At 42.5% G+C, this 72,089-nt stretch overlaps 1 long non-coding RNA gene across 1 annotated transcript; it reads right to left on the bottom strand.

Annotated features, from left to right (window-relative positions):
- Nucleotides 1-2,496: 2,496 nt before the first annotated feature.
- LOC139046217 (uncharacterized) lies at nucleotides 2,497-37,988 on the bottom strand. The gene is made up of 4 exons (XR_011505976.1): nucleotides 37,812-37,988; nucleotides 26,594-26,705; nucleotides 3,432-3,551; nucleotides 2,497-2,665 (listed from the first exon to the last, which is right to left on the bottom strand). It is a non-coding gene; the product is annotated as an uncharacterized lncRNA (long non-coding RNA).
- Between the last annotated feature and the right edge of the window lie 34,101 nt (nucleotides 37,989-72,089).

Here is a 72,089-nt window from a genome sequence, read left to right on the forward strand (position 1 = left end):
GCACAAACTGCCCTGCCCCTCAGGCAACGCAGTATCTGGTGGAACAAGGCGCTATGGAGTGTCTGGAAAGCCCCAGTAGCCAAGCTGGGTCACAAGCCCCTAGGGGGCTGGAGCAGAGCCACTCCTTCTGTAGCAGAAAGTTATTCACTATGTAAAAAGCAGCTCCAGGCATGTCACTGGACCCTGGTAGAAATGAGCTCCTAGCCAGGGGAGGCGGCATTACCGTGCAGTTGGGGCTGGATGTAATCAGATGTCTCATATGTCAGGAGCTTGGGTGGACACAGCAGCAATCTTTGCACAAAGGAACTGGTACGTGCACTGTCTGGCCTATGCAGACCCAAAAGGAAGAGAACATCACCTAAACTGATAGCCCAGTCTCCCATTTCTCACCCGCTGTTGCCCTGAAGTCTCTCCTTCAGCTCACACCTGTGGACTCAGAGCTTCCCTGCAGCCGGCTGTCAGAGGAGGGGACAGCCAGGCCTGGTCCCACACCTGAGCTGGCATGATGAGTTGGTGCTAACAAGCTGAAGCAGACAGCTGCTGCACTCCAGTCCACTCAGGGGTCCCTAGAAGACAAAAGGAAAGGAAAATCCTCCTGGTGGGCAGAACTGCAAGCAATACATGTGACTGATGGGTCTGTGTGGAGGAGAAGAGCTGAGGGGTTAAGTACACAGACTGCTGGGAAGAACTGAATGGCTTGGCTGATTGGTCAGGAGCCTAGAAGAAACTGAGAAGGAGACTGAGGAAATCAAGCAAGGTAGAAGAGTGAGACTGGCTACTCACCATCCCTCTCACTGACCCTCCTATGGACTTTGTGCCTCCTGTCACTACAACCTTAGGTTTTGACAGATCAGAGGCGCTGGTTCAGGGGACAGCAGAGTGATGGTCGGGGGAGGGGCTTCTCTCCAAGTGTACACAATGGTCTACTCAACTTAAAGTTGGAACTCTCACCTGGTCACTTTTGGGCCACTAATGCCAGTGAACCAGTATGCAAGAGGAGTTATTGGTGGGGGTACTGGATCCTGATGGCCCTGAAGACCTAGGCTTTCCCCTATGTAATGGATTCAGGGAGGGGTCTATACAGAACCCAGGTGACTCATTGGTGTATCCCTCGGGGTTTGCATAGCCGGTGAGGGTCGTGAACAGGCAATTGCAGCAACTTCCAACTGACAAAGGCAAGACAATGAGGGACTTCAATGCTTTGGGCAAGAAGGTTAAAGTTCCCACATCAAGCAAATGACCCAGACCAGCCCAAGTGCTGGTGGAAGGTGAGGGAAATCTATAATAGTCATTGAACACTAGTTATTGCCACACAGCCAGCTGCAATAGTGACCTTGTTACTGCAATAGCAGCTTGTTTCATTAATACTTTTAAATTAAATGTTTGCCGAGATTGCAGCCAGTCACTACCTTGAAGCCGACTCTGTGACAGATGGGACTGAATGGATGGCAAGAGCTGGTACACGGCGTGGCCTGTAATGGACACCTCTCGGGCATCCCTCCAAATGCTGTCAGCCTCACTTGCCTCTTATTTTAGCCCCTGTGGAGCAGCCAGTACTCTGTAGGAGTTGATATCGTTCATGCAGGTACAACCCGGGAACATCACTCCCGTGTGCCTCTTGTATCCTGCCCCAGTGTTTCTCTGTAACATGCTTAGCGCCCACAGATGCTCAACCTAGAAGTTCAGGGAGGATGACACCCCATGAGGGATTCTCTGACTAATGGAATGGGAGCTGATGGATAAATATTTCCCTCTTAGTCCTCCATAAAGAAGGTCCCGAGATCCCTTCCACATGGCTCTTTCCTTGCCTCACTCCTACTCCCTGGATCCCATTCCCCAATAAAGCATTTCTGCTGAAGACTTTATTTCAGATTCTGCTTTCTGGGAAACCAGGCTAAAACACATCACCCACTTCTAGCTACCACCTTTGTCATCTGCCAGCCTCCTGGTCACTCCCTTGCCTCCAAGCCCTATCACCACCCCTGGTGACTTTAACATTCAAGTCCTACACTTTGAGGTCTCAGTCCTTTGATCAGCTCGTTTCCAATGACCTTCATCCCCATTCCACTTTATCTGCTTGCTTCCATTCCCTCCCCAGAACACTGTCATCACCAATTACTGCTGTATTCATGAGTCCAAAATGTAGACATCCCACTCTCTTCCTCAACCTTCCATCCTTCAGTGCCTTTCATTCAAACACTCCCACTGCACCAATGTTGTAACATCATCAAGACTTTCTGGCTTAGGAACTAGTTTCTCATTATCTAGCACCCTTCTCTTGTCTTCTATTTATTTGGTTTTTTTCAATCCAGTTAAGATTCCACTGAACAATATTTCTATCACACTTGCCAATTTTCACCACTCCATTATTCTTCCATCTCACTTCTTGAAAACATGTCCTCAGAATTAATGCATCTGTCCAACTTTTTTGTGCTTACATCCCAGGTGCTGATCACTGTTAGAGAAAAATCACAAAGCTGAACAATTTGGTGCCATTATAACAGTGCAGAAATTTATTGAGAGTTCAATCTTTGCCAGGCATTATTCAAAGCACATTACATAGATTATCTCATCCTGCTTCCTACATCAGGCTGGAAAGCTGCCCAGAAATTCTGTTCTCAAACCTCTGAAATTCACTCTCATCAGAACAGTTTCTCTCCTGCTGCTAAGAGAAAATAGAAGTTATCAATTAAGAACTTGGTACATATCAGTGTTCACATTTCAGTAGCATTCAACAGAAATAATTCCTCCCTTCTAATCCAGACATTCTCTTTGGCTTCCTTAACACCGCACTCTGCTCCTTTTTTTGTACCTCTTTGTCCCCTTGCACTTACCTCCCATCTTCCTTTTCCCAAGCTTTCTTTGAAGTTTTGGTGATCCTTAAGATGTTCCATTCTGTCCTGAATCACTCTTGCTAGTTATCCCTTCCAGTTGCATGACTTCCATTACCATTTAGAGAGTCATTTTCCAAAGAGATGACTCTCCATCTAGATGTTCAACCCACATCTCTCTCTTAAGTTCAGACTTGCTGAACATTTCCACTTGGATCTAACCAGCCCACTTGAGAAAACAGAAACAAACTTCTCACATAAGCTGTCTTCTTTATCCCTGTCTCTGTCACCACTTAATAAGCCCTCCAATTCAGCCACTTGGCCTGCAACCTTAACTCTTCCTCTCCCTTGCTGTCTACTGCCACGTTTTCCAATCACTTAATGCCATAGTTCCTACTTCTTAGATATCTCTGGGAATTGTCAACGTCTCTTCGTATCCACTACCATTACTGTAGTCTGCATCACCGCCTCCCATCTGCATGAATGCAAGAAACTTCTAGCTAGTCTATTTGCCTTCAGTTATGCCTGTATTAAACTTAATTTAATTCTTCAGGCTCAGGCCCACAAGTCTTTTGCCTATGAATACATATTGATACGTACTTCTGGAACTGACTTTTCACCCTTGAGATCCCTTGAAACAGGCACTGTGTCTTGCTCCTATCTTGGTCTTCCCCAGCACATGCCTTACCATGAGGTTGTCTTCTTTATGGATGGATGATCCTTAAAGAGATTAAAGAATTAGTCCATCAATTAACAAGTAAATCAGAGCTTTAAATTCCTTGTGACTGATTCAATTTCCTTATTTTGTTTACCTTCCATCATAACACCAAGCACAAACTTGAAATGGTAATCATTATTAAATTTATTAAATGAGTGTGTACATCTCAGTTACAGATAATAATTCTAAAGATTTTAGATATATTTTTGAATACACTGGGTGATATTTTGCTTCAATGGACCAGGATCTATGAGCAAATTTTTTGGACTTCGGAAAAGCAGACACTCCATACACCACCGTCTTCATTTTATTTCCATACATGGGGTTTTGTGACCCACAAAGGTGGTGAAGGTAGGGGCTGAGTACCCTGAAACAGTGAGCTTGGAAGCTTGGATTCTGGAGATGCTTGGCTGAGCTGTGTCATGGGTAAGATACGGGGGCATGTTTAACATGCGTGGTCGGCAGCAGGGGCTGGCTGTGGCAATCTTCAGACTCTTGAGTCCAGAAGCCTAGATGGGATGGAGTGAGAGTGAAGGGATACAGCAGAAATTAGGGAATCTTGGAGGAGAGACCAAGTACCTCAGACAGGGGCCAGTGGACCTCAGGTCTAGGGTTCTGTCCTAAGATAACTGTGCTCCACACCTTCTGGCTCTTCTATCTCCATTCAGGTTTTCATAGTCCTCAAAGAAAATAATGTGATTGACTTGGATCAGGCTCTTCTCCTAGAATCAATCAGCCATAGCCTGGAGCAGGGTGGATGACCACCACTCATATCCTGCAGGAATTATGAGCTAGATAACACCTACTTTCTATATTCTGCACATTCCAGAAGAAATTCTTTTTAAGTTTCAATGGAGACTTGCTTATCCAAGTCTAGCTTAATTTCAGTGGTACAAATCTCACATCTATTATATGCAAATAGCTTGTGGCTCCTTTCTCTCTTAATATATTTAGCCTTCAAACACAGGCTCATGACCCAGACCAAGCAGTAGCAAGTGAATATTAAAATTTGAGGTTCAGTTAACATCTGAGAGGCAGCTATGGAAGACAGTATGAAGGCAGACTTTGCTCTGACAGGAGTTGATGAAAGGAACGGGCTTGCTGTCTGCCATCCAGCATGGAAAGGGACAAAGCTGGGCGACTAGGAGTCTGAGCTGTCCCTCACATGTGCATATCTACAGCAATAAAGAATCCAGAGCATTAGCAAGTGACACCAAATCAGACTGCACCATTTAGCTCTGACATGCCTGAGTGTGAACTCTCCATAAAATGTCACAGTGCAGAGAGAACAAGAGTAATAGGGGACCTGGTGACCTCCCCAAATCACACACATTGGCTATCCCTGAAGGCCGCTGGGAGTCATAGGCCTCTGAGAAGAGCATGGATTTAATGTATCTCATGGGATCTACTCCCACGCAGCTGTGTAGGAAATGTTTGGAAAAGGAGAGCTTTGTATGGAGCGCCTTGCACAGATGTGTCACATCAATGGCAGTGCTGCCTGGGGACTTCCCTCCCCAGTCTGCACTCAGAAGGGCAGACATTGTCTGTCTGGAGCCCTGGAGTCACCCATTCCAGGAATTTGGTCACAACCACAGACTTCTAATTTGTAATAACTGTCATTATTCTGTGGTCATGCAACAGAGCCCAAGTGCATATGGCACAATTTCTCTGTAATAAAAACTTGTGGTGTCTCAGAGAAAGTGAAATGTTTTATCAAAATGCATCGCCCTGCAACTACCACCTTAGCTAACTCTGAGAACCTCAGCCCAGGATTTGTAGAGTACTTGGTAATGACTGAGGTGGCTTCAATTCTCTCACCTAACTTCACACGTTTCTGTGAGACAGGTCAAGCAAGCATTCAGTGGTTTATCCATTCAGTGAGCAAACATTTAGTGAGCATTTGTCTCATTGGTTCTTAGGTGAAATAGAATCATGATTTCAGGTTCCTTCCTAGCTCAGCATGACCTATTCCTAATACAGGGTCTAACATATTCTATTAGCTCATCTTAAGGAGGCAATCAAAATGTTGTCTAGGTAACAAAAAAAGTGAGAGTCAAGAAAATTCTACTCATGTTATTTTGATTATCAAATTCAAATAGAACTGACTCTATTCAAAGACAAATATATTTAAAAACACAGCAGTCAATATTAAATGAAACTTTAACAAAAGGAGGAAGAAGAGTAGATATAGGAAGAGAAGAGAGGAAAATATACCATTAGTAGGGGAGAAAGAGGAAGAGGAGAGGAAGAGGAGAAGATGGGGGAAGGAAAGCATGTAATATGCAAAAGGTGGTTGAAGAGAACACTGTAGGATATTTACTTCATGGAAACAAGAAAGAAAGTAAAATTAATGATAAGAAAGACAGAAGAAAACAAGTAAGAAATGAAAGTGACAGGGGTGAAAATCACAAAGACAAATAGAGAAATGGAAATCTAACACAAAAATAATTAGTACACCTAAAGTAGATACTAGAAAATAACTGTAAGACACATATAGAATCTCTCCTGCAAGGAAGGAAAACAAATATAATGCAAAGTCTGAATATGTCCCAATAAAAAAAATATTGGTTGAAAACACAAAGATTCGTCCAATAAAGAGTTACAGATTCACTGAGAAAGTAATAACTGATATTAAAAAAAAAACTATTAGCTGACTACAATCTTCCCCTAAGCATTTCTTCACACCAGAACACAATGGAACTACAGAGATTTGAAGGGAAATGTGTGACTCCAGAGCTCTAATACTTCCCAAATTGTCATATGTCCAGTCAGTGGACAATGGATAGGCAAGTCATTTAAATGTGGATGATCATGTAACTTCTAAAAACACAATCCACTAAAAGCATAGCCATCAAAACTAAGTACAAATTAACCGGAAGCATAACAGTGAAATGACATAGTGAACATTTAACCTACTTAAATTTAAAATTAAATATAATAGAACTTATATTTTAAGCAACTTAACTGAGTTCAAGAACAAAGCTCAGAAATATTTATAGGAGCATTTAACCTACTTAGACTTAAAGTTAAATATAATAGAACTTATATTTTAAGTAACTTAACTGAGTCCAAGAACAAAGCTCAGAAATATTCATAGGAAGTCAAAAATATCTAACATTTAACATGGTAAAATTCACAATATCCAATAAAGACATTACTAGACAGGCAAAGAAGCAAAAAAATATAACCCACAATGACGAGAAAAATCAATGAACTGAAACTGACCAAGAAAAGAAACAGATGATATATTTACTAGACTAGTGTATAAAAAAAAGTTATGACTGATTTCCATATGCTCAAGGGGATAGAAGATTGACTATATTAAGAAGAGATCTGGAAGATATAAAACTGACCACAAAATAAATTTAACTTCTATAAATGAAAACTACAATGTGTGAGATAAAAAAAAATACTAGATGGAATTGATTAAATTAGACATTGCAAAAGAAAAGATTAGTGAATTTGAGCACATACAAATAGAAACAATTCAAAGTGAAATAGAGAGAAATAAGAATTTTCAATAATGAAAAGAGTATTAATGAACTGTGGGAATACTTTAAGCAGCCAAATATATGTGTAAGTTGAGTCCCTGAAGGAGTCATCAGGAGACAGAAAAAGTATTTGAAGAAACCCTGCTGGAAATGTTCCAAATGTGAGGAAAATTATAAACATATAGATCCAAAAACCTCTCTTAACTCTAAGAAAAAGAAACATGAAGGAAAATTGCACCAAAGTATATCATTATCAAATTGTTGAAAAACAATATAAAGAAAACATTCTAAAAGCAACCAGAGAGAAAAGATACATTAATACAAATATAAAGATGACAGCAGATATCTCACCCAAAAAATGCAAGCTAGAAGACAGTGGAGCAACATCTTTAAAGTGCTGGAAGAAAAAACTTTCAGCCAAAAAAATTTTTTTTTTACTTTTTATTAAGATTATGATAGTTTACAACCTTGTGAAATTTCAGTTGTACGTTATTGTCAATCATGTTGTAGGTGCACCACTCAGCCTAGAATTTTTTAACCAGTAAAAATATTTTTCAAAGCTTGTGGCAAAATAATGACTTTTTCTGAAATACAAGGTCTGAAAGAATTCATCATAAACAAACTTAAGTACAAGAATGTGAAGTCTTTCAAGAGCAAGGAAAATAATGACACATGGAAATCTTAATTTACACAAAGGAAGAAATCAGTCAGTATAATTCATCATGTTATTAGGCTTATAAAGAAAATCACATTATAATTTCAATAGATGGAGAAAAAAATCTTCAAAACCCCATCATCAATTTCTATTAAAAATTCTGAGAGAGAAAAAGGACTTCTGGTTCAAGCCAAAATAAGATAGCCCCATCCCTCCCAGGCCCTCCGTCTTATAGCTAAAAACCCTGAACATTAACATAAGCATGGTAAGACCTGAGAGGTTGGCTGCCAAGGGGCCTCAGGACTGAGCAACAACATGGTAGTGAGTTCCCTGTGTGTCCTTATTGCCCCCCATATATTCTGGACTGGGCACTGCAGAAACCTCCAACTGCAAACAGCACAGAAAATTTCCAAGAAAATCCTGTTCCCTTACCCAAAGAACTGAGGACAGCACAGCTTTTTAACAAAAAACCTTTCAGGTGCTACCTACCCTACTCCAGCAAACACCAACGGAAAATACCCCCCTAGACCCCCACCATGATTTCAGTGGGGCCAAGCAGGGTGATCTTCTACCTCACCCTCCCCACACATACACAGCCTGCAGAAGCAGGTGGTGGAACTCTGAATCCCCTGACCAGTGGTGTCAGTGGCACTGAAAAAGGAGATAATTTTCCATGATTCACTCACAGAAGCAAGCATTACTCTGTTTCCCTACTAGGATAGTGTCGGTGGAGCTAAGCAGAGAGCTGATCTGCCATCACCCAACAGAAGCAGGCAGTGCTCCAATTGCTATGGTAGTATCAGTGGGGTCTAGCAGTGAGCTCAGCCTCTACCCCCACCCAGCATCAATGAGTTAGTGTGAGTCAGGGCTGGTCAGCTCTCCCCTGTCCCCTCCTCCTGGTATCATCAGAGCCCAGTGTAACCTGAATTTCCAGACATACTCAGCATCAATGAGACTGAACAAGTCCATGTGAAGCAAAGCTAGACAACATTCTGCTTTCCCCCTCCACCACCATCAGTATGACCAAGTGGGGACCTAACACTCCACCCCAACATGGCTGATGCTCTGCTTCTTTTCCTTTCTGCCCTCAATGTCAGCATAGCCCAGGGGGAGCTGGGTCTCCACTCTCATGCAGCATAAATCAAGTGGAACCCCTCAGTCAGCAGTGGGGCTAGTTGGCACTTCCCTTCCGCTACTCTCCTCCCTGGTGTCAGCAGAGAGTGCAGCAGAGAGTGCAGTATCCACTCCCATCCTATAGCAACAAAGCAGAAGTCAGCCCTTCGCTTCCCCTCCCTGGCATCACGGCACACAGCAAGGAATTGAGTTTACATCCCCTCTCAGAGGCGACAATTTGGTGAGAGTGAGTTTCTCGCCTTCACCAGGAAGGTGTCAGCAGAACCAAGGGGGAAGCTGAGCTTCCACCCCAGACATTTGCAGTGAGGCAGTGCGAGCCCGTGATCCACTTCTGCTGAGGTGGTGTCCGTGGAGCCCAGTAGGAAGTCTAATAAATCCACCTACCCAGCCCTCAGGCTATACCTCAACTACCTGATAAAACAAGATTAAATAGAATCTAAAGTCTCATAACATAATATCTGAAATATCCAGAATACAACTGAAAATCACTTATACCAAGGACAAGGAAAATTACAACTTAAATGAGAGAAGACAACACTCAGATAAACCAGATGTTACAACTGTCAATATTTGAGCAGACGTTGCAAATATGCTTCTACCAGCAATGGCCAATTCTCTTGAGAAAAAATTTAAAAATAGAAAATCTCAGCAAAGATATAGAAGTTATAAAAATAAAGAACCAAATGGAAATTATAGAACTGAAAAGTGCAATGTCTTAGTCTGCTGGGATGCCATAACAAAATACCATAGACTGACCAGCTTAAACAATGGAAATTTATGTTCTCACAGTTCTGGAGGCAGGAAGTCCAAGATCAAGGTGCTGGAACATTCCATTTCTGGTGAGTGTTATCTTCCTGGCTTGCAGATGCCTGCCATCTCACACGTATCCTCAGTTCGCCTTTCCTTTGTGCAAGCTCAAAGAGAGAGAGCAAGTTCCGGTGTCCTTCACTCCTCTTACAGGGACAGTAGTTCTGTTGGATTAGGGCCTCACCCTCATGATCCCATTTAACCTTAATAACCTCTATAAAGGCTCTATCTCCAAATACAGAAACATTCAGGACTGGGTTTTAAATATATGGATTTTGGGGGAACACAATTCAGTCCTTAATTCACAATAACTGAAATAAAAAGCTGACTGGATTGTAGAGTGGAACTGACAGAGAATAGTATGAGTGGACTTGAGGACCAGCAAATAGAATTTACCCAATCTGAGCAACAGAGGGAAAATAGAACAAACAAAGTAAACGTAGTCTCAGAGACATGTGCGACAACAACAAAAGAGCTAATTCATATCATGGGAGTCCCAAAAGAAAAGTGAGACAGAGTAGAATGAAAAAGTATTTGGAGAAATAATGGCTGAAAAATTCCCAAAGGTGGTAAAAACAAAGCAAAAACAAAAGAAATCTACAGATTTAAGAAATGGAGTGAAACTCAATAGAAAAAACTCGGAGAAATCCATACCAAGGTGTGTCATCATAATTAAATTTCTGAAATATAAAAGACAAAAAAAAGCAGCCAGAGAAAAATGATACATCACTTATAAGAAAACACCAGCATGAATGACAGTGGAATTCTCACCTGAAACTACCAAGGCCAGAGGAAGTGGCACAATGTTTTTCAAGTTCTGAAAGGAAAATAGTGTCAATTGTGAATTTCATACGTGGCAAAAATCTCCTTCTAGAAGGAAGGGCACATAAAAAAATTATCAGATAAAGGAAAACTAAGAGATTGGTCACCAGCAAACCTACCTTTGAGAACACTTAAAGGAAGTTCTCTAAACAGAAAGGAAATGATAACAGAAGACTCAGAACTTCAGAATAAATAGAACATCAGAATGGGTAAAAAGAAGAACAAATACAAACGTAATTTTCATGAGTTTGTTAAATCATATTTAATAGTTAAAGATCATAATATTTTCTGATGCCGGGTGTGTAGAGGAAATGCTTAAGACAATTATATTTAAAAAGAAGAGCAGGGTAAAGAGACCTAAAGTAAGTTTTCTACATTCACTTGAAGTGGTAAAATGTCAATAAAAGTAGACTGTTAGATAGGTGCATTGTTGCACCTAGAGCAAACATTAAGAAAACTATTTTTTTAAAAACAGAAACAACTACACTCATGACACATAAAACAAACTTCAGAGCAAAGAAAAAAATTATGAGAGCCAAAGCGGGCCATTATACAATGATAAAAGAATCAATCTACCAGGAAGATATAATGATCCTAAGTGTGCTTGCACCAAACAACAGAGCCTCAAAATACATGAAGCAAAAATGGATAGAGCTGAAAGGAGAAATCAACAAATCCACAGTCATAACTGAGAACTCTAACACTCCCTCTCAGCAACTGGCATAACTAGTAGGCAGAAAATCAGCAAAGACATAGAAGAATTGAAGAACACAATCAACCAACAGGACCCAACTGATATATATAGAACACTCCATCCAACAATAGCACATTTATTTCAGTTGTCCATAGAAAACTTAGCCATAACCAGAGTCATAAAACAAATCTTAACTAACGTAAAAAAGAAAAATTGAAATCATAAAGAATATGCTTTCTGATCATAATGGAATCAAATTAGAAATCAGTACAAAAAGACAACAGCAAAATCTCCAAACACTTAGTAATTAAATAACACACTTTAAAACAATGCATGGATCAAACAGGAACTCTCAAAGGGAATAAACTACATCAAACTAAATGAAAATTGAAATACAACATATCAAACTATGTGGGATGCAGCTAGAGTAGTGCTGAGAAGGAAATTTATAACACTAAAATGCTTACATTAGAAAACAGAAAAAATTCTTGAATCAATAAACTAAGTTCCTACCTCAAGAAACTAGTAAAAGCAGAGAAAAATAAATGCAAAGCAAGCAGGAGGAAGAGAATAATAAAGATAACAGCAGAAATAAATGAAATTGAAAAGAGAAAAACAATACCTCTAGCAAGACCCAAGTCATCAATATCAGAATTGAAACAAGGGATATCACTACAGATCCCACAACCACCAAAGGGATAATTAGGAATTACAATGAACAACTTTACACACATAAATTCAACAACTTAGAGGAAATGGACCAATTCCTTAAAAACAACAAACCATCAAAACTCAACCAAGATGAAACTAAAAGTCTGAAAAGTCCTACAACCACTATAGAAATTGAAGTGGCAATTTAAGTTCCCAAAAGAAATATGCAGTCTCCATTGGCTTCACTGGAGAATTCTACCAAACATTTAAAGAAGAATCAATACCAATTTTATACTATCTTTCAGAAAATAAAAAAGGTGATAATATTTCCCAACTCATTTTAACAACACAATAAAAGAAAACTGCAGAATAATTCCTCAAAAATTAGACAAATTAATCTACAACAAAACATTAGCAAGTCAAATCCAGCAATCTATAAACAGAATTTTACATCATGACCAAATAGAGCTTATTTCAGGGATTATAAAGCTGGTGCAACATTCAAAAATCAATCCATCAACAAATTAATCAAAAATTAATCCACCATATCAATAGGCTAAAGAAGAAAAATTTTATGTATCAGTTATCATACTCACTGATACAGAAAAAGCTTTTGACAAAATCTGAAGCCATGATAAAAAAAAATCTAATATCCAAAATCATAATGAAAGTTCCCAGTAAACTACAAATAGAGAGGAACTACCTCAACTTGATATGGGGCATCCACAAAAACCCACAGGTTACATCACAGATAATAGGGAAAGGCTGAATGCTTTACTCCTAAAATCAAGAATAAAACAAGCATGTCCTCTCCCACTACGTTTATTAATCATGGTACTGGAAGTCTTGGCCAGTGTTATGAGAAATAAAAATATATAAAAGCATACAAATTGGAAAGGAAGAATTATAACTGTCTCTATTTGCAGATAACATGATTGTCTCTGTAGAAATCCCCAGGAATCTACCCAAAAAATCCTAAAATTAATAAGTGAGTTCAGCAAAGTTACATGATGCAAGATCAACACACAATAATCAAATTTCTATTTACTCAAAATGAACAAGTGAAAACTGAAATTGAAAGCACAACACTATTTACAATTGCATCTCCAAAAATGAAATACTTAGTACATATCTAAGAAAACATGCCCAGGATCTGTATCCTAGAATTCACAAAATTCTGGTGAAATAAATAAAAGAAGACCTAAATAAACGGAGAGACATACTATATTTATGGATTGGAAGACTCAGCATAGGAAAGATGTCAATTTTTCCCAAATTGACCTGTAAATTTAATACAATTTCTATCAAAATTTCAACAAGGTTTTAAAACAAGACAAACATTCTAAAACTTATATGGAAAGGCAAGGACCTAAAACATTGAAAGCATCTTTGAAAAAGGATAATAAGGTGGGAGAAATCACTCTACTCAGTGTCAAGCCTTACTATAGCTACAGTAATCAAGAAAATGTGGTATTGGCAGAAGGAGATACATGGAAAATGGAACTCAGAAATAGATCCATACAAATATGCCAAACTGATCTTTGACAAAGGTGCAAAAGCAATTCAAAGGAGGAAGGATGGCCTCTTTAACAATGATGCTGGAGCAACTGGACATTCATAGCCAAAAAAAGAAATGACCTAAACCTTACACCTCGTACAAATACTAACTCAAAATAAATAAGGAACTTAAATGTAAAACTATTAAACATTTAGGAAAAACATAAGAAAAGTCTTTGGAACTAGACTTCTCAGACTTGACACTAAAAGCACAATCCATTAAAAAAATAATAAATTGGACCTCATCAAAATTAAAATATTTTTGCTCTGCAAAAGACCTGGTGAAGAGGATGAAAAGACAAGCTACAGACTAGGAGAAAATACTCACAAACTGCACATCTGACCAAGGACTAGTAGCTAGACTATAGAAAGAACTCTCAAAACTCAATAGTAAAAGTCAGTCAATCCAATTAGAAAACAGGCAAAAGACATGAAGAGACATTTCACTGAAGAGGATTATCGTATCACCAGGCAATTGCACTCTGAGCCATTTATCGCAGATAAGTATATCCCAGGTTTAGTTCACACAAAACCTGTACACAAATGCCCTTTATTTATAATAGGCAAAAACTGGGAGCTACTCAAATGTCTTTTAATGGATGTACTACAAACCAAAGTTTGTACCATGGAGTACAAGTACAGTTTGTACTATACCATGGAGTACTACTTAAGTCATAAAGAAGAATGAGCTATTGATATAAGTACCAACTTGGATGGATCTCTAGGGCCTTATGCTCAATGAAAAAAGCCAATCTCAAAAGGTTATATACTACATGATTCCATTCACGTCACATTCTTGAAGTGACAGAATTATAGAGACAAAGAGAAGATTAGTTCTCATGAGGGCTTAAGGAGCAGGAAAGGAAGAGAGGCAGCTGTGGAGACAAAAGATTAGCTTGAGGGGCCCTTGTGATAGAATTGTTTGTATCTTAACTGTGGTGTTGGTCAACAAATCTACATACGTGATGAAATTGCATAGAACTACACAAACACACACACAGACAAATGGGTGAAATCACAAAATTGATGAAATCTGAATAACGTTGATGGTTGTACCAATGTCAGTTTCCTGGTTGTGAATATAGTTATGTAAGATGTTGTCATTAAGGGAAACTGGGTGAAGGTGATATAAGATCTCTCTGTATTATTTCTTAATAATGTTAACTCAAAAATATTTCTTAATCTGCACACCAATTATCTCAAAAGTAAAAGTTTAGAGAAAAGCTCTCAGCAAACTAGTAATAGAAGGGACTTCCTCGATCTCATAAAAGTCCTCTTCAAAAACCTATAGTTCATCTCCTACTCAACGGTGAGAGAATGAATACTTTCCCCCGGAGGTCAGGAACAAGGCAAGGATGCCTGCTCTTACCCCCCTCTTTTTCTTTTCTCTTGACAAATAAAAATTGTATATATTTAAAGTATACAACATGATTTTTGATATATATTCATATGCCATTTAATGATGGGGACACATTCTGAGAAATGCATTGTAGGTGATTTCGTCATTGTGCAAATATCATAGAGTATACTTACACAAGCCTAGATGACGTAGCCTACTACACACCTAGGCTATATGGTATAGCCTATTGCTTCTAGGCTGTGAACCTGTACGGCTTGTTACTGTACTGAACACTGTAGGCAAATGTAACACAATGGTAAGTATTTGTATCTCTAAACATACCTAAACATAGAAAAGGTACAGTAAAAATATAGTACAAAAGATAAGAAATGGCACACCTGTGCAGGACGTGTACCATGAATGGGGCTTGCCAGACCGGCAGTCGCTCTGGGTGACTCGGTGAGTGAGTGGAGAGAGAGTGTGAAGACCTGGGACATTACTGCACGCTATTGTAGACTTTATAAACAATGTACACTTAGGCTACACTAAATTTATTTAACAAATATATTTTTCTTTCTTCAATAATAAATTAATCATATCCTACTGTAATGTTTTTACTTTATAAACTTAATTTTTTAAAATTTTTACTCTTTAGTAATAATGCTTACCTTAAAACACAAACACATTGTACAGCTGTACAAAAATATTTTCTTTCCTTTTATCCTTATTCTGTAAGCTTTATTCTCTTTTTAATTTTTTTTTTTACTTTTTAAACTTTTTTTGTTAAAAACTAAGACACAAGCTCACACAATAGCCTAGCCTACACAGGGTCAGGATCATTAATATCACTGTCTCCCAACTCCACATCTGTCCACTGGAAAGTCTTCAAGGGCAACAGCATGCATCTGTAACAATGCCTTCTTCTGGAATACCTCCTGCAGGATCTGCCTGAGGCTCTTCTTGAGGAGAAGTCACTCTTTTCAGAAGTACGTCCATGCTGGTTTGCTTGGCTTCGTTTTTTGATCATAGATGTAAAGCAGATAATGCACTATGAACATTCGTCTCTATTAATGAAAACCTTTGGTGTAGGGGTCTATGTTTTCAAACTTTTTAAGGAGCTTCTTGTTAAGGTCTGAAAAATCTTCTGCTAAACCTTCACTGTGAATTTTCTTGGGGCTCTTCTTCTCCTGCAGTTTCCTTTTCTCCTGCCTGTTCTTCAGCTGTGTGTTCCTGTTCCAGTTCCAACAACTCCTCGTTAGTCAATTCCTCAGGAACCACCTCTAGGAGCTCCTCATTGTCATCCTCATGCACATCCAGGTTAAAGTTGTTTGCTGTCTCAACCACAGCCTTTTTTATTTTTGCAGCCTCCTTACCTTTGAAGTCGTGGACCAACCCCTTGAGTGTCTTCTTCCAGATGCCATTTATACATTCCTCGGTGAGATCACCCCAAGCCCAAGCAAGGTTCTTGAGTCAGTCACAGATGTTGTAATCCTTCCAAAATGCATCAGTGTCTTCTCAGTATCTTCCTCATTTGCAGCAATAGCCTGGGCAAAGGTCCTACTTAGGCAGCAGGTCTTAAATGCTGCTATAACTCCTTGATCCATTGATTGGATCAAAGAAGAGGTGTTTGCAGGGAGAAACACTGCTTTGACATTGGGATGAAGATCTCCACTAAAAGGAGGATGTCCAGGAACATTATCAACAGTAAGCAAAATCTTCAAAAGTACATTATTCTCCAAGTAGTACTTCTCCATTTCACTGGCATAGCAGTTCAAGAGGGCATCCTGGAAGAGGAGCCATCCGTGGCTTCTTATTGCTCCTGTGGTACACGGACAGTGTGTGCTAATTGATATTCTTGAAGGCCCTGGAGTTCTCACTGTGCCAGATCACAAAGGGTTTTAATTTGTAGCCTACAACATTGTCCCCAAGAAAGACTCTTACCCTGCCCTTAAAAATCCTTGAAATTTGGCATTGACCTGGCCTCCTTGTGGATGAAAGTCCTTTCAGTCATCTGTTTCCAGAATAGGGAGTTTTCATCCATGTTAAATATTTGCTCTGGCAAGTAATTTTTCTTCACAATCAGTTTATCCAGAGTTTCCAAAAATTCTTCAGCTGCCTTTTCATCAGCACTCACAGACTCACCACTCATTTCCACATTACGTAATGAATAATGATTCTTGAATCATTTAAATAACAGAACTAGCAGTAAATTCAACACTGTAGTCAACCCCAGCCTTTTCTTTCAACATCGCAAACCAAGTTTTTTCATTGGCCTTGATGGTGATAGTGCTGAGAGTGATATGCTTCTGTGTCTGGTCTTTCAATCCAGGTCATTAGAAGTTTCTACATATCTGATATAGGCCCTTCTCTAATTTGTATTAGTCTTATTGCCTCCAATGAAGCAGATCCTTTAACAGTTTCCATCAGTTTGTTCTTGTTCTTCAAGATAGTAGCTATGGTGAATGGGAGATGCCTAACTGGCGAACAACAACCATCACTGATTTTCCACCTTCACAGTCCTTAATCACTTTTAATTTTGTTTTCAGGTCAATCACTTGGCATGAATTCTTACTGGTAACATTAGCAGTGGACTTCGTATGCTTAGGGGCCATGAGGAACAAAACAACATGAGATTAAATCAAGCACAAGAGAAAATAATGCAATCAAAAGATGCAGTAAACACAAGATGTATGAGGCTGCTGCCTGTGTAATATGGCATACTGCTTTACAGTAAACTTTTTATACAAGTAGAAAAAGTACACTCTAAAACAATGGTAAAAAGTATAGTATAGTAAATATATAAACCAGTAACATAGTTGTTTTTATCATTATCAAGCATTATGTACTGCACATAATTATATGTGCTGCGCTTTAGTATGACTGGCATCATCACAAACACGTGAGTAATACGTTTCACTACAACCTTATCGCGGCTACAACATTACTAGGCAATAAGAACTTTTCAGCTCCATTATCTTATAGGACCATTGTCACATATGCAGTTCATCGTTGGCAGAAACATTGTTACGTGGTGCATGACTGCATGTGTACATTGTGAAATGATTACCACAATCAAACTAATTAACATATCCATCACTTCCCAGAGTTATCTTTTTTCTTTTAATTTAGCATCAAAAGTTCTAGCTAAGGCAGTGAGGCAAGAAAAAGAAACGAAAGGCATCCAGATTGGAAGGGATGAAGTAAAATTATATTTATGTGTAGATGATACCATCCTTTATGTATAAAATCCTATAGAATCTATAAAAAGCTACTAGAACTAACACTCAAGGTTATCAAGGTTGCAAGATATAAGATCCACATAGAAAAATCAAATGTATTGCTATATACTAACAATGAAAATTCAGAAATTGAAGTTTAAAATTAATATTATTAACAACCAATATGAAATATGAAATTCATAGGGAAATATCTGGTAAAAGATGTCTAGGATCTGTACACTAAAGTCTACACATGATGCTGAGAAAAATTTTAAGAGACCTAAATAGATGGAGAGCTACATTGTGCTCACAGCTCAGAAGACTCAGTATTCTTAAGATAACGATTCTCTCCAAACTTATCTACAGAGCCAATGCAATTCTAACCAAAATCCCAGGAGGCTCTTTCGCAGAAATTAACAAACTCATTCTAAAATTCATGTGGAAATCTAAAGGACCCAGAAGAGCCCAAATAACTTGCCAAACAATGAGGTTTCAACTGTAACGTTGCCTGATTTCAAGACTGATCAAGGTACAATAATCAAGACAATGTGGTATCGGCATGAAGTTAGACAAATTGACCAGTGGAATAGAATCTAAGGTCCAAAAATAGTCCCACACATTTATGAACAATTTCAACAAAGGTGAAAAACATATTCTGTGGAGAAAGGGTAATCTTTTCAATAAACGGTGCTGGAAAAAATGATAGTCCATATTTTAAAATAACCGTTAACCTGTACATTGCATCATATACAAACATTAACTTAAAATGAATCATAGACTTAAATATAAAATGTTAAACTATTATACTTCTAGAAGAAAACCTTGTGACTTTGAGTTAGGCAAAGATTACTTAGATATGACAGCAAAAAATGATCCATAAAAAAACCAAAGTGATAAATTGGACTTCATCAAAATTAAGAACTTCTGCTCTTCCAAATACACTATGATGAGAATTAAAAGACAAATGATGGGAGAAAATTTTGGCACCTTAATAAAGTACTTGTACCCAAAATATACATAACTCTCAAAACCCAATAACTAAATAACAACCCAATAAAAATAAGCAAAATATTTCAATAGATGTCTTACCAAAGAAGATATACGGATGGCAAACAAGGACATGCAAAAATGCTCAACAACATTAGTCATTTGGAAAATTTAAAACAAAATCACAGTAAGACCACTAGGCACCTACTAGAATCCCTGAAATTAAAAAGACGCCAAGAGTTGGCAAGGATGCTGAGCAACTGTGATTCTCATATGCTGCTGGTGTTGTAAAATGACACAACCACTCTGGAAAAGAGTTTTGCAGTTTCTTAAAAAGTTAAACATACCCCTGCTACACGATGCACCCATTCCACTGCTAGGTATTTATTCAAGACAAATAGAAGCATGTGTCTATTCAAAGATTTGCCCCCAAATGTTCCTATCAGCTTTGCTTGTAATAGCTTAATACGGAGAGAGACCCAAATGTCCATCAACAAGAGAATGAACAAATAACTTGTGGTATATCTATACAAAAGAATACACTCAGAAATAGATAGAAGTTAGCAACTGATACACACGGAAACATAAATAAATCTCAAAATAAGTATTCTGTGAAAGAATCCAGACAAAAAGCATGCATACGGAATGGCTCCATTTATATAAAATCTGGGAGATGCAAACTAATCTACAGTGACAGGAAAGAGATGAGTAGTCATCGTAGGAGGGAGTTCAGGGAGGAGCAAGAGGGAGCCATTACCAAGGGGAACGAGGTGACTTTTAGGAGTGATGGACATGCTCGCTGTCTCAATTGTGGTGACAGTTTCATACACGTGCAACAAAACTTTCCAAAGCGCACACTTTAACTCTGTGCAGTTTATTTTTTCAAGCACACCTTAATAAGGAAAAGTAAATAAATATAATTAAATATAAATAATTTATGTAATTACAGTTCCAAAAAAGAAATAGGGAGCTTATCACTCCTAAAGGAATGTACCTCCAATGTAATTTGCAAGGAATTTACCTCCAATGTAAAAATATTAATAACTTGCATTAATACAGTAGAGCAAAACTTCCAGAATACGGAATAAAAATTGGAGAGTTACAAGCAATGAGTGAAAATTATTTGTACTTATTTTCTCATCTTGGGTGACAATATACAGTGATTCACTTCTAAAATCTAACAAAATGTTTAAGAATTCTATTAAGAATTTTAAAGGTTGATTTAATGCTATTATTTACCTTATAAATGTAGAACTAAAAAGATGGTATACCTTCCAAATTTAAAAAAAGAAAATACAGACCATGTTGCGAAAATAGAAGCCTACTTAAAATCAATAAAGTATAACATAAGCACCATTAAAAAAATAAACAATTCAAAAGTCCAAACATTATCTTGAACAGTAAGTTTATATTTTTGAAGAAAAGCAAACACTTTTAGATATTTTCAAATTTATTACTTTTTTTTTTTTTTTTGCAGAAGATTAGCCCTGAGCTAACATCTGCTGCCAACCTTCCTCTTTTCGCTGAGGAAGACAGACCCTGAGCTAACATCCATGCCCATCCTCCTCTACTTTATATGTGGGACGCCTGCCACAGCATGGCTTGACAAGTGGTGCATAGGTCTGCACCTGGGATCCGAACCGGCGAACCCCAGGCCGTCAAAGTGGAATGTGTGAACTTAACCACCACACCACCAGGCCAGCCCCTCAAATTTAATTATTTTGAATCTGTAAAAAGCAAACCCAAAACATAATATCTCCAATGGCTAGAAATGAGGAAAGGTAAGAATACACGTACCCCAGAAAGTAAGGTTGGGAAGAACACATGTACCCCCAGAAAATGATAGTGCACTTCTCCATTTGTTGGTCCAGAAAGAGGTTTCAAACACAGCACTGAGCTTAAAAAGCAGGTCAGACAATAGCTGTTTTAATGTGATCCCACTCAGGTAAGAGTATTGGCACATGTGTCAAGAGGCATAGAGAAACATCTGAACAAATGCCCATCTGAATGTTGACGATGGCCTCCTTAGCCTACAGGGACTCTGGGGATTTTTAACAATGAGCTTATATAATTTCACAATAAACAATAAAGCTATTTTTGAAGCATTTATTTTCAAATCAGAAATTCATGCTATCGAGGGTGTGGGCAGTGAATTACATGCATCGTAGTATTGCAACTTTTTTGCAATGTAATTTGACAGAACCTATTAAAATTTAAAGTATGCTTATGCATTGGCCGGGCATCTTACATCACTAAAGATAAGAATTTGCTGAGAGAGAGACAGCCACTACTCAAGGCTGTGCAGTTGTAAACTCTAGGATGTGCCACTTCCCAATTAGTCACCATGGATTTGCATGGATTTTATGACAGTTTCCTGGCCATAAAATGCCTTGGGAGGTGCCTTTTCCTAATTGCACAAAGTCACCATTTGGGCTGGGAGGGTACAGAGATTTTACAAGATTATTTGTATAGACCAGAAGAAAAAGGAGGAAAGCATAAAGAATGGAGGGGGCCGTGGGAAGATGAAGAGAAAAGAGAAGAGTAAAAAGGACAAGAAGAGACTCAAAAAGGCTGAATTAGAGTCTACCCATATCACGGACTATGTGAAATAATTTCAAAGGCATAGACTAGATCTATCTGAACTGACCTAGAGAGACATCCAAAATTTGTCAGGTGACAGAAACAAATGACAGAATGAATTAGATAAGTCCTCACTTTTGTTTTAAAGAAAATATCCAATACATTTGTTATCATATAAGTTTTACCATCACTAAGAAAAACGCAGAGGGATGCATACAAAGTATTAACATCAGTCACCTCTGTGGCACGAGTCTAGGGAGAGGCATGGGGACTATTAACTTTTTGTTTACACATTTCTGTATTGTGTAAATAATTACATGAACACGTATTACTCTTAATTATGTAAAAAAATAAAGTAAACTTCAAAACCAAATTGCAACTATGGAGACAATAGTCTTTAAAGTTCTCTTCAGAACGCTAACTCCTTTGTCCTTTTGTTTTGGTCTCTCATTTTCCAGTGTTCGGTGCACCTTACAGTTAATTCCTTTGTCCATCCCTCCATCCACTTGCCCTCAATCCATCCTTCCAACCATCGAACAAGTGCTCAGTTTCCAAGCCAGTCCTCTCTGCCAGGAGCTGGTGACTCAGAGCCACTGAGGAGCAGCTGGAGATTCTCGCAACATAGCCTGGTAGACAGAAGCAAACAAGAGTCGACCGCACAGCAATTAATTAGTGCTAATTACCGCACAAAGCTACTTTCTGGTAATTGATAAGCCATTGGAGAAACGATTGAAGATTTTAGGCAGAGGAAATCTGAGGATAGACTTGTCTTTTGGGAAATGGAAGGAATGTTTCTCAGTGAGAGCTCCAGGAATCAGCTGCGTTAGAATAAATAAGAGGTGGTTAAAAGTCATCTTTCATGCAGCCTACTGTCTCAGTCGCTCAGATACTGCATTTTTGAAGCACCCCAGATAGATGATTTTATACTCAACCAAGTTTGAGAATCACTCTTCTATAGACTCTGCAAAAGCAGAGTCTGCAAAAGGTGGAGCCAGATATTACAAAACACTGAACGACAGCTTCCAAAAATCCTACAGACACTCAGTTCTCTGGGGCAGAGGGAACCAGCAGGAGATGAATAAAAGCAGAGGGGAGTCCTGCCCCAATGTGAGCCATAAAACCTGCTGTTCTCAGGTGCCTTACAGGTGCCAGGAACTCTTGTGCAGTACAGAGTCTAGAGCTGGAGAGGCACTAAGGGACACGGGGCAGAGACAGCCCCAGCTTCACTCTCCTGATGCAGTAGGAGAAGAGCGCTAAGGCTCCCTCTTGGCATGGCACGAAGCAGTCTTGAGAGGCCACTGTAAGGTGGCAGTGAGGAAACATGCATTGCCATTTGTGCTGGAGGTGCTAGTGCTGTCGATTCACCAGGGAAAGCATCAATGCGCTGCTCAGAGAAGCTGGCACTGTTTTCCTGAGACCTGAAAACCCAAGTCCTGAATTTCTGGAGGTAGGACAGCTTCCTTGAAGGCTCAAGCTTTTGTTTTAGAAAGCTAGGCCATCAAGAGAAATCGTGCTTTTTGTATAAGAAGAGGAGAGGGAAGATGAGGTTTCCAAGACTGGGAAGATGCAGGGCCAGCAAGGGCAGGCGAGCCCTGGGAAACTGTGTGCCATCACACATCCAGGTTAGGGAGGGCGGCTGAGGCTTTGGAGAGTGGAGGAGTCAGTCCTTCATGACTGCACAGAAGCTGGAAATTACATGCTGCTGTTTCTGGGCTGAGAGAGAGGGACACATTCCTTCTGGCCAATGACTGGTATGAGAGGCATTTCTGTGGGCCCCGAACCCCAGTGCCCTACAGATGACAGGGGAATGACATAGCAAAGAGGATGCAGCTGTGACAATGATGCCAACCACATGGGCCAGAGGCAGTTCTTGCCCATCTCCCTGGAATCATGAGCCCCAGGATCCCACTGTGACCTAAGTGAAGGAATGGGAGCCGCAAGAACAGCCAGTATTGTGTTTCTTGCTAACCTTGTTAGCAAAGGGAGTAGATGCTCGGAACCAGGTGTAATTTGATTTAGAAAAATAAAGAAATGTGATGCTTCCTGCACCTGAATGTGGCGGAGCAATTCATAACTTACACCATCCACTTATTAATTCCTCTGTCCACATGTGAACGATTTTAGATCACCTTGACTTTGCTGCTGAAAGCTGCCTTCTTATCATTCAACATCTAGCATATTCGAGGCACTTCTGCAAGAGCTAAAGTTTACATAAATATTATGTCTTAAGTTCTTATCAAAAATCAGTTTTCCAGTATTGATGTTTGAGATTTCTTGCCACCTTTTGCAGGTGGGGCAGGGGAGGGTGGGGTGAGTTCGTAGCCAGAAAACTTTAAAAGTGCCTCCCAAGAGAGTGAGGAGCTGAAAAGCAAAGAGAGGAAACTTGCATGGGTTTGCAGCAGCCTGAAGCAATTTAAGAAAGCCGGGTTAGAGAGTTCCTCAGAGATATAGGCATGGAAATTATTTCCCTTTTTAATGCAGATAGACGAAAATAAGAAAATTGTAATCCTAAGAGATAATTCACCCAAATGGAAAAGGCTGTTAGAGTTCCCACCAAATACACATTTTAAAAATGTTTCTAGTTTATACATATTTACTAGAAAATAATTTTAATGTATAATTGGTGGGAATGCTGTTTTATACACATATATGTAATATACATATATATTCTATATCAGTTGGTACAAAATTCAAAAGGGACCGAAGACATACAAAAAAACAAAACCATGAAAATCAGTTTTTTCTTGTGTCTTTCAGTCCTGCAGTGATCCTGCCCAGAGGAGGATTATGTAACTGATTTCATGTCTATCTTTGCAGAAATATCCAATGCACATCTAAATACATACGCATCTAAATACATTTTAACACAAATGGCACCTCACTGCTCTGCATTTCACTTTTTTTAATAGAATTTTTGTTGTTAGGATGAACAATTTATTGAACCAGGCCCCTATTGATGGAGATTAGAATGCTTCCAATAGTCTGCTGAAATAAATATTGGTAATGTATCTCATAGGCCTTTTTACATTGGTGAAGTCAGGATTTGCCCAAGACAGAAAGACAAATTTAAGGGACAGTTTTCTGGGTTTAGTTGACTCATGGAAGAAAATCTGAGAAGAGTGCTCAGGGTTCCCCCGAGAGCAGGATCCTGGCCTCTCCATGGCTCATTCCCTGGGTCTGTGCCTCTCCACATTGGCCTCTCCAAGACTCTTGAGAGGGGGTCCTATTCAGGGATGCCTTCATTAGTTAATGGAGGAAAGATGCTTCATCCTTAAGAAGAACCATTTTCCTTTTCACAAATGGTTTAGAAAAAACAAAATAAAATAAAATTGAAGAAGTGGAAAACATATCACGGTGAAGCTAAATTCAGAGTAACTTCAGAGCCTGAACAGGGAATCACCGTTCAACACACTGAGAGCCTGGACCACCAAGGGGGCCAGAAATCTGAGTGAGTGTCAGAGAGAAGGAGTCAACTTTGGTAACACACTGAACTGTAAAAAATTCTCAGGACATTTCCTTTCCCAATAAAACTTCACATAACAAAGCTGTTTTTGACAGGGTTGAAGTTTCTGTGGAAGTGATATGGAAGCCTTGCTTTGCAGGTGCGAGACTTCCCCAAGATAAGTGCAAGAGTTCCCCAAGATAAGTCCAACGGGGTTGTCAAGAGCATTTCATTTGTAGCTCAGGGTTGACATGGTTGGAGAACAAAAGAGAAAACTGGAGAAAGCCTTGGCCTGGGAACACCCCTATGAACAAGAGAAGCCACCCGAGTCCCATTCTCTCTCTTTCAGGACAAGGTCGTCCGGATACAATGGGGTTACGGACAGGGAAGAAACAAAGGAAAGGCACTTCATAGTGATTACCTCATTTAATTCCTGTAGAAGGGGAGGGAGAGAACATTGTTTCCATTATATGAGCCACATTCCAGAAAAATTGGAGAATAGAGAAAGAGAGAAAAAATAATCACCCCTAATCCTATAACTGAAACAAAGCCATTGTTACCATTTTGGCATTTTTTCCATCCTGACATTTTAATGTATTTATTCTTAGTTTCATATAAGTATAGTCAAAGTGGTACAACTTTGTAGCCTCCTTCTTAATTTTTCAGTAATCATTATAGCATATGCATTTTCTATGTTGCTAAATTCTTCAAAATCATCACCTTCCTAAATATTAACCAATCGTCTTGCTACCGTCAGCTTTGTTTTGGACCTCCCCTTCTTGTGGAACATTTGCATTGCTCTTGGGGTTTTATTTCTGCATTATTTTAAATAATACTACAATTTCAGATTGTTTTATTAAGATAAATACCCAGGATGGGCAGGGGAGAGGGAAAGGGAAGGGAAGAGGAAGTATGTGGACAACCATCCTGAGATGCCCTCAGGAACTTGGAAATAAGATTTCCTTTGAGAGTTTTACTCTAATAACCGAACCATAATCAGTGAGACAGAAATTTGAAACGTTACCCTGAAGGGACGGGGGCAGCAAAGAATGAAAGAATACTAAAGGCATCAATGTGGCTAAAGAATATGACAATCAGAAGTAGGAGTGGGTTGGGCAGAGAAGCGGAGAAAAAGTGACCAACAAGTAAGAGTGCTGGTGGGAGGTGGTCCTGGTTTTCTCCTGTTTTCTCAGCATTATTATTAATAACTCCCACTCACCTCCATTTCACTCTCAAAACTGTTTTGTTTCAGAAAATAAATTATAAGGTCACCATCCTATGGAAGATTTGACAATGACCAGGCCTCTCTCTTCTAGTGGGGCCAGATGGATGAACCCTAATTTACACAAAAAGGTTGGGATGGACCTTTTCAGTCTTGAAGGTTGGGAAGGAGAGGTGAGTCTGAGAGAAGGATGATGTTTACTGGTTACTTCAATACACAGATGATCCAAGGGGACAAGGCCTCAGTAGGCATGGCTGGAAAGTAACTGAAAAGACTGGGCATTGTACCACCCGTAGGAGCGTATGGTAGGGACTCTGAAACCATGATGAGTTAGGAGAAGTAGGGGCACCCCAAAGCATCCCCTTGCTGGCCTGGGCCCGAAGGTTCCTAGTGGTTATGGCACCCACAAGCTGAACGACCAGATCCCTCCACCTGGAGAGCTCACCAAACTGTTTCCTGGGCTTCTTGCATGATCCAAAGATCCAAAGAGTGAGTTGACATTGCATTGGCCTTCCTGCCAACGCTGGCAAGGGGTGTTCGAGCAGATTTAGTGATATCTGGGAAAACAAAGGAATGTGACATCATCTGAGTGCGAGTAGCAATTCTCAACTCCCAGATGGTTCAGCAGGCTGTAGATTAAACACTGGGCCCGGGTCCAGCCTCTCTTTGCTCTGATTCCATACCATTTAGCATCCTGTGGGACAAGGACAGCCTTGACAGATCCAGGTCTCCCTATAAATTAATAAATTCTCACTAGATCTTATACAATGGTTTAATGAATTTGTACAGCTCAAATCAGCATTCAGGGGTTTGATAAACCCTGGGACAATCAAAGAAACTGAGTTTCTGAGCCCACAGGGTGAAGGGTAGACATTTCTTCCAAATATTTGATGAAGTTTTTCCTTTTATCTGATTTTCGTTATTCTGTATTTTAACTTTTATATTGATCTGAACTTTAATATGTTTGTTTGAAGACTAAATTACTCTTTCTCCCCAATTTTTAACAGGTTATTCCTATAGGATTTGTGGAATAATACTTTTATTCATGTTGCTTTATGTACATTTAATCATTCATACATATATATATAACAATATTTATATGTATATCAAGATCTTTGAATTATTTTTCTGTTTCATTGATTTGTCTATTCATGAGCAAAAACCAGATTGTTTTGAGCACTGTATCTTTATAACATAGTTTAATAATTATAAGACTAATTATTTTTTATTCAATTATTTATTTTAAATACTCTAGTAACTTCAGAATTTTTTCTGTTTCTAAATGAGGATATTGAAATGACTTACATCAAATTTCTGCATTAATTTAGGAAGAATTGCTATTTTCACAATAGTCATTTTCTTATCCAGGAACATGATAGTTGTTCAAATGTATATCTTATTTTATGTATACATTTTATATGTCAATAAAGAGTTGCCAAGGCCGGACCCTTGGCCTAGTGGTTAAGTTTGGCACACTCCACTTCAGCAACTCAAGTTGAGTTTCCAGATACAGACCTACACCACTTGTCAGCCATGCTGTGGTGGCCGCCCACATACAAAATAGAGGAAGACTGGCACAGATGTTAGCTCAGGGCAAATCTTCCTCAGCCAAAAAAAAAAAAAGAGTTGCAATTTTCTTCATTACAATGACATCTATTTTCCTTAAAAATACTCCCAGGTGTTCTATGGCATTTGTTGTTATTCTTTATGTATTTTTCTCACTGAATTTGATTATTGCTGGAGAAGCATGTATTCTAACCACCATCTTATGTATGACAAAACTAGGGTTGAGGTGGGTAATAAATTGCTTGAGATTTATTAAGCAACCAAGTGGGAGAGCAGGAACATAAAGCAGGTGAGAAGGACCTCTGACTTCCAGATGAGCTGTTTCTGTTATTCTGTGCTGTTTCCATGGCTATTGGCAATGGCTTCTCAGAAGCATGTGGGTGTTGGGAATCTGGGACCTCGTCTCTTCACTCCATCCCCTCTGCACACAACCACACGGGACCTCCAGTCTCCTGTGTCTTTATCTAAACTGACTTTACCTTTCCACTTGGTCACACATCTGTCTCCAACCCTTTCCAAGATTCTCTCCTTTTTTTGCTACTTCTTTCTTCAACAGGATATATGAACTTCTATTTCCCGTGACCATTCGAGAAGCTATGTTAGTGAGCAGGCCATTGGGCACGTCAGGATCAACACAGAAAGCAAAGTCAGATCACAAGACCCCTGAGTGACTGGGATGCAGCCTGCTAGACTGGACACACCCCCCACCTGCTGAGCTCTCTGGAGGTGCCGAGGTACCAGGGGCTGATATTCTGAGGCTGGCGGTGGCAGTGGGACCGGGCTTGGATCCTTCCCTTCAGGTGATCCACCCAGCTCACACCTTATTTTATATCCACCAGGCCAGGTGCTTTGCATGAACAAAAAGTCTGTAGTGTGTGGAGTGAAGTGTGAACTGTCCCTGAGAAGGGCAACGTTTCCATCAATTTCATGTCCCATGGCTGTGATTGGTGTTCTTAAATCCATACTGGATCTTAACCCAGTCCTAACTGGCGTTCCCATTCAGCCACAGCTTCCTGCTCCATTGCTCCTATGAGGAAGATTGGCATATCATACTTATTCCACATTTAGGAAACTCTTCCAGTTTGGGCAGAGAGCTTCCTTGTGGTTTCTTAGTTACTACTCACAGTTCGCTGCCATATCTTATTGTAATTCAGATGAATTAACTAAACCAAGGCAAAGTGATGAGATTGGCCATGGATCACACAGTGAAGCAACAGAGATCCTATAAACCAGAGTCTTCAGTCTGCCAGAGCGACAGCTGGGCTGCCCGAGAGTGCTCTCTTTTGTGATTTGGGCCTGAATCACCTTTCATGATAGGGACTAGGAACTACTTCAACTCAGGCTTGCTGGCTGTTTTGAAGGGTCTACTGTTGCATCAGGGACCCTGAGCATTTGGAAAGGTACACGGGTCAGGTTCCTGCCCCTCCAGGGGCCTAAAACCATGTTGGAGAGACAGACGCTTGTGAAGTGTGACTTGAAGAAGATGTGAGGGGTCACAACCGACAGTAAGTACCCTCAGAAATCAGAGAAGGGGGCAGTCATTAGGAGCAAAAGGTGGGTCAGGCCCAACTCCCTGAAGGGCCTAGTAGGAAAGGTGTGGTTTAGACAGCAGAGTAGGGGAGGATTCGGGTGGGGACAGGAACCCAGGCAAAGGCAAAGAGGGAGTGCTGTCCTTTCTTAGGAAGGATCAGAGCGACTGAGCAGCCAAACCTGGAGTTATCAAAAGATAGGCATTCTCATCTCATTCTTCCACCACTTTCTTTATAACCCATCTTAAGTCACTTTTCCCCCAGGAAGACCCACCATTTAGTTCTCAGAAATGGGAGTAGGCACTTGGACTTCTTTAGAAAAAAGGACTCTATAAATACAAATGATAGGAAATTCTCAGCCCTTATGAAGATGTTTTTCAAAAGACCAAAGCATAAAAGGGTAAATAACAAAAGCATCAATACTGTGAGGTCCAGGCATTATTTTTAGATCATTCCTTATGGTTCAAAATAGACGTGCGAGATCGCAGAGGTGATGCTGGCTGTTGGTCATGTTCCATTTTGGTCCTCACCCCCTGGGAAGTGCTGAATCCTTGATTGTTTTGTTAAAAACATCCCAGAATGGATTTTGTTGTCAACTGCTCTTGATCTCTTAAAATTTCCTGCATTTGCTGCTGACCGGCATTCCTGGCCTTGATAGAAATCCAGACAAAATTATTAGCCTATGAGCTGTGGCTTTGTAATCAGCAGCTTCAGCCACCCTGGCAACAATTGCTAGATGGAGCACCAGGCAGCCTGGGCAGCAGGAAGTCAGGCTGCTGAGCCAAGCCAGGGCAGCAGGAAGTCAGGCTGCTGAGCCAAGCCTGGCCTGTGACTGGCGAGCAACTCAGACAGATCCTTGCCTCTTGGTCTCTCCATTCCTGTTCCAGCTTGGGACAATGGATGATGTTCTAATGTCAGAAACCTGTAGAGAAATCCTGCCACAAACACAAAGTAAAACTGCATTATGAGATATTGGAAATGCTGCTAAATGATTTGTGTGTGTAGTTCAACTCAGTGGGAATATGTAAAAATGGTCTTTATCAAGCCTTTGCACCCAAAGCCCCCAAACCTGAAATGAGGAATCTTTCAAAACACGGAAGGATCGACTCACTGTAAGTGAATTTCTCGATTTGTTATATTTGCTGCAGTAGTCTAAGCTAAGTCCTCCTAATACTCTTTAAAGAGTTTCATAATGAGTGGTTCTCCTGGGGAAAGGGCAGTTTATCTGAGAATCCTCAGCATCTAATAGTGGTGAGTGCACGACTGGCACTCACTGCCCGGGGAAGGAGAAGCACGGGAGGAGGAAAGGAGGGCAGGCAAATAGGTTAGGAAGCAAGAGACACAAAGTGGAAGACCTTCATTCATCCAACTCCAATCTCTCTGTTTATCTCCAGAGCCAAAGTACACACCAACGTCCAACAGTATCTGCATTATGGTAGAATGCCACTTGAAGCAAATGTGTCCATCGGAGTGAATGACAGTCACCACCAGCAATCCCATCCTTCCAGTCAGTCTTGGAAGCCTTCTTAGAGCCGAGAAGTACCTAAAAACCATGACTTAGCAAAGACTTAGAAATTGTCCTTCCATAGCATTTAACAACCCAAATAGCTTGTGCCATTTATTTGCTTTCTTAATACAGGGACTCTTTAGTTCCCAACAGCTAACTGCTAGGAATAGATTGTGATGTAGAGCTCTACCATTAATCCTATAAGAAATTAGCTAAACTTCCGAGTGAGAAGACTCATGTGTCTGTTTCCTCAGCTCCCTAAATATATCTTCAACTATCACACACTATAACTATGAAATATGACTTCCTAACAGTCAAGCGCATGACGGGAAAAGAGACGCTTCCACTCCCTAGCTTCTATTTCAATTTGTTGGAGGGTTGCAGCGTGGGGAGAGAAAATTGGAGCCTGCTCCATGTGATTTGTGGGAATTGCGCCACCTTCTCAAATTTCTTTACAAGTTGCAAAGATACTGGATCTAAGAAAGCAAAATATACACACAGTTCATGAAGGTATAGTTTGACTATAATCACTGAAACAAAAGATGAGGGGAATAGCAATTTTCATGAAAGGTAGACATAAACACAGCCCTATCAAAGCTCGTGACTTTCATTAACCTTAAATATGTGTAGTGTAGACTCCCATGAGATGCCACACCATAGCATTTCTAATAACTAGTTGTAGCATTTCTAACTAGTTGTGCAATTATCATGAAACAAGAGGACTGTTAGATGTGACCTCTGACCAGAATACCACGTCGCCTGCATCTTGTGGGAATCAGTCGATGAAACTAACCATTAAGAAGCAATCTAATTAGAATGCCCTTGAATGCACTATTTTAAAGACTCTTTCATTTTACCTTAATCTCCCAGTGGCCATTACTGTTAGGAAAAAAACGAACAGGCTAATTTTCATTTCCATGAGTAGAAACACAGTTTTAAACTACATTTTACTTCAGCATATCAAATTATTTTACTACCCTGACAACCTTCCCCAACCTTCAGACTTTCAAAAGGAGCAAGTGCTGTTGCCTCTACTTCACAGAGGGAGAAACTGAGTCAGAGAGAAACTGGGGCTTAGATAATTTTAGAGAATCAAGGTTAAACTTCAGAATTCCCAAGCACTCAGGCTCAAGAGTCCTATAACCTCAGGAATTCTGAGTTCTAAAGGTATGAGGTCTACTTCACAAAAATGTAAAGGACACTGGCCCAACCTAGAGAACTGGGACTCCACTAGTCAAATATATGCTCTGTGTGCATGTGCACAAAATCAGGAGTTTAGAAAAAAACTCATCTCAGAAACTATAAGCTCCCTTGCTGGTGTAGCACCCATGAGAAGCATAAATAAAGTGTTTGTGAGTTGATTTTAAAGAATTCTTCAATCTCTTGTTAATTTAGAGTTAAGTGTTCTGAAATGCAGTGCAAACTCATCCATAGTCTAGGTGATAACACACCTGTTTGCACTAATGCCAGACTTCTAAGGGCTCAGCCTACATAGTTCTGGAAAATTTGTCCTTGCCAGCACCTCTTCCTAAACAGAAGCTGAACCAGAAAAGCCTCCTCTTCCTTTATCAGTGATTCCTGGTCACTCTGACACCAGAACTAGCAGGTAATGAACATGAACAGGACTGGTCATTTTTACAGAATTTCAGGATTTGTGTTTTTTTAAATAAATCCAAAATACGAAAATTATTTTCAAATAATTGGACTTGTTTTTGTTCACGCCATCAAGTTTCTACGCTGAAGACACTTCCTTGATGATACTAGGATGACAAGTAGGTCAACTCACTGGCTTTAATCAACCACAACAGCTTTCGAAAGACTTAAGGAATTTTAAACAATTTAATACCCTTATCTCTTATCTATTTTATCTTAAAAACAAAACAAAAACAAAAAAACTAGTAACCAATTTTAAAAACACGAAGAAACTTCCCTATTAGGCATTGATTGTAATTTAATAAAACCCAGCACATGGGAAGAACTCTGGGACGTGTGACAGGCCTCCGTGAGGTCTGCAATTCACACACAGCAGCCCACACATGCTGCAGAGTGGGTGTCGGCCGCTGATCTGACTGTTCCATCAGCGCTCCACCACGGGCTTAATAAAAGGAGCATTTAATTCCCTTTTCCCCATGTATTTATCAATGGCTAATCACAGATGTAACAAATGTGTAGAATCATGTCACCTTAAAATGCGGAAGGACCTTTAAAGTTCCAAGTCCAAATTCCCACCTGGAACAGGAGCCTTCCCACTGCCCCTGACGCTGAGGCCCCCTGCGGTGGAGCATCCCTGGAGGCCTGCTCCAAGGCTGACACCTTCCATGGGCAGCGACAGGAGGGAAAAGGAACTAACTGGTATTGAGCTCCTTCTTGAAGAGCGTGTGCCCAGCATGCAGCCTGGTTATACGGCACAGTGACTCTGCAGGCAAATCTGATTCTCCCCATTTCGCGGAAATTCATGGAGGTCCAGGGAGGGAGCTGCCCTGTCTCATAAAGCTTTTAAGTGAAAGGGCTAAAGTGGAATCCATGTTTCACAGACACCAGATCCTGTGCTCTTTCTACCATATTGCTTCTCAAATGGAAACGTGCAAAATTAAAATATGCCTTCCATCAGTGTCCACCATTGGCTCCAATTTGCCTTCGTGAGTCTAATCCACATTATATATAATCTATATATATCTAATCCATATTATATGTAGAATATACTCTTAATGGGTCCCTTTTTCTTTATCTCCAACGCCTCTCAGGTCAAACACAATGGCAATGATCCCTGGCTCTGAAATTGCTCTGTGGTCTTCCATATCCAGCCTTTCCCTCTGCCCTCCAATAAGTCACTCACCCAGCACTCAGAGTGATTCACAAACACATAAATAAAATCCTATCACTCTCTGTTTAACACTTCCTAGTGGCTTCCCATGCCCTCTGAAAATAATCTGAATCCCCTAGTGTGACACAGTGCCCTCTACTGAAGCACATACATGAATCCTGCCCACTAACAACTCATATTCAAAGATTCAGATGTGAAGGAGACCTCACACGTGATGCTCCTCCCTCTTTATAGTCCTCATGTACCAACCTAATTCCTGCCTTGGGACTTTCGCCCTGGTTGTTTTCCCCACCTCATGTCTCCTAGTGGCTGACTCTTCGTGCCATTTAGTTCTCATCTGAAAATTTCTCACGGAGGCCTTATTGTAGAAGATGAGACTACAGACTCAAATAAAAGCACCCACTCCTGAGAGCTGAGAACCAAAAGCTAGAACTTGTCTCCAGGAATGTATTCTTCAGAGGGAGGGTCAGAGTGAGGCAAAGAGCGCTAAGCTCACTATTAGCAGGCACCACTAGTTCTTCAAATGGTTTCTATAAGCCTCTCACAGGCATCCACCACCCACTTTTGTCTTTCATGTCAGACGATGAGCTAATTACATAGCTGAGGCAGTGCCATAGCAAGTCAAGATGGTTTGGTATCCCTCCGATTTGGAATCTATATAATTTGTCAATCCAGAAAATTCAATCCACAATGGGATTGGTGAATTTGATTTTACAGTCTCAACAACCCGGTGCTGTAAACACCCCTCATACTCTTTGAATTCCACTATCTAGGAATTGGAAAGGGCCACAAGGCCTCAGAACCCAACTTATATGAGGGAACTCATAGGTGAGTTCCAACGGAAAAGACACAACCATGCTGGGAGCCCGGGCTCCTGGGTCCTGGCCACACTCTGCCTCTGATGTCCATGCAATTCTCTTCCAGTCCTGGACACCTCTGCATCTGTGACCACGCATATTTATACTAGATTACTATCAAGGTTAGTTTCAGCTCTGGGATTTCACAATCAGGATTTACGGCGATAATCAGCTCCATCTCCTTGACGGGCTCTTCTTTGACAACCCTGTCTAAATTAGTTCCCCACCTTATCCTCTGTCGTTGCTCCGTATTTGTTTCCATCTGGCACGTATCCCCTACATTGACACATTTGCTTCATGTTTACATTCTCCGCCTGCCATGTTACCCTCTCAGCTCCAAGATGAGAGAGATCCCAGTGTTCTTCACTGCTATATCCTCAGGGCCTAGCACAGTGTGCCTGGCACAAAGTAGGTATATACTCGATATCTGTGAATTATCTAATTATAATATCTACCTCTGATGGAATATTTGTGGCACAGGGCAGCTAATTCCTTACAAGGCAGAGAGTACTCCATGTGACCACTACAATCACTGGAATTTCCAGATTGAGCCCAAATCTGCTTCACTGCAGTTTCCAGCTCTTGGTCTCAGTCCTAACCCTCTTCTATTCTTGTTAGCAGTTGTCCAAATAGAAGAAACATAAAGTTTCTTTGGAAATCTGGGGGGGTTTTTTGAGGAAGATTAGCCCTGAGCTAACATCTGCTGCCAATCCTCCTGTTTTTGCTGAGGAACACTAGCCCTGAGCACACATCCATGCCCATCTTCCTCTATTTTATATGTGGGACACCTGCCACAGCATGGCTTGACAAGTGGTGTGTAGGTTGGCACCCAGGATCGGAACTGGTGAACCCCGGGATGCCGAAGCGGAATGTGTGAACTTAACCGCTGCACCACCAGGCCAGCCCCTTTGGGATCCTGTTTTAAAATGCTTCCCATTGGTAGCCTGGAAAATGAGAGAAATGGTAACACTGGCTGTGGCTGCTAACCCATTACACTCCCCTGGGGAGAGGGCGGAATTGAAATGGAGAGGGAGCTCTGTCTCCCAAGGCTCTAAGTGTACAAACAGCAGAGCCAGAAAGGAAGGAGGCCACCCTCGCTGCCATTCCTACACTCCGACGTCCATCTGGGGAAAATAAGCTTTAAGATAAGGTTCCAGTGGACGGCTGGCATCACCTGGATTTCCCAGAGCTTCCCTTGCCACTGCATCAGACACCACTGGGGAGCCTGAAGACCAAAAACATGTCAGAAAGAAGGACTGTCCAGCACAAGTGCATGTTTTTTGTGTGTTGGTGTGTTTGGTTTACTTATTTAAGATAAGGTGAAGTCACATTCCACTCTCCTATCCTCCTGGCCTGTCATTTATGGAAATCATAATGTCCCCACCAGACCTGTGTATGAAAAGATGGGGTCGTAGAAGCAGGATGTTGCCTATGAGCAAGGCCTTGCTGCTTGACAAATGTAGGACCCAGTGCCCCCTTGGCACAGCCCTCCAAGGCAGTGAGTGACCATGGGGTGTTCTCCTCCCTCTCCTGGGTCAACCTTGAACCTCTCCTCTCGGCTCTGAGGCCGGTAAAGGAAGGGAGTGCACTTCAGTGGGAATGCTGAGGGTGTGGCCCTTGGGGAAGTCAGGGAGGTCAGCCGAGTGCACAGAGTAGCAAGTCTCCAGTAGGGCCATCAGGCAATTGGCAGGCTCCAGGCTGCACTGGCCGAGCCCTCATCCTCTGTGATCACGAAGCACGTTTGCCTCACATGGCAAGCACTGCTGCCTTTGTTCTCTTAGGTCTCCGTGGGGGCTGAGCCTTTGGGAATGAAAATGCACAATAACAGGTTGCAAAGTCCAAAAGACTGTTTCTGTCAATAGCAGCTCTCTGTGAGTGATGGTCCCCAACTGCACCTTCATAAGATCTTTTAGACACAGGCATAGATAGTCACCCTCTAGTAAAAGGGCCATGAAAAGAAAGTGGGTCAAGCTAAAACTGTCATCACCGTCCAACACCCTCTCTTTGAAGTTGGTTTACATTCTCAATCCTTTGATGGGTCTCTGTGGAAGTCTGTCCATTTGTATAAGTCACCCTCCTCCTGTCACGTGCTGTGGGGCAGGCAAGAATGGCATATGAGAAAGCAAAATCCAACTTTTAACAAATACCTTTTTTCTATGACAATGGAGTCTTCCTCAGAATGCCTATGGGTAGATCATGCTTATAATTCCTAGCATCTGGTTCTCAATCTAGAAATGTAAGGTTGGCAATCTATCAGGTAGCCTTTCCAAGTATTACCTGTAAGCAAAGATGGGGTAGTCTAAAACCAAGATAAAGGTGACAGCAGCCGTGTGGGTCAAGAGTTCTCACCGGCCATAATGGCACATTAGAAACCTGGAGAGCTTCAGCAGTACCACGGCCCGGGCCCCACCCCAGACCAAGAAAGCAGAATATCGCCAGGAGGGGAGTCAGACATCTTTAATTTTTTGAACTCCTTAGCTGATTTTAGTAGGCAGCCAGGATTGAAAATCCTGGTTCAGGCCTTTAACACATTTTGCCTGAAGTCTGTTGCTCTTCTCACTAGCCTGGTTGCAATTCCATCCACACACAGTGTTCCTGACCCCTAGACATGTCACAGGACTCCATTTTGTTCAGTCAGTGGTTCTCCGGCTTTGACATGTGTCTGAATCACCTGGGAGGATCGTAGAGACCACAGAGCCCCAGGCTGCTCAGAGAAGGCGGGGACATGGGCCTCAGGGGTCTCACAAAGCTCCCCAGGTGATTCTGATGCCCACCACAGTTCAATGAGCACTGGCCTAGTCCTTCCCAAGCGTAAGAGATGGCTCATAAGCAAATACAACTATTCCCATTCAGTCAGTGATAGTCAGGACAGTGCTTGTTGCTTATATAATAGTAATACTAGTTATGAGTCAGTTGTCACTCCTGTGGAGTCTCCTTAACCTCCTCCTCCCTCACACACAGAATCCATTCTGGAGAAACATCCCTGAGCAGAGACCACTGTCCTTAATCACTGTGAGCCTGGAACAGTCATCTATCCTCTCTACCTACCAACCCAGAAACACTGTCATGTGGGACCCTGCCTGATCTGGGGCCAGAGGCCTGTGCCCCATATGCTCATGAAATGCTGTGTGTCTAGTCCCTCTGTACAGAAACAAAACAGGGTAAGCCCGTGAGGTCAAACAGGAAGGCCGCGACAAAAGTCATTTTCCCGACCCTACGTGTTAGCACTTCCCTACCAAGGCCACCACCTAGTCTCTGCCCTCTGAGGATATGGGCTCATGGTTGGAGCTTCCTGCCAGGAGACCAAGCTTCTGTCCACAGCTTGCCAAGGGCCCTGAGTCTGGTAAGGACCAAGGAGAGATGCAAGGATGGATAGTTACCTGGAGAAAGGAAGAGGGACTGGAGTCTTTGGCCAGCCTGCTTCAAGGCATCTTTCTCAGCTGCTGTTCCCCCGAGTGAATGGACCGGGAACAGGAAGGATGTGCTGTGGAACCATCGCCTGCTCAGTCTGTCTCAAATCCAGCAGGCGGCCCCTCCCAGCACCTGAGATGTGGTGATGCCTCACTCCAACCTGAATCAGGACGGAGGCCAGGGAGGGGACAGGAGTGGGCCAGCCCACTCTATCCGCACCCTTAAGGAGCTGGCCCTGTTTCAGTGCCCAGCCCACACTCGGTCAAGGGCCACCCTCTGCCCTGTCCATTCTTTGCCACCACCTGAGTCTACCTTTCTTTCCCTCTGCTGATTCCCACCTCCACCTCCCTCCCGTACAGCTTCATTTTGCCTAGATGATGTCCCTGTCTTTCATCTTCAGGGCTTAAGCCACCTTGTAAACAATACTTGCTTCTCTGTTTGGCCACACACATTTATGAACTTCCCTAGAAAATTTCTCTCCTGGCAACACCAAGCCACCAAAAGGTGGTTGGCAGGGCCCTCCTCACCTTCCCAGGGTTCTCTGCAGCCAGGAGCCCAGCACCCTCTGGGCCTGCGGGAGGGGGATTTGTGGGATGGAGAGGGAGGGAGGGCCACTCTCTGGCTGCCTTGAGGACTCTTTTCTAGGGGAGTACTGAGTCAGCACCTACAGGGGTGGAGTTTGAAATAAGAAGCAAGCCAAGACCGAGTTTTTGCAAATGGAGCTCAGATCCCAAAAACTTAGCACGTAAAATAGCAGTTTTCAAACTTTTCGTGCCTAAGAATCACCTGGAAGAGATGACAATGTAGATTTCAAGGCCCTTACCCCAGAGACTCTGCCTCTGCATAGGGAGCCGAGGAAGATGCATCTAGCAAGTCCAACGGGGCCCATGAGCACAGGTGTTCTGAGAAAATATTCTGAGACAATTATAAGCAAAAGCAGAATCCAGGGATGGCCTGAGGCCAGAGCACAGTACAGAAATCTGAGAGAAGCTGAGGTCTGAGCTGGCGGAAAGGGAGGGCGAAGCAAGAAGTGTGTGCGTTTAGCTCCTGGAGCATAATTTCCTTTTATTCTGGAAGTTTCTTAGTCTAACCTGGCATAGCACTTGAAATATGAGCAGGTCGTAGAGAATCTTGGGGACTGTGAAATATTCCTCCTTTAGAAATAGACTCCTAACATACAGCGTTGAGAGTCCACATGAGAGCACAGGACTGGATTTATTGCCGGTAAAATAAGAAGGATGTAACATGATAGCTCTTCAAATCTCCTTATATATTTTCATGGGCCAGGCAGTAATTGCCTCCAGAGGTGAGGCCTTGACGGGTCAGGGGAGGAATTCCCGCTGGGAGAGGAGGCTCTGAGGCCAGACATAGCTGCAGCAGGGCACAGAACAAAATGGAAGAAGACATAGGTGGACCCACCCAAGGCCAAGGGATAGGAAAAGAAGGAAGCCACAGGGACAGACAGAAGGCACCGGCGGGGTAGAAAGGAGCCAGGAACTTGCTCACTACAAACTCAGGAACCCTGCTCCCATCGCAGACAGCGCTGAACTCACTCTAGAGGCTAACTGTGTTCACACAGGGCTTCCTCTGGGTGACATGGGCACAATGAGGGGCCTCCGGATGAGTCACTGCCACCCTGACTGGCCTTTTCCCTTCATGGGCTTTGTGCATACAGAAAATTGTAGCCAAATTAGGACACTGTGAGGACCTAAACGCACCAGGCCCTGCTGTCCTAGGACCCAAAGCCTCCAGATTTTCTAGCTAATTTATGATGATTCTTGAGTCATGGAACCTCATTTTCTTCATCCATGCAGGGTGTTTATCAAAGCCACAGCAGCTTGTGCAGGAAACCACTGAACGGTGTCGGTATGATTCCACAGCTGTGTTGAAAAAAGAAAATGTTATTCTCTCAAGTAGCGGTTGAGAAGGAGGCATGATTCGCACCACACTGGAAGACCTCCAGTCATCTAGTCATCATGCAAGTAGGTGCAAAGCGGCAGCTATAAGAGGTGCAGCAGTGACTCAGTGCACCGTGAGGCTAAAGGCCTGGCTCCTCCAAGCTTCAGGCAAAGCAGCTGTAAAGAACCACCCTCGGGAGGCGGCCCAGTGGCGCAGCAGTTAAGTTCGCGTGCTCCACTTCGGCGGCCCAGGGCTCACCGGTTCGGATCCCAGGCATAGCCCTATACACCACTTATCAAGCCATGCTGTGGCAGGCGTCCCGCATATGAAGTAGAGGAAGATGGTCACAGACATTAGCTCAGGGCCAGTCTTCCTCAGCAGAAAGAGGAGGATTGGCAGCAGATGTTAGCTCAGGGCTAATCTTCCTCAAAAAACAAAACAAACCAGCCTTGGACTGAGATCTGGAGGACAAGCACCTGTGAAGCGGCCAAAGATGGTGTGGAAGCTCAGGGAGGCAAAGAAAGTAACATGCAGAAGCCCAAAAAGCAGAGAGTAGCTGGCCGCAAGCACTGGATTCACGTGAGAGAGCCACCCCAAGAGAGGGGCAGAGACCCAACTGGGGAGAGCTGTGGGTCCTATCAGGGATTCTGCTCTTTGTTCTGAAAGGAAAGAAAACAGAGTGTAGATGCACTGAAGGGTTTAAGCAGGGAAGCGGCATGACGAGCTCTGAGAGAGACCGCGCTGGCCAGAGGCTGTGTAGGAAAAGGACGGCGAGCCGTGGCAGCAGACACAGAAAACATATTTCTGTGAGGCAGGAGAGAAGCTGCAGCTCGGACTGAAGGGCTGGCTGTGGGTCAAGGTGGGGGTGTGAGAATACCTGACGGGCAAATTCAGCAGGGTGCAGGCTCCCTTTGGGGCAGGTGAGAGGACAGTGTCAACCTGGCAATTTCCTAAAATGAGGGACACAGGAACAGGTGGGACTTGGAGCTCAAGTTTTGGATTCTGTTTTTATTATGTCAAGACCAAAGTGCCACCTGGATAGAAGCTTCAAGAAAGCAGTTGGATATGTGTTTCTGGAGCTGAGAAGAAAGTTCTAGAAGAAGATTTCAATGCCCATGTCGGCTGCCCACAGGAGCTCACTGAAGCCATGGTCCTGAATGAAGGCCCAGGACTAAGCCTGGTGGAATGCCACTGTGTACCTGCCTGGGACAATGGGCTGCAAAATGCATGCCCAGAGAGACAGCAAGGAAACCAGGAGATGGTGGTGATCCAGAGGCCAAGAAAAGAGAGCCTGTCAAGGAGTGAATAGTTAACAATGTCAAAAGCTACTGAGGCGCCAGCCCCGTGGCATAGTGGTTAAGTTTGGTGTGCTTCAAGTCCCAGGCACAGACCTACACTGCTTGTCAGCCACACTGTCGTGGCAACCCACATACAAAGTAGAGGAAGACTGGCACAGATGTTAGCTCAGAGCGACTCTTCCTCAAGCAAAAGAGGAGGAAGAGTGGCAGTGGATGTTAGCTCAGGGCCAATCTTCCTCACCAAAAAAAAAAATCTACTGAGACATTTAAAAAAGAAAGATTATTTCACAGGCAGTGATGGGAGGTAATGCTGAAAAGTCAGTAGACAGCAGAATATGGAGACATTTGAATTCATGCAAAAAAACATGGAGTCAATGAGGAAATGGTAAAGCTTTTAAATATGTCAGAAATATAATTGGAACTAGGGTTAGGGAAGATTATGGTTATATTTAGGTAGCTTGAAATGGGGACAAAACAGAGCTAGAATTCCCAAAAGCTGAGTAATACTACAGTCTTGCAAGAAATACAGAGACCCAGAACACGGCAGCAGCAGCTGTGGGGAGTGGACAGCTGGTGATCAAGCCATGGCCATTGTGTTCATGGTAACTGAATGACGAGATGACTACACAGAATTGGAAAAGAAAGACTTGGCTGAACTTAGTGGTCACCCAGGCTGCTGTGTCATGGAGGCAAAGATAACTGAGAGATTGACAGGAAAGAGATCAGGGACCGCACAGCCAGGAATCCTGTGTTCAACACTGTAGTTCATGCTGTCATTTTAGATCCCGATAGAATGTCACATGGAGATGTTCACCAGGCACTGTGACTTAAAGAACTGGCACTCAGGAGGAGTCAGGGCAGACAGAGATGGGGTCGCCAGCAGGGACTGAAGAAGGCGGAGCCTGGGAGGAGAGGACGATGAGGGGAGCTGTCAGGAGAGGGTGACAGACGAGGCCCCAGAGCATCTCTGCACAGAAGGACAAGAGCCTGGCCAGCACTGTGGGGTGCGAGGGCCGCAGTGCAGAGCGATGCGCCTGAGGTCCGCGGATGTGGAGAACACAGTTTCCACACAGTGGTGGGAGTAGGAGACAGGCGGAAAGAGCTGGAGACAGAAGAGGGGGGTCAGAAGGGGAAGCAGTCGGTACAGCACCCTCTGAAGGAGAGTGGTGCTGAGAGGGCGCGGGAAGACAGCCTGAGGGCCCAGCGGAGTCTGAAGAATGGAATTTTGCAGTGGTCTTGTTTCGTCCTGTAGCTGTATTTAATAAAGAAGATTTAGGCATAAAGAAGTAGAAAAAGCCAATGGTTACGTGAAAAAAGAAAAAGATCAATCACAGCAGTTAGCCAACACACTAATTAAGACAATGAAACATTTTCCGTCTCTCAAAGTATGAATATAACCAGTTTCTCCTGACACACCATTTGGGATTAAAAATAAGGTCAAATGTCACAGGACAGTAGTTTTTCTTTGCTCTGTCACCATTGTGGCAGTAGACCTCCTGGTCCTCATTCCAGGCACAACTGGATGCATTCTCTGGGCCCCTGGGGTTGTCCCAGTCTTCTCGCTTCCCCTGTGGGGGTAGCTGTGTCCTCCGCCTGGGCTGCATTTGCATTTGTACAGTGTCTGCTGCAGGGACCTCTGACCTCTGATGGCCCCTGAGGCTCCAAGAAGCTATGCCAGGACCTGCTTTCTAAGCCAGGAGGAGGACAAGCTGAGCAGCCTCTCAAGGATGTATTGGAGATTGTCTTGAATGTCACAGAGAGAAAAGAGACCAGAGGTGCCATATTCAAGGTACTAACCTTGACCACTAACACACAGCTGGTAAGTGGCAGAACCAGCAATTGACCCAGGCTGTGAGAATCCGAAGCCAGGCCCCATCCACCATGCCCTCCTCCCTCCCTCAGTCAGTCAGCGCCCCCTCCCACCCCCAGGCCGGGAGGTGGTAGGAAGAAGTCAGCTGAGGGCACCCAGCACCCATGGCACAGAGATGTCCCACTTCATTCCATCAGGCATCAACACATGCTGAGTGTCACCTCTTGTGTCAGCAGCGGGCTCTCTCCTCAGTTGGCCAGAGCACGCCATAAGCAGCTAGCCATCAGAGCAAGAATGGACAGGCAAGATGGATGCAGGTGAGAGACTGCCCAGGATTGAGAGCTTGCCACCAGCTAGCCCATACAGGGGAACCCTCTTCCACCTTCCCGGCCCCACTCTCCTCCTTCGTACCCTTGGGGCAGGGGGCACGAGAAGGAATGAGCTTTTTAATCCTCTCTGGCACTACAGGCCCTGAATCCAAGTTGTTGGGTGACAGTAAGTTCCAGGTAGCATCATTTATGCCATTACAAGTCCTTAGAGTCACAGTTGCCCAAGAGTAAAATGTTAAAATAAATACTAGCCCATCAATCCACATTGCATGAAAAACCTAGAGAGAGAAAGCAGAATAATACCTGCCTGGCTCAGATTGAGCCGGAATTTCAAATGGAGAGGCGAGGGAACAACTCTGGTGTCCTCTCCTTACTATCTACCGGCCCCAAGTCTCAGGGCCACACCTGTGAAGGGACTAAGTGATAACAGCCACCTGCATGGGCAGTGACAAGGACCTCCCAGGTAACGCAGGTGAAAGTGCTCTGTCACGGCTTCGGCAAGTAGGCCTCACCTGTGCGGAAGGCACGTCACTATCAAAGCCGTTCTGCATGACACTGAATAGGCCGGCAGCTAGGAGCTCCCTTCTCCCCAGGACTGGCTCATTGCCAGGCCTCCAGTTTTTTTAAGCAAAAACAATGACAATTTTCTGTCTGTTGTCATTTCCTAAGAACACTTATGAGACAAAGTCTGTGCGGTAGTAAACAGCCTGAGAAGCCAAATGTCTCTGGCTCCAGCAAGCATGTTAGGCATGATTCATCTGGCGAAAATTCTCACTCTAAAGAGGGAAAACCAGGTTAAACAAGGGCCTGCACAAAGTCGCCTTCCTGCTACAAACAAAAGCCTGGGCCAGCCCAGCCCATCAGGCCAGGCTTAGGAGAGCTCGTTAACCAAGCCCACCTGTGGCTTGCATGCTTCTCTCCCTCATCAGGCTCTTGGGGATGATAAGATGATGGTGATGGTGACGATGGTGACAGTGATGATGGAGATAATGGTTGTGATGATGACATAGTGTTCTTCCAGAAATGCCCAAAAATTCCCAGTGCAGAGTCTTCTCTGAGAAGCAATATTGTCCTGGCAAAGTGGTGGGGTCAGGAGGCCTGTCAGTCCCTATAAGGCTGGAGGAAGAGAGGAAGGCAACTCTAAGGGCTTAAACGAAGCACAGTGAGCCCAAGAGGGAGCTGAAGCTGAAATCATGGGCTGAAGAAGAGCCAAGCGGGGGAGGGATCCACAACCACTTAGATGACACAGAGCAGATAGCCGAGGGTGCACCACTGGGTGGCACCATGATCAGGGCACCCAGGGCAGCTACGTTAGGGTGAAGTGGATCTTATGAGCACAGCAGTTCCACTCGGGGCCAGGATCAGTGCAGAGCAGTAGGTTACTGGGGGAGTGGGATCCGAAGAAGCTGTCACTGTCCTGCCTGATCTGGTAAGCCAGGCCTACCTGCCCTGATCATCCCACTGAAAACCACAATCCCAGGGCACTCTAAACCCCCAGGGTCCAGTTTACACTTTTTTTACCATGGTTCGTATTGCTTTCTGACTTGCTCTATAGTTTATGGATTATGTCAGTTGTTTGTTGACTGCCCCCCAGACACCCAATTACAATATGCATCAGCCCCGGGAGGACAGTAATCTACCCTAAGCACCTACCACAGTACCTGGCACATAGTAGGTTTTCAGCTATAGAGTTACCTGCCTTCCTTGGACCTGAACTGGGCCAGCTGATGGTCCACACCATCATCTGTTGGGTAATAGCTCCACTGCAGCTTTTCCTGCATAGACACAGACTCAGCCCTTGTGTCCAGACAGGGTGCTCCCTTCGCCCTTGATTGGAACCAGATGGAGTCTCGCCTGTAACATGACTGAGCATTGATTTCAGTAAAGTAAGTGAATTACCAAAATGTAGTCATTACAATCCATCTTCATCTCGGTGACGCATTTGGTGAGCTGTTATAAACCAGGACTTGAAAAGTAAATGCGAATTTATAGACCTCTCAGCTCTGCCCACAGGACCCAAATCTGGCAGAATTGTCATCTCTATCGAGCTGTTACAAGTGAATGATGAGCTCTTCTGCCCACAGGTTTTCTCTGAATATACAAGGAACACAGTTACAGGAGCTGCCTGATAATTCATCCTAGGACCTCAGATTTGGAAAGACCTTTAAAGTCACCTAAACAAATTCTATCCGCTTAAACCAATGGCAGTAAATCATAGCTACTACTCTTCCGCACCATGCCAAGGCCTTGCACAAAGAGCCCACCTCACTCCAACAATGGTCTCACACACAAAACAGATTATCTGCTTCTCAAATCTGATTAAGCCTTAGAAAGTCTGAGAGGTTGAGCAACTTAGCCCAGGCGGGACAAGTAACTGACAGAACCCATAGTTAAACCCAAGTGTTTCTGACTTCAACCTATTGCTCCTAACCAATATACCCATCACTGGCTCAGAATCTTGGAGCAAATTACCATGGAAATGTAGATAATTGGTGATTCCTAGACCCACAACACTTGAACTCATCGATCAATCTTAATACCATTCAAAGTGACACAGACAGACATTATTGCTTCCCAATATGATGCAATAGGAAGTGCATAGCATTCATATAAAGTATTCTTGCCCAAGAAAAAGCCCTGAGTTTAATTGAGCTTTGGATATAAACACCAGTTTGCAGGTAGCATGGAAGATAAAAAACTTGTTCACTGAGAGGGCACTCAGCTAAATCCAGAACATAAGACACTCTAGGGGACAATGACCCATGACCCAATTTCTTCAACAAATAGATACATGAAAAGGGGACAGAGAACTATTACAAATTAAAAGACACCTAAGAGACGCGTCGCTTAAGTGTAATGTGAAGACCTTGTCTAGATCCTGAATCTGGCAAATCACCTGTAAAAAGATAGTTTGTAAATTTTTATGTCAATAACTATTAAACTATTAATGACTGTTTATTAGGTGTGAAAATAATACAATCATTGTGTTTTTAAAAAACATTTTTGCTAGAGATATATACTTTATTTATGGGTGAAATGGTACAATATCTAGAATTTGCTTCAAAGGAAAAAAGAGTAAGGGGTAGATAAAATAAGAATGACTGAGTATTGATAATTATTGATGCTGGGAGATGAATAAATGAGGTTTCATTATACTATTTGTTCTACTTCTGTGTATGTTTAATATCTTCCATAATAAAGTTAAACTTAGAAAGAAGTGATGATGTCAGGGAATAGAATTATAAAATTAAAAAAGAACGAAAGAAAGAAAGACCCCAAAATTTCAGGAGAGACTACCTGATGAGAGTTTATGGTGTTTTCTTCTTTTAATTTCCTATACTCATTTTTAAAGCTTAAAAGTGTTTGCTGTACTTAGGTAATCTGAATAAAGCAACTTATTCAAAAATAAATGAAAGGAACATCATGCTTGATGTGGAAATAGTCAAAATTTCCCTTTGAAAAGCCTTCCCGTTACAGGAGATAAAGTCACCAACTTAGAAAAACCCAAGAGTTTTCAACACAGGCAGGGGCTCCCCAGGAATGTGCACCACAGAAACCAAAAGGGAAATAATTAAGAGATAAAACCATGTAAAATTTAAGAAAATATGTATGTTGAACATTATTATTAAAACATTTAAATGCATGTGGTAAACTGGGAAAATATTTGTAAAGTACATGTCAGAAAAAGCTTAGCATTATTATTAAATTAAAAATCTCATAAATCTGCAAGAAAAAATAAAATACTCCACTCAAATCGGCAAAAGATATGAGCAGAAAGTTTGAGGTAAGAAAGACAAGTATACAGAGGGTCAATCTGTTAAAGGGCAAAACAAGAGACCAGATCCCCTTGTTATAAAATCAGTGCATGCTTAAAAAGCACACCACAGCTACACATTATTGATAAAATCAGCATATTAGAGAACATCCGAAAGTCCCCGTGTAGACAACAGCTTATGGAAATGGTCTTCCCCTCCACTGCTGGAGGGCCAGGAAATTGGTTCACGCTTCCTATTTATATGTAGTAAAAGCAGCTTTAATGCCCTCTGTCCCAGAAATTCCTCTTGAAGGTATTTATTCAACAAAAGTAAAAATCAGGAAGAGGTTTTCTTGTCGACAGTGTTAGGTGCAGAGAGTTTTCTCAAGCACTGTATGAACATTATTAGTGCATGACTCAGAACTTTGAGCCGTGGCCAGGGGCACCTCTTATGGCTTGGCTTTCTTTTTATCCCAAGGACTAAAAGTTTGCACTTGAGTCCATAGTTACTGAAAAACTAGAAAACATCTAGGAGACAAAGTTTTTATTTTTGAAAATATGTATAAGTCGCCTATTATAAACCTCCTTATTCACTGGATACCACTTTGTGCATAAGACTAAGATAATAATAAAATCAGTTTTCTTCAGTCTCGTCACGTCTTGAGTCTCAGAATCTTAATCTGTTCAGTGAGTGCACTGGGACAGTTTTAGAAAATACACCCACTGGTCAATACTCTCAGTCCATGTCTACTGACTAAGTTATTTAAGCAGGTACCGGCCAGGCTATAGTAAGAGGAATGAGACCTAAATTGCAGGTCTATACACACACTGCTTGATGAAATTGATAACTAGGGAAAAACATATAAAGTGTCTGCAGAAAATCATATAAAATATACTCAAAATTGTGTGGAGTTTTCCAAAAGTGAGGTGCATCTAACAGAACGCCCTGGGGACATGAGAGAGCATCATCAAGACATCAAGACGCTGCTCAGAAGGGCAGGTGCGGATGCTGATGGAGAGGAGGGAGGGGGAGGGGGAGGAGAAGCGAGGGAAGGGACGGCAACGAGAGATGGGAGCCTTGCTTACATTTGCTTCCCTGGATTATCCTTCTGCAGGTTAGTAAACACCTAATACAATGTTGAAGTTTCTTTTTTTAATTTTCAATTCAGAGGCCCATTTAAAAAGTATATGCTCATTATTAGTTAACGCACATGGCTGATTTTGTTAATATATCTGCGGATCTATGTCCAAAAGAGGTAAAAGTTTGCATTTAAGTTCATAACTACTAAAGAACAGGCATATATATGGCATAATATGTTTTTCAAATATGGGAATATGTCATATTTAAAACCCTGTATGTCCACTGAGCACTTTTTCATACAATAAAGCTAAGAAAATAACTATTGGTTAATATTAGAATACGGTAAGATCAGCCTTATATCCAATGAATGGAGCAATCCTGGAACCTATTTTCCAGAGCTAGGTGGACAATAGCTCTGAACCTCTTGGAAGTGTGGTCCTCGTCACAAGAGCACAACACTGTGTGTGCTGCCTGACGTGACTCCTGACTCTCCCCCAGCACATTGGTGTTTTGGATTTTGCTCTCACAGTACAGAAAAGTCTTTATTAAATGTGTTCAAAATAAAATACAAACAGCAAAATTTTATTCTTTTCCTTCAAACTGATGGCCATGTTTCTCAATTTCTGTCAGAGTGGTTTTAACAAAAACTTTCAAAATCATCTGCAAAGAATTGAAATAATGAGCCCCTCAACATTTGTTTTCCAAAATCTCTGCTTTGTTTTTTCTTTGAAATTCAAAATCACAATTACCACACTGCAGATATATAGTGCCTTTCTCCAGAAAGCTCTAGCGGCCGAGCAGAAATGTTTCTCTTCAGGTCCAGGAAATGGTATTTTATGATTGAATTATTTTGAGCAGCACAGCTCTGTGTTTTATACTGCAGACCTGTGATTTTCCAGCAGATGGCTTTGACATTCTTATACTGAGGCAAGTTTTAGTTTCCCAACCTCAGTTCCAATCTTTAAAATGTTTTCTTTGGAAGGAATTACTACACAAAGAGGAAAGAACCATATGCAATACCTTATCATTCAGGGAAAATATTCCATAAAGAAACTGGATTTCATTATGGGCTGTTTCAAGTAACCAGGCTACAGGTTCGTTTGCTGCACACATCGTTAGGATATTGCAAGTGTCTGCTTTTCGTTACCCCGGCCGCATGGCCCAACCCCCTGCATCTGTGTGCATACATGCTGCGATTCATTACAATAACAGGAATTTGCTGCTGTTATGATTGAGATAAATCAGCTTTGTGGTCTGGGCAGCCGTTTTGATAACCATGGCTCCACCTCAAATTTGCCGCCTGGTCTTAAGTCATCTTGCAATACAGTCTGACTAAAGAAGAAAACAGTTAATATATTTTCTTAGAATTATATATATATGTGTATAGTAGTTACTGTGGGCCAGGAATTTAACTAACGCTTTTCCCTGTATTAATTCATTTCATCTTCACAACATCCTTGGGGATTTAGCCTTCTCTAATCTGCCTTAGATAGATCAAGGGATTGCTGTCCTCGAATCAGTAATTTGCCCAATGCGCCCTAGCGGGTTCACAGCTCAGGTTGACCCCAGAACCCTGGCCCTGAACAGATGTTCTGATGCACTGCCCCCAGCCCTGCTGGCTCCAGGGTGAGGGCTGGGATCCCCGACTATGCATTTCTGCAGTGGGTCCTAGAAGTGGGAAGGACCGGGCTTGGTCATCCACACTCTCCCCCACCCAACCACCTGTTGGCACCTTGGACTGGGCCCATCACTGGCCGTGGGATAGACTGGTCTCTCTGCAAAGCTGGGGGAAGCCCAACCAACTCAGAGGTTTCTACCTAGTCATTTCGCTCTAACTAGAGACTATGCCTGTGGCGTCTCTCTCCTTTCTTCTATCCATTTTTTGTATTTGCTTCTACAACAGAGAATTTAAATATTTTCTTTCCTGTAGGACATATTTATACTAAAACCTTATTTTTTTACCTGAAATTCAAATTTAACTGAGTGTTCTCTATTTTTATTTGCTAACTCTGGTCATCCTAACTAGATGCTAACCAATAAAGAGTGTCATTGGACTTCCTAAATAACAGAGAAAAGTCATAAATGTGGAAGGTCTAGACTGCTGCTCTCTCTCTTCTCCCTGGTGCTCTTTTCCTTGAGTCCAGCATCACATCCAGCGCATCACCCCTGCTTATATGACCCCAGACTGTGCTAGACCATTCAGTCTTAGTTCAGATGCCACCTCTTCATGAGGCTTTCCTCAACACCCAGCCCTGTCTTCCCTACCCTGTAATCCTACTTTATGGTTTCCAAGGCCTAACTACAGTTATTTAATTTGTTTGTTTGAGTATGCTCGATCCCAACCCATTAGAAAGCAGGGATGTGGACTGCCTCGGGCATTGGGGCAGCCCCCCATCTAGAACAGTGCACATCGTTGACTTCCAATTAGCAACTGTATGCAGGAATGAGTCAATCCTCCAAAGGGAGCTTGAGTATCCCATCACACAATGAGTCTCTGACACATATTACCTAGTGAGGTGATGGGCCAGTGGCTTTACCAACTTACCCCTTCTAGGTGTGAAATGCCTCAAGCCATGTCAAGAACTCTTGGACAGTATGCTAACACTGCACATTACTCTTCCGTTCAACTCTGGGGCCAATTTGCACCACTCCTTTGTTGCTACAATTGTATAGTAGTTACTGTCGGCCAGGAATTCCTTGTATATCTCTGTTACCTCCCTGGCCAGACTGAGTTCACACAGAGCAGAGACCACTTCCCATTTTCCCTAACCATGCAGAGTGAACATCCAAAAAACTCTAACTCCATAGTGGTGGGATGCGTTATACAGGTGCTCAAGCATTTGAATGTTCCCTAAAGTCTTTGTCTGGGCCAGGCTAACTGGAATCAGGCCATGGGGGATTTAGGGTCCTTAGACAGACACTACACAGACGTATGTATAGACATGGCCAATAAGGATGGAGCAAAATACCTCACAAATCTTGGATGTTGTAAGTGACAGAGCAGGAAGCAGAGGCTAGAGGACTAGTTGCCACCCAAGGCAACACAGAAAGTCCCAGAGTTTGATATGGGACATAATAATTAGAGAAAAGCAGTGTGGTTATTGTGTTTACCCGATCTTTCAAAAGTACCTAAAGAGTGCCTACTTTGTGCCGGCTGCTCTACCAGTCACTAAAAACAGAGGCGAATAAGATGTGACCTTAGCTGTGGGGTGTCTGTGGTTTTCTCCCTCTCTCCACTCAGTTGTGATCTTCTTGAGGACAAGGACATGTATTTATCACTCTGGATGCCTGGAGCCTAAGAGATAGTTGGCCTTAGTAAGGGACATTCTTCCTGCTTTGTGTTCTTCAAAGAGAATGAACCAGAACAAAAGGGAGAAAGACTCAGAGAAAAGGAATTTGTCACAATAATATAAGCAGGACCCTTTCAATAACTTGAATTCTCCAGAGGTGGAATGGGCTTCCCTTTGAGAGGGTGCATTTCCGTTCTCTGGACATGGTCAGGAATAGATTGGGCTGCCACATAACAAGAAACCTGTGCAGGAAATTCAGGCACGTGTGACATGGCTATCAGCTCTCTTTTGTCCTAGGATTTATGAAGTTCACTTGATGATGATATTGCTGTGTTCAGAGAGTCTTTTCAGGGATTAGTAAGAAGACACTACATCATTCTCTTAACATTTATCAATTAACTTGCATAAAGAGGGCAAGAGCGTGGAACCTTGGTCTTTCTGGGTGATCAAAGTCTTTATTTATTGACACTATAGCTGTGAAGAAAATATCATCCAGCAATCTTTCCCCTCCACTGACTCAACTTCTCCTCCTTCTCTGATTTTCCTTTGCCAGCTGGCATCTATGGGACTCCATCACCTTACAAACCATTTCCAAGCAATGGAAAACTCCACAGGAGCAGAAGACGACGCTAGAACTTCTCTCTCTAGGAGAAGGAGGCTCGTCACAGGCCAATCCATGGTCGCATTCCATGCTGGTGACATGCTGATTTGGAAGGACATGTTCTTTTAGGCATAATAAAATTGAATCTCATCTCCACATCTGGAGCTAAGTATAGGAAAATTACCTTAATTAAACACAGCAGAATCCAGATTTATTGCTCACCACGTGGAGTGCCCTTAGTCTCTTAGGACCAAACCTGATATTCCAGAAAAGCCATTTTCCACTGGCACTTGTACACATGTCCACCCTTGGCCTTCAGATGCCTGGAACCAAGGAGAAGAAATATGTTCCTCAATTTTCAATACGGTAAAGAGGTTTATAGTGTAATGAAAAACATAAGGCCAATACAACTAGTTGAAAAGTGAGTACAAAGTCAAATAGCTGTTTAGCCTACATGTCCTTCCAAGTAAGTAGGCGGACTCTTTGTTCCCCCTCCTCCCATTGGAATCTTAGATGATTTTCTTTAACTTGTGCTTTGGTATCCCGTAGGTTGTTTTAGTTCCAGGTAGTAAAAACTATTAGCTGTGGGAAAGAGATTAGAGAAATAAAGTAATAGATCAACAGTACATAAAACTGAAGCCCTGAGAAATGGATTGTTTTCCCTAGCAAATAGGTCTAATCCGGAAAGGAGGAAACACACAGAGTGTCCGGAACAGAGTGAATGGCCCAATTGTACCACAAAGTGATTCAGAAAGGCAGGCAACAAGGCTTGCCCATCTAGCAGCTCTCATGTTGAGCCAGAATTCCCTCTGAGTCATTTGTTTTAAACACTACTAATAATAAAATGCTAGAATTCTCATGCACGTGAAATAAAATGCCCTTTGTAGATAAAGAAATACTTCAAGGATGCAGTAGATCCTTGCTGTACTTGCCTTGACCATGATTTTCCTTGGCTTGCATGCTTTGTTTCAACCTGAGCAGTCTCATTGACTCCCGTCACCACCAGAACCATCTCTCAGGCAAAGACCCAATTCCTGACTTCTCTTCAAGGCTCCAAAGCCCCATTTCCAGGGCCTAACTGATGCTCCAATGTGTCTACTGAACGTCCCCAATGGAGGGTCCCACAGGCACCTCAAATTCACATGCCCCCAACTCAGCTCAGTATCTTTTCCTCTAAGCATGCTCCTCCTCCTCTCTTCTCCACCCTGGTCAACTCTACTCATGATCCCAGACAGAGAACTCAGCCATCACTGTCATGCTGTGCCCTGAATCACCATGGCACCAGAGCTGCAACTCTCCCTGTCAGCACTGACCACCCTCCCAGCAGTGTTCCTGGCTCCCCCATGGAGTGCTTAATTCCAGCTTCTGCTCTCTTCCAGCATACATCATAATGTGCACAGGTGAGCTCCTTTTGCCAGGATCCTGTCCAGGCTCATCTGGGCTGGAGCCCGTCTTGGCCTGCCATCCTCTCCCAGCTGCAGCCCAGCTTTGAGAAAGGGTTCTGACACGCTTTGCTCTCATGCTGAGACCCCTGACAACTCATGGGATCCCTGCTGTCAGTCAACTTGCTTGAGTAGTGCCAGCCCTGCCAGCACTGTCCTTGCCCCTGACATGCATTCCTATATTTGTCCCAAATAGCTGGTGTCTATCCTCCATGGGACACACCGGCACCTAATACACCTCTCCAATCCTGCTGTTGCCCTCTGGAAAGCTTTACATGATTCCTCATTGCCTATTAAATACAATCCAACTATTTCAGCAAGTAAGGCTCTTAAGTACTTGGATCCACCCACTTGGCTTGCTCAACAGCATCCCCCAAAACCCTCTTATGTTCCAGTCACATGAGACTCTTCTTTCTCCAAATCAGCCCTGCGCTTCCCTGCCTCTGTGCCATCTGTCACGAATTCTGACACCTTCGTGACTTCTCAACTGCAGATTCCCTCTGACATGTTTCCACAGAACTGGAGGTATGACTTTCTCAGCTCCCATTCTCATCTACCTGCTCCACAGCTCCCCTGTAAGCAACTGTCCCCCGCACCACCCCCAACCCCCACTATCCCAGGTTAAACACTGGCCTGGAGGAGACGCCACTGTGAGTCCACAGAACTGACTTGATGCCGAGTGAGAAAAAGAAAGAACTCACTTATAAGTTTATTTGAGTAGGAATCCAGAAACATCCCAAGAGATAGATGAATTAAAACCCAGCAAACTCTTAAATCTACATTCCTTAAGCCTTACTGATTTTTAAATTCTGGCTGAAGAATCTCTGCCTTAACCCTCCTGTTGTGGCCAGCCAACTGGAAAGAGAAAAGGTGTAAATCAGTGTCTGTTGCTACATTGTCACCCAATAAAGCCTACGTGCAGATATCTGATCCCATTGGCAAAATAAGCCACATATTTATCTCTTCCTTCCCCAGATCCTATTGAAATAACTGAAAAAAAACATGAAAACAAAAGCAAATGTTTGAACGCTTAAAGCAGGAAAGGTCCCCGTCAGAGGACCAGGAACGCCAGGGAATTTCTGATTCTGGGTCAAGGGAGAAAACCATGAGGAAGGGTCCCAGAAGGACACTGGGCCAAACACAGGAGCATGGCAGTACCCTGGGAATGTTCCCATGCCCTCATGGATACAGGACAAAAGAAAAAGAACCGCCTACTTGGGATCCTATGAACATCGCCTAATGCACTCTATTCCAGGTCAACATCTCCACTACTGCCCCAGTGGGAGGGAGTCCTCAGCCCATCTGCCTGCTCCTAGGCATCGCCCAACTGCCAGGGAAGAGCACAGTCTCAGTAGGGGGCAGATGGAGGGCTTGGCCGAGGAAACTGAACTCTGACTTTCACAACCCAGGCACCAACGTACAACCCAGTGTCCAATCTAGAGTGTGAATGCCAAATGGTCACCCTGAATGTGAGGAAAACCAACAGTCTAAAGGAGACCAGAAAGCTGGACCAGTAGAATAATTTGCCCTTGAGGAAACAGAGGTATTGCAGGAAACACAGAATTTAGAAATGTTGGTCAAAGGTACAAAGTTTCAGTTATGCAGGATGGACGAGTTCCAGGGAGCTGATGTCCAGCGTGGTGGCTATAGTTAGTAACCCTGTATTGAAGACTAGAAATTTGCTGAGAGTAGATCTCAATTGTTCTCATCCAACAAAAAAGGTAACTATTTGAAGTGGTAGGTATGTTAATTAGCTTGATTGTAGTAATCATTTTTCACAATGTATAAATGTATCAAAACATGTTGTACACCTTAGATATACACAATTTTTATGTGTCAGTTATCTATCAGTAAAGCTGTGAGGGGAATGACTTCATTTAGTATCCTCAGAGAAATTCAAAGGTAATCATGTGGATTAACACAAAAACCATTCTGCTTCCTAACGGAGCCGTCTAAGGCCAAGAAATAATTAATGCCCGATATAAAACTGCAGAATGGCCAAGTGATGCTGAAAACTAGAGGATAAAATTTTAAAACATCTAGAAAAGTATCAAGAATGAGACCAATCTATCAGAGATTATCACAGGTGGAAGTGGATTAAAGTCCTATACTACAAATCAAAAATATATACATGGCATATGGGGGCAGGGAGGGTGGGAGAACCCAATATTATTTTGCTTATAAAATCAATAAAAATGATACAAAAATGTTGATACCTAATTGCGTGCATTGTATGGCTAAATACATGTATCATGTAAGTGCTAACAAAAAGAAAACTAAAGCATTAATATTGCTAGGGTAGACCTCAAGGTGAAATATGAAATGAGAGAGAAGGAATTTCATATTAAAAGAAGGTACTGTCACTCTGCCTGAAGGACGGTCCCCCCAGCTGTTCATGGGGCTGGCTTCCCTTGTCCTTTGGCCTCCAATTCAACGTCCTCGCCCCAGGGAGGACTTCCTGACCATCCCATCAACAGTCCATCTCTCCGCACTGTCTTTAACAGGTATTCATTTGTTTCCTTTATAGCACAATCAGAATTCTTTTAAATGAATAGTTACCTGATTATTATTTGTTTCCATAACTATAAATGCATGAATCATGGAGTGTAGGAAACTTATGTGTTTTTTAAAAATTTACCATCGTATTTCTAGTGCTTAGCACATTGCCTGGTACCTAATAAGCATTTAATAAGCATTCTTAAAATGAATACCAATATATAACATCACAAATTTTAGATACAAAAAAGCTTTAAGAATACCTTACTAAAATATATTTTAAACAAAGACAAATTTAACAAAATTGCATGATCAAAACAGAAAAGTCTAATGCAACTTTGAAAAATGATGTCTCAGATAGAAATAAAACTAAGGATATAAGAATTTTTTTAATTCATTCAACACATATTTACTTAATCGCTGTAAGAATCAGGTCCTGTTAGGCACCTGAGGCAGAGGTGAGAATGGAATGACGTCTGCCTCAACGAATTGCACTGAAATGACTCCAGGCCTTGGCGAATAGAGCTAACCAGCAGACTATATACATAAATATATGCACATGACCATGTGTTTATGTCTGTGTTTTACTGTCTCCCAACATATAATATATATCCCATTATATATCTTTGGAACACTGACAAAAATTGATCATGTTCAAGGCCAAAAAGAAAAATCTTAATATATTTTTTAAAATCAAAATCCTTCAGACTACTTTCTCTAACCACAATGTAATAAAACCAGAAATAAATAACAAAAGAAGAGCCAACAACTCTAAGCAACTGGACAGTCAAATAAATCTGGAGCTAAACATGGAAACAAAATTGAAATTGAATTACAATTAGGAGATCCCATACAGAAACCTAAGGCGTTAGACCTAGAGGAAAATTTACAGAACTACTTTTTTAGAAGTAAAAATAATGAAATAAATGAATTAAGCATTTGACAAAAGGATGTAGCAAAATAATCATAAAATAATCCAAAATATATATGAAAAAATGTAAACCCAGAAATTGAAGAAATAAAGGGGCTGATTATTTTTAAAAAATAAAACTAACACAGACCTCTTTAAGTCAACCAAGAAAAAAAGCAAACACAAACAGCATTAGAAATAAGAAGGGTATAAACACAGACACAGTGGAGATGAAGCAATTTTAAGAGAGCACCACGTTCAGCTCTACACAATAAATGTGATTAAGAAAGCAAATATCAACAAAATTAAGCCAAAATGAGAGAACTGGAATAGACCACAGGGACATCACAAAGCTCAGATGTGCAGCTTGCACCTCCAGGACCCAGACGCCAGTTACTGGATCCTGCTTGGAACTCCTGTCCCTGCTGCGTCGAGCCACCACATCCAGTCCCACCAAAGACACCTCCAAAATAGATGCTGTGTGGCCCAGCTTCTGTTTCAAAGCTCAGGCAGGTGCGTCTGGTTCTGAGAGTCTGGGTCATGCGGCTACACACTGGCTCAAAGGAGAGGTGGACTCTGCTCCTAAAGGCACAGAAGCTCTGCCTAAACACAGGAGTAGGGCTCAGAGACTCGTTGACCAGGAGGGACACTCAGCGGCCACAATGGTCATAAAAAGTCCTTCTTGGAAAGTAAAGCAGAGTTTAATTAGCATTTCAGCAGCCCCATCTTAGTGCCCACAAAGCTAAAACTAGACATTCAACTACTCTCTCAAATTCAGTACCACCTATGGAGGTACTTCCAAATTTAAACTTCATCCCTATTTCATTCAACACCTATTCACCGAGTGCCTGGTATAAGCAAGGTGTGATTCTGACGCTTTACTCATGTGTCTCCACCTGAATGCCTCCTGTGGGCACCTCAAAGCCAGGCCCCAAACCTGACTGCCGACCTCTGTTTACTCTTCTGTAAAATAAGGATAAGAACACCCACCTAACAAAGAGATTATAAGGGTTGACTGTGATGAGGCATGTAGCACTGTGCCTGGAACACGATTAGGAATAAACGAACGTGAGTAATGTTTATCACTGTCCTTCCTTGCCTCCAACCCAAGCCTCCCATGACCCCTACATCACTATAAACCCACTTGACCCACGTGCACTTTTTATCCCTCAAGACCCAACTCACACACCACCTGCCCTGTGAGGAGCAATGACGCCCCACTAGACCAAGCCGCTTAACCTCTGCACTCCAGCACCGGGGCAGGCCCTTCCTGGCCTCTCCCATCATTCTTCCTACTCCCAGTCACAGAGCTCTACCCTGCCTTTCCTTTGGTTCCTTGAACTCCCAAGACCATTCATGCCTCAGGGCATTTGCTTTTGCAGTCCTCTCTGCCTAGAAGGTTCTGTCCCAGATCTTTACCTGGCTGGACCCTTATCACCCTTCAGGTATCATCACTTACATCTCCTGTCCTCTGAGAGAATTTCCCTGATCACTCTGAAATCACCTCCCTTCCCACCCCACCCCTTATACCTCTCCCCTTTTCCCCATCTCATGCTCTTCATTTCATTGCCTGCAATGATTCTTCTCCGTTAACCTGGATATGCCACATTATAATGTAAGCTCAGTGATCCAAGTGATCTCAACCCAGGACCTCAAAAATTAATACATGGATGGATGGATGGATGGATGAATGCATGGATGGATGGTTGCATAAATAGATGAATGGACAGAGGGATGGATGAGTGGATACATTCATGAATCAATATGCACTTCTGTTGTTCTGTCATAACACTTAAAATTGGAATGACTGTTTGCTTAATGTCTTTGTTCTATTAGAATATGAGTGGTGAAAGCCAGAAACTGGCTCCCTGTATACTTAGTGCCTAAAACTATGACACAAGCCTTCTGCTGACTGAATTTGACTCATTTCTATGTTGTCCTATACTCTCACTGTAGTGATTCTCAAATTCATTTGTTCGTATAATCACTGCTTAGCCCGCTCTCTCCAATTTCCCTGTGGCAGAGTGAAGATGGCCACAATTCCTTTGATCTGCTCCCATTTAGAAGTGGGCTCTGATTACTTTCCCTTTGAATCTGGACTGGTCTTGGCTATTTGCTTGAGCAATAGAATGTGGCAGGAGGGAACTACAGGAACTTCTGAGGCTGGGTCATAAAGGGCCTTATAGCTTCCGTGTAGGTCTCTTGGAACTCTCCTTCTCGGAACCCAGTGGCCATGATATGAGGCACATCAGCCACATGTAGGTCCTGTGCGTAAGTGCTCCAGCCAACAGTCCCAGTATCGACTTTCAGCCAGGCAAGAGAGCCACCCTGGATGTCCAGCTCAGTTGAGCCTTCAGATGAATACAGCCCCAGCCAACATGTAACTGTAGCCTCCCAGTCAATCACAGAACAACAAGAAATAATCATTTTTTAAAATCACTAAGTCTTAGAGAGTTTACCAGGCATCAGTGGCTAACAGAAATACTCTCCAGTCAATACCAAAGTAAAGAATTAATGAAGGATAGACCAGTATCCATAGTAGATCAGAAAGAACACTGGGGACTCTGCTCTCTAGTCTTAGCCCTGCCACCAGCTAGTTGTGTGTGCTCAGGTAACTCATGTAACCACGCTGGGTCTTATTTAAGGAAAATTTTTAGTTTAAGAAATTAAACAATTACCTATAAATATGTCATCTTTCATTCTATGTGCATACTTTTATAATTTGCTTTTATTAAATTTTCTTTTATAAATAAATAATGCTATTTAATTCATATTGTCTTGTTAGAAGAGTGAGAGAGTGAAAGATAAAGGTCACCAATATCACAATTTTTCCTTTACTCAGTCTAGCCTAAGAGACAAAAAAAAAAATAAGACACTGAGTACCATTCGAGGAAGTATCTTTAATGGTAAAGACTCATGCCTGTTGTAGAGATAAGATCAAGAAACTGAGCTGCCAAGAATTGAGATGTGTGTGTTAGAAATAAGATGGTGACCCAGGGTCAAGGAACAGGAAGGATTTTGTGGTTATTGTTTTGCTTGTTTTATTTTTTGTGGTTTTTTTTTTTTGAGGAAGATTAGCCCTGAGCTAACATCTGTTGCCAATCCTCCTCTTTTTGCTGAAGAAGACTGGCCCTGAGCTAACATCCGTGCCCATCCTCCTATATTTCACATGTGGGATGCCTACCACAGCGTGGCTTGCCAAGCAGTGCCACGTCCGCTCCCAGGATCCGAACCAGCGAATCCCGGGCCGCCAAAGCAGAAAGTGCACACTTAACCGGTGGGAACCAGGCCGGCCCCTGTTTTTGTTTTCAAATAAAGTGTTTGATGATGTTGACAGATTGCTCATTACACCAAGAGAGGTCTAAGATTCAGTGAAGGCTGATACTCCTTCAGCTCTGATATCACAATTTCAGGATTTTGAGACCTTCCCTTTGTTTCTAAAGCAGAAATCTGATCATGAGGCTCCCTGCTGAAAATCTGTCAGGCTTCCATCGTCTACAGCAAAAAACAATTCAAATTCCTTACATGTTAATCAAAGCTCTTCATGTGGCCCTGCTCCTCCGTCGCTAACACCACCTCTCACCATCCAGAACCCCGTCTAGTTACACTGAACCACAGGTCCTTACTGAGGTGCCAGGCTCCTTCTCCCTCAGGATGCTCATCTCCTAAATGGCAGGGGCTGGGTAAAGACGAGACGTGCAGGTTGCGTTTGCTGGCTTCTGTATTTCTCCCGGCCCGCTTCCTGTTGAACTTCCCTGAACTGTACTGCCCTTGGATTTGCAAGTGATTTGGAACCAGCTTGCTTTGAGATTGCCCTCCCTCGTGGTAACAGCCAGGCTTTGCATTGACCATTTGCCACACAGATTAGTTTTAGACTTAACTTGATTCTAGATGTACCTTCTTAAGCTTGGTGACCCTCCCAAACCTCAGTTGACAGTAAGTAATTCTTCACTCTTTTCCCCTTCCGCAGCCCTGCAGGATGCTTTTCCACCCATCCCTGCAGACAGGACAATGGCTGACACGCACCCCTTTGTGATGCCAGGCCATCTGCCCAAATGCCCCAGCTCCTCCTGTGCCATTAGCATCAGGAACACTTCCACTCAAGTCTCTCTTGAAATGCTTCCTGTTCCAGGAATGAGCACTTAGCACAGAGGTCAGCTTTCAGTAGGGGTAGCTATTTTTTACATCATTTCCTCATCCACTTTTAAAATTATACAAATTATTTTTGAATAAATAATATATACACTATACAAAATCAAAAAGGGATTTTTGGTCAAGAGGCACAAAATTTGAAGTTTTTGACTGTGTATTTATTTTATCCAGCTTCCTAGTGTTTGGCATGCCCAGCACTCAGTCCCAGGCAGTTTAAAACATAGCCCAGGAAATTTTATTTTCCCTTTAGTTTGCTCAATAAATTCAGCATGTCTCTCTTTTGGCATTGCAAATGTATGACCCCCAACATGTATATGAATATAACACAGTCACAGTGTCTAAGCGCTGTGGGAGTTTATTGTGTTTCTATAAATTAAAACTATTCTTATTTTAAGTGCCAAAAGAACATAAATGTATGAAAAGTTTTATGATGAAAGGCTCTATCCCCTCTCTGTCCCCTGGCCACCAAACCACCTAATTCTTTGTTATTAATATATTAAGTTAACCTTCTATAGAGTGATCATTTCTTCCTTTTACCACTGTAATGTCAAATACCACTTTAATTGGGGGCACTAATTAAGATATTACAATTATTATTTCCACATCAGCTTCCCCCACTTGAAAGTAGGAAATGGATCTCATTTATCTTTACATCATTAGCATGTACTCTGTAGGGAACACTAAGGCTTCAATAAGTGTTTCTGGTACTGAGTGTGATGAGCCCCTGCACAGAACTTAGGGGCATAAATAAACTTCACATCCTTGTGGAAATTTGGGGAGCCAAGGGGTCAGACTCCACTTCGTCCACAGCTCTTCTCTTCACATTTCCACAGTAGTAACCAAGGCTCATGCCACCCCGTCCCTCAGCTTCAGACACACTCCCTGCCATTCCCTGCAAATGCAGATTTCCCAAACTCAGAAGCCACTTTCTGTCTGGGCAGGAAGCGCCTGATGGAGAAGCACAGAGGTCAGAATGCTCTGGCCTGAGGATCAGGCTCACTCTAGGCTTGTTTGCTGGGATCCTGATGATTCCTTTGATGCACTGAGATCTGGCCTGTCTGACAGCAGAGAACTCCCTTGTCTAACCACTGCCCTCCCCTCATGTTTCTCTGACTTCTCACTTTACACCTGCCTCTGCCCACTGGCAAATCTAACTACCATGGTAACCAGTCTGATTTGTAGGCCCTTCCACTGATTATGTTTTATACCACAATCCTTTCTGGTTATTTGGTTTCCTTACCTGTTGCTAGTCCCTAATTCCAAAGTAATAATAGCTAATATTTAAGGTGAGGAAAAACAAGTCAGAGAAAGCGTAAGTGACCTGCCCTGGGTGACAGGCCAGGAGGCAGAGTAGGCTTCTGTGCTCTGGGGCCCAAGCACACTGAGCTCTACCCTGTTGGGTGAAGCAGTCGCACACACAGGCTGGGTGGAGGGTAGAAAGTAAGCCCCAGCTTTAGAAATGATGGTGTGATTTAAGGTTCTAACGGATGATCATCAGTAACACACAGCTGCTGCTCTAAGTCACTGTCACTGCCCCATGAGGTTGCTCAGAGAGATGAATACAACCAGGGAACCAGTCAAATGGGAGAAATAATTGTACTTACTTGCCAGCTGTGCTTTGCATCCCATACCCTGATGCAGAACTCCAGTCAGTGCTGGACAAGGAGGCCTGGCTTACGGTCTCAAGGACCTCCCTGCCCCTGAGCCCGGGACTCCTTCCCACCCCCGGAAAACCAAACCTCCTCTCACTGCAGCCACACAGGGCAGAGGAAGTGACCAAAAAAGACGTTAGGCAGTCAGGCCTGATCCTGGGCTACTGGCCTTGGTTCTGGTTATCACATCTGTAACGTGAGCAGATGATTTGAGAGAGAGAAGGCCACGGCCGGCCCTCATGTTCTGTCCCAGGAAAGAGGAAGAAGGAGATATTTACCACATAAATAACAGAAGAAATGAATGCACATGCTGTACACTTCCCAAGGACGCTGCCCACTAGCATGTCTGGCTCCATTGGAGCCCTGAAGGTAACCTCCCAGACTATTTCTTCCTCCTCGGGGAAGCATTGTTAAGGAGACAGGACACCAAAGAGGGAATCAGTGAAAAGAAGCTTCTGGAAAGTTTTTAATAATTGACATTTTAGTTTGCCCCTCCCTCTTCTCTCAAAATGTTAGAGTAGATAGACACAAAATAAATCAGTACTATGTAAAGTGTGGAAGGGCCTATAAGTGAAACCCCAGTTCATCAGTCAGAATGTGCCCATTTTTTTCACTGCAGAATGTCAGCCTCCCTGAGGGTGCTAATGCATAGCCTTCCAAGGCTGACTGTTCAATCTCTCTCATTCCAACCATCCTCCCTGACTTCTCGCTAAGATGGTCTCTGGGTGCATGTGGGGACGAGTCACATGGTCTTACAGCAGTGGAGGGAAGTTAATGAGTTCCAGAACCTATGCTCAGTGCCAAGCAACCGCTCTAGTGTCTGAAACAGTTGTTGGCTCAGTGTTAGGAACAAATGCATGTGTAGCCATGGAATGGAAGTCTATCCTTCCTGAGCTCAGTTAGGCCCAGCATCCCTTCTGTTGACTGCAGAACACCCCCACGATGCTGCCTCACCCTCCATCTCACCTGGACCAGGGGATCAAGCCCCAGGCTCTAATGTGCAGTAACTGCTTTCCCATTGTGATGAACCTATGGCAGGCACACTGGCTTTCAATCCAGTGTCTTCCCCAAACAGGAGCCCAAGTCTGGATGAGGAATCCAGCAATACCCGTCCCTGGCTGACCCTGCCTTGCCTACCAGAGCCCAAGCGGGATCCCCCATCACATACCCTAAGTGTCCCTCTGTGCTTGTCCAGCATATCTGCTCTCCAGAGCAAAACGAAGGAGCACACATCAGTGAGCACATCTGCTTGTCTCCTTCCTCCTGTCCCCCTCTTCCTCCAGTCCTCTGACAGAAGATGCAAATCTCCCTTATTGGCTGTCTTCATCAGGCACATTCCAGACTCACAGTTAATCCTTAATGGCAGATTTCTTCTCAGCACTGTGGGAGGATCTCTGTCTAGGCAGATGGATGCCTGAGAGACAAAGCTATGTGTGTGGAACACGTCAGAGAATAGCACATTTTTCTTCAGAAAGAGGATCCTCCCTTACGCTGTCTGGGTAATTCTGCAGAAGGAGGCCCTTGACGAGGCTGAAGGCAACACCCCACACTACCAGGGAGGAGCTGGAGCCAGAATCCCACCCACACGGTGTGTCCCCTCCAGGGGACGATGGTGCAAGTGGCCTGAGGACTGGCCTCCAGATGGAAAAGAAGGCTTAGAGCATCTGGGGGACCCTAGGCACCAGGAGGCTCTGTGCACAGGCACTCAACTGTCCCATTCTCTCTCACGGATGACATCTAGCCCTGAAGAAGCAAACTAAACCGTTGCCCCAGGTCCTAGTCAGGTTAATTTTAGATAACTCAGTGATGAATCAGAGGTAAGTGTAAGCCCCGAGTGCTCCACTTGCACAGAACTTGGGGGGCAGGCTCTGCCCTCTCTCACCTTGCCAACAGTCCTGGGTCTTTAAGCTGATCTGCCGTGACTGTGGAACATGCAGAGCCCTGGAAGTTTCTGTTCCCAAAATAAAAGAACAACATCTCCTGGATTGTGGATACTCCATCAGGAAACAACCACAGGGCCCTGCCTGCCAATTCTCCTTTGAAGACAAATGGCGAAAACAAACACAAACCTAAAACAAAGACTATAAACCACTAAAAAAAAAGGTATAAATATATATATATATTTCCAGGAGGAGTTGTTGAGGACATAATACCAAGGAGAGTAAGGAAACAAAGGTGGGGTGTGCTATAAATCAGCTCCTCTTTTATTCACCTGCCAATGTATCAGGTTATGACAGGAGAGGTCACTGGGGGACACAGTCATCAGAAGCAGAGATGCAGAGGCCTGCACTGGAGTTCTGGCGGGAGAAAGTGCCCGTAGATGCTCTCAAATGACTCGTGGCCCCCAGCTCATTAGGATTTCGCTGACACAGTCAGAGGAGATCTTTGGGCTCCAAAGAGAGGGGAAGGTGAGTCAACGATCTGGGTGTATGAGAGTCACATTTTCTATCAAGGTCGGGATGACTGTGCCTCAAACACACCCTCATTCCTCCCTTCAGGAAATCATTGGACCAAAGGAAGGAGAAGAGAGGTCTGAGTCGATAGATGTGAGCTTGAATCTTGACTCAGCCACTGCTGAGAACTTGGGGATGGGGTCTGGCAGAGGGAGAGAAGCCCCTCAGGGCAAAAGGAAGAGCCAGGGAAGAGGCCATGAGAGTGTGTGGAACTAATTGCTGGAGTCAGGATGATGGGAATTTTTTCCTTGAAGGACAGAGGAATAGATGCCGGACACAGAGGAGGCATGAGGATTAGAGCTGAGCTTCAGATCTCCCAACTCCTCTCCATGCCAACTCTCACACCCAAAAGCTGAGAGTCAGACAGGATGCAGGGCTACAGGGCTATGCTGCATCCCTATAGGTACTTCCTTTCAACAATCTTTTTTTTTTCTTTGCTGAGGAAGATTCTCCTCAGCTAACATCCATTGCCAATCTTCCTCTTTTTGTATGTGAACCTCTGCCACAGCATGGCAACTGACAGACAAGTGGTGGAGGTCCATGCTCACCACCAAAGTGAAGCACACCGAACTGAACCACCAGCCCATGGGGGCTGGCCCTCAATAATCTTTTATTATATGCCAGACCCCAGGCCAGCAGTTGGGGAGAAAAGGATGAAGACCAAGTGTACCCACTTTGTCACTTGGACCCTCAGGACAGTCACTCTGGGTGGCCGTAGCCAATCTTGACTTTCCTGTGTGCTGTCCTTGCTCTGGCCACTCCCTCGTCTCCTCTACCTGCATGTGCCAATTCTCTTTTTGATTCTCCCTTCGTCAGTTTGAGGGAGGCCATAACTCTCTGAGCTCTTCGTCTTCTAAAATTAATTTCAGCTCTGGTAGAAAATAATTTTCAGGGAAACATTCTTTCCCTGGTTACACAGAGTACTGGTGTCTCTTGGATGCTGTACCTTTTCTCCTCACAATCCCATGGGTCATTATAGCTATTGAAATAGCTGTGGTTGTTTTTACTGACCTATCCCTAGTCCAGGAACTTATGAAAAGCCTTGCCTTTCCTCTGGGGTGAACCTGGAGACCACGTGGTGAGCTCAAGTGGAGCTGAGGAACAGAGGTTTGTCCACCAGGAGAGCTGTTGGGTCGGAGACCATGTTCAGGCTGACAGCAGTTGTGAAACCCTCAGTCATTGTTTACTTAAAGTCAAGGAGATGGCCCCACTTCCTGGTCCGAGAACACCACCCAGCTCCTTGTCTGGACAATTCTCACTCAGAGACTCACAATGCCCATTGTTTTCTTTTACTTCCGGGCAGGCGACCTTGGGTAACTATTACTGAGTGTGATTATGCACAGAGTATAATTATAACTTGTGACTACTATTTGCCTTCCCTCAAGCTCCACTGCCTTTAGCTTAGGTCCTCATCATCTCTTACACTGACTTTGCCTTCTTGAACTGTCTTACTCTATGTGTGTGTGTGTGTGTGTGGTGTGTAAGGAGAAGGCGTGTGTGTGATGTGTGTGATATGTGTGAAAGCGTGTGGTGCAGGGGATGTGGTGTGGGGGAGATGGTGGGGGGGAGTGTATGTGTGGTGTGTGTGTGTGTAACTGTGAGAGTGTGGTGTGTGTGTGTGTGTATCTGTCCCTCCACCAGATTCTGATTGGTAAAAATATTATACTTACACCCCAAGCTCAGCACAGAACCTAGAGCATGGCAGACATTACATAAATTTTGGCCTGTTGAATTAAATTGAACTTTGCAATTATCACTTCCAATTCTGGAAACAGAAGAGTAGCTCAAATGATGGGTGCCTGAACATTGAAATTAGCATGTTGAGAGGGAGAGAGGCTACTAATGCTCTGGTCATCTCCATGAGGCCCTGTTGTGTGTGTGAAGGTGGCTACAAATAGAAAAGTAGCTGTTTCTTCCCCTCCTGTCACCTGGTGACTACTGTGACATTCTCCAGCCATCTCAACACAAGAAAGACCTGCAGTGGTGCAAATGCATAAGCTGCAGCAGCGTCTGCTCAGGTGTGAGGATGAGGCCACGTGGACAACTGCAGGGATCAGGCTTGGGGGAGACCTATTGCCCCTGTGGAGGGAACTAATCTAAAGATCAGGGACAGTAGGAAGATTCAGGCATTTCAGGACCCATGAATTTTAGAGACTCAAGGGGACCACTACCAGGTCAGAATTTCCCTTTTCATAGCTGTTTGATATTTATACATGGGATAAAGTTCCAGAATCATTAGATCTCTTCTCCTTCTAGCCAGACAAACTACTTAAGAGACATCTATCCTGTCTTTGAAAATCATAAAGCTAGGAACTTCTTTGATAATTGTTATATCTATGTAGCTGTTGGGAGTTTGAAAATTTGAAACAAATTGTTAACTATCAAATAAAAGAGCCAATGAGAACATTTCTGGAATCTCATCATCTTAATTATTATCATCATAGATTTTTCTTATGTATTCTCACTGTATCCTCTCAATAATACCATGGGTAGTTATTATTATTCATTTTTCTTATACACTTGGAAACAAGATCAACGCACGCAGGATGACAGGTCCTGGCAGCCAGGTCTTCTGGCTGCTGTTTCCGTCCTTTTCCATTATATGAACAAATTTGCTTAGGGCACACTAAATAAAAATGCTCTCTAGGGGGAGTTTTATTACACAGCAGGCAACAAGAGCCACAGCAGTTTATGTGCCTGTGAGAACAGAGCTGGAAGTGGGGCAAGGCTTATTTTCATGTGTGTGTCCTTGGCATAATCTCCCAATGAAAGGAGTTTGATGGCTAAAAGGACATTAGATGTCACCCAACCTTACCTATCAAGCAATGCTTCTGCCTTATTCTGAACACCCCCCTTTAATGCATGTCTTTACAAAGAAACTTAGTCACATTATGTCTGTTCTAATAACTGGTGGTTCTTCCCTCTGCATATTGGCCTCTGTGTAGACAGGATGCAGTTAAGCTCTTCCATGTGCCGGCAGCCACTGACATTCAATCCTGGACTGTGATCAACATATTTCCCATTTCTGTCAATTTTGTATCAACCCCACATTAAGGCAGGAAGCCATCAACAGCCTCATTAAAACACTTATGAACAATTTCCCTCCCACGTGACCCTATCTTTGGATACATTCATTTATCCAGGTGTACACAAGCTTATCTTCAAGTTTAACATTTAAGAAGTACTAGTGAGGTAAAACGTGTGCTGGGTGTTGATTATCATGAAGGTGAATGAGACAGTTAACTGAAGCAACAAACAAAAACATCAAAGGTCCTTGCTGACATCTTGAAATTCTAGCAACCAAACAAAATGCAACTCACCCAGACCAGTAATCCTGTCAAATGAAGAAACTGATTCATTTAAAATAACCTAGTCTTATGGTCATATGAAACCCATAAAAACAACTGATGATTATGGCTTCATTTTGTTGTGGCTTACAAACTATAATTTCTAAAATTCCAGTATGAAGTATTTCCTGAGATCATCATCACTCATCACTCTGTTGTTTGAAGAAGTCCTATTTTTAAGTTTTGTTTTGTGGGTTGAGTTTGGTTTAGGTTGGGACTGATTTGTCTGTCCTATTTGTACTAACACATATCACTTTCTCCAAGCCTCTGTGGTAAACTCCCCAATGCTAGTGAAAGTGACCATATTGAGAATGGTTGTCAAATATTCTTAGCAAAATAAATGTTCAGCGCAAGAGCCAAGGGAAGGTAAAGGGCTTATGGGCCAGGTGGGGGAGATATTTATAGACCGAGGGAACAGCAAATGCAAAAGGCCCATGGAAGAAGAGATCATGGGATGATGCAAGAGCAACTGCCCAAATCCAAGAGTGTTTCTAGGCATACTATTAGGACCAATAAGAGAAACGTTTTTACATATAAAACCAATATGCAAAAAAAATAAACATTCACCATGGACAACCAACTAGAAAATGCATTTTAAGAAAGAGGATTCAATTTACAATAAGGAGAGACAATATGAAATCTGGTGAAAAATCCAACAGAAGAGATGGAAAACCATTATGGAGAATTTTTTTAAAGCTTTTTTGAAAAACACATAAGAAGACCCAAAATACAGGATTGGACACCATAGTCATGGTCGTGAAGACTTAATATCATATAGATGTCAATTTTCCCTCAAATAATTCACACATGCAATGAAATTCCCATCAAAACTCCAAACAGCAATTCCAAACCATTCCATCTTTATGGAACTTGTTAGAATGATCTTAAAGGTCATTTGAAAGAGTAAAGGCACAAAATAGCCAAGACAATCTTGGGGACAAAGAATAAAAAGGATAAGATAAAAAACCGGCATATCATACCAACTATCAAGACGTATAAAATAGCCCTAGTGATTCAGCCAGGGTGGTATTGACCTGGAGACTACTTTAACGCAGTAGAGACCCCAGGAATAGACCCTCACATTCATGGGAATCTGAACTAGGACAGAGATGGCATTATAAATCAGTTGAGAAAAGGATGGGCTATTCAACAAATGGTACTATGACAACTGGCTCTCCATATGGAAAAAGACAAAATTATCCCACACTATATCGATTAATTAATATTTAATATCAATTAATTAATTAATATCAATCAATTGACTAAAGATTCCACCACTTAGTAGAATTGTGATCTTTAGCAAATTGTTTAACCTCCCCATCCGCCAGTGTCCTCATCTGTAAGATGAGAATAAGAATAGTACATACTAACTCCTAAGGTTGTCTGAAGATTACATGAGGTAATTTTTGTAACGTACTTAGAATTACATCTGTACATTAAAGTGTTTGTTAAATAAATTAAATTTGAAGACAAAACTGAAAACTTCTGGAAGAAAATATATGCACATATCTTTACGACATCAGGGAAAATGAGAATTTTTTCAACTAGACACAAAAATCATGAACAAAGAAAAAAGATGAAGGAATTTGACTACATTAAAGTTTGCAAATCTCTACAACTAAAGATAGCGTAACTAACATTTAAAATCAACCCAAGACTGAGAGAAGACATTTGCCACAGATGTAGCAAGCAGTGTGCAGAGTATACAAAGGGCTCCTGCAAATAAGAAAAGACAAACATTCCAATAGAAAATATGGGCAAAGGATATGAGTAGGCAGTTCAAAGAAGAGGAAATCCAAAAGGTCAACAAATGTATGAATTGGCTTCAAACTCACTGATAAGCAGGGAAACACAACTTGAAATGACTACACAATATCCCTTTACATCCGTTTGTCTATCAATCCCTGGAGAGAAGGTAGAGAAATGGAAATGCTCATAACATGCTGGTAAAATGGTAATTTATGCAACCACGTTGGAGAGAAATTTGGCAAGAGCCAGTAAATTTACAGCTTAGCATACCCTAGAATCCACTATCACCCCCCTGCCATCATAACCACCTTCTCATTTCCGTACATGGCAACTCCGTTTTTCCAGTTGCTTAGATCAGAAGTCTTGGTGCCGTCCTTTACTCTTCTGTTTCTCTCATGCCACGTCTGACCTCTCAGAAAACCTATTGGCTTTATGTAAGATATATCCAGAATCTTATTATGTCTCACCACTTCCACCAACACACTCAGGTCCAAGGGCCCATCGTCTCTTTCCTGGACCATCATAATAGCTTCTTGCTGGTCTATCCACTACTGCTTGTGCTGCCTTTTAACATATTTTCAGTGTATCAGACAGAGTGGTCCTACAAAACTCAAGTCAGATATAGTTACTCCTCAGCTCAAAACTCTCCCACGGCTCTCCATTTCATTCAGAATAAAAGCTAATGATGCCAATTGGCTACAAGACCCACCACAATCCAGTCCCTATTTCTTCTCTGACCTCATCTCCTGCTGCCTACCTCACCACTTGCTCCCTCTGGTCTAGCACATGGACCTCTGTGCCGGTCTTTGAATTTGGGGTATGTTTCCACCCCAGGCCCTTTGCACTTGCAGTTTCCTATGGCTAGAATATTTTTCTCCCATAAATCTGTACCTCCCTGATCACCTTACAGAAATGGCATCTTCTCAATGAAGCTTTTGCTGGACTACTCCATGTAAGTTCCAACACCTCCCCACATTCTCTCCCCTAAATACATATCCTCACATAATCCAAAATCTTCTTCCCCACCTTATTATTTTTCCTGTTCTTTCTTCATTTCTTCTTTTCTTTGAGAGTGAGGTCTGTCTTTCTCATCCTTTTCAAACGTAAGCTTTGGAAGGACAGGAATTTCTTTTCCTTCTGTTCTCTTTGATATCCTTCAGAACCGTGCCCAGAACATATTAGGCACTCAATAAATCTTGGTTAAATAAATAAATACTTATATAGATTATAAAGCTACAATCTTCCAGGCAGTATTAGGGCTGGGAAACAGAAATGAGGGGGGAAAAGGAAGAAGAGGCCTCATCCTCATGGATTTAACAATCTTCTGGAGGAAAAACAAAATGAGCTAATACATATATATATGGACACATGATGTAAAATAATTAAGGATGTCATAAAGGAAAATTCTGTTGTTTCCACTCCACTCAGGCTGGGAGTTTTGTTTCCTTTTTTGGGTGCTATATTAACTGTCAAAGTGTCATCCATCTCGTGAGGATAAATCATTTCTTGGTATTGTTACTTGCTCCACTGTAACTATCAGCCAGATTTCAAGAAGTCAGAAATACGTTTCTGTCCTTTATTCTAGCGTCAAAGGGTATCTCACTCAAATTTTTCATTGATGACTCTAAGTCTGAGTGACAAATTAGAGAATTCCCTCCTCTTTTTGTAGATGCAACTCGGCCTTACAGATTGGCAACACTTTCAAATCACAAAAATGCCAACATCTATCCACCTGGTGGAACAGATTCTGTGGGAGGTGGGGCTTCATGTCTCCTTTAGTTCATGGAATTTCATGAGTTTTTTAGGACCAAAAAGGATTTCAGAAGCCCACCTTGCAATGGTGAGATGCAGATGGCGTTTGGAACATGGAGCCCGAAATCGCCCACTGTTCATCATTTCTTCCAGCCCAGCCCTAAATCCACACTTGGTTGCATTTAAAAAGTAGGTGAAAGATCTTGGGAAAGAAGCCATAGAATGCTTGAAG

The sequence above is a fragment of the Equus asinus genome, chromosome 2 (assembly GCF_041296235.1).
Source record: "Equus asinus isolate D_3611 breed Donkey chromosome 2, EquAss-T2T_v2, whole genome shotgun sequence".
Taxonomy (NCBI): domain Eukaryota; kingdom Metazoa; phylum Chordata; class Mammalia; order Perissodactyla; family Equidae; genus Equus; species Equus asinus.